The 72089-nt window shown below is 36.1% G+C and overlaps 2 protein-coding genes and 2 pseudogenes across 2 annotated transcripts; all 4 read left to right on the forward strand.

Annotated features, from left to right (window-relative positions):
* The first annotated feature begins 6903 nt into the window (after window positions 1-6903).
* Window positions 6904-8101, forward strand: LOC146893704 (olfactory receptor 4A5-like; annotated as a pseudogene).
* Window positions 8102-23660: 15559 nt separating this feature from the next.
* On the forward strand, window positions 23661-26246 carry LOC148121276 (olfactory receptor 4A5-like; annotated as a pseudogene).
* A 3848-nt stretch (window positions 26247-30094) lies between these two features.
* On the forward strand, window positions 30095-31027 carry LOC125393389 (olfactory receptor 4C15-like). The gene has a single exon (XM_048423845.3). It carries the CDS (start codon window positions 30095-30097, stop codon window positions 31025-31027), a length of 933 nt encoding a protein of 310 aa, XP_048279802.3.
* Window positions 31028-56826: 25799 nt separating this feature from the next.
* Window positions 56827-57759, forward strand: LOC125393560 (olfactory receptor 4C12-like). The gene has a single exon (XM_048424108.3). It carries the CDS (start codon window positions 56827-56829, stop codon window positions 57757-57759), a length of 933 nt encoding a protein of 310 aa, XP_048280065.3.
* The last annotated feature ends 14330 nt before the right edge of the window (window positions 57760-72089 follow it).

The raw sequence follows: 72089 nt of genomic DNA on the forward strand, positions 1-72089 counted from the left end.
GTTTTACTCAGCGGTAAAAAACAATGACATCTTGAATTTTGCATGCAAATGGATGGAAATAGAAAACGCTTTACTGAGTGAGGTAAGCCAAACCCAAAAAGAGGAACACGGTATGTATTCACTCATAAGTGGATTCTAACCATAATTAAAGGTCTTTTAGCCTATTATTCGTGATCCTAGAGAAGCTAAATAAGAAGATGAACCTGATGAAGATTATTTAGCTACCCGCCAGGAGGCAGGACACAGTCAAGAGTCCCAGGTAACCTCGGGTGCATGGGGGGGAGGGGGGGGAGGGTTGTTGGAAGGGGAGAGGGTTAGAGAGAAGGGAGTAGGGGAGGAATGGGGAAAGCTCGGTTGACCGGGATGGGGGTGATGGAGGAAAGATGAATATGGGATCAGGGAAGAATATATTTCAACTAAGGGAGTCATTTTAGGGTTTACAGGAGACTTGATTATATATGGGATCCCAGGTCCAAGGAGAGATCCCCAGATTGTTCTCTGGACAGAGGAGAGGGTGCCTGAACCGGCCTTGGCCCATAACCATATTGATGAATATTTCGCTTATCACCATAGATCCTTCATCTGGCGAAGGATGGCGATACAGACGGAGACCCACATTGGAGCACCGGACTGAGCCCCCCAAGGTCCAAATGACAAGCAGAAGGACGAAGAAAATTAAAAAGGAAATAAGAACTGCGAGGGATGCTATCACCCACTGATACAAGGGGATGGATCTAATGAGAGTTTACCAAGGCCAGTTGGACTGCGACTGAACGAGGAAGTGATCCAACCAGATTATCTGAATGTGGCCGGATTCTCTTTATGTTGCTGGCCCGGAGTCTTTCTGAAAAGCCATTGACAATGACACTGGAACTTGTTTCCTCTGCATATACTGGATTTTTGGGATCCAGTCTGTTTGGATACTCACCTTCCTGGACCTGGAGGGAGGGGGGAGGAACTTGAACTTCCCACAGGGCAGGAAACCCTGACTGCCCTTAGGGATGAAGAGGGAGAAGGAGAGGGAGTGGGGGGAGTGGGAGGGTGTTGGGAAGAGGGGTGTAAATGGAAACTTTTATAATTTAATATAATTACTTTCAAAAAAAGCTGCATAAGCGAATGATCAAGTCAATTAGAAAGGCAGTTTCATTCTAAGAACACCTAACTATTTGATAGAATCATTTAAAGGAACAAGAGTTTTTAAAGATGTATTCAAAGTCATGAAAGACCACAACTGTCTGCCTAGTGTTATATGCAGCAAAACAACCCATGATGCTACGGACTGGCTCAGGGGATCCACTCAGACTGTAAGGGAATCAGGGCGAAGGCACAGGAGAAATCAGGATACGGCGAGGAAAGTGACACACAGACACTCTCAATGTTGAGACATGCTTTTGCGATTTACTTACTTCAGTGCAGGATTATATATTTCTTTTTTACAATCAAAGAACTTGGCAAAGGCATACATCATCAAATCATAAAACAGAAAAGAACAGCATAAAACAGTTTACAATAAGAATCTTTGAAGATGCTTTGACTTGGGCGCAAGGACTTCTGCTCTCTCACACTTTACAAAACAAACTCTCGCCTCTTGCCTTCAAAGAGATCACTGCCCTTGATCTAGACCATCTTTATCAGCTTGCAGGTGGCTGGTTGGTTTGAGCTAAGTGACCTTGTGTGCCTGGGTGAGAAAGAAAAACGCTACTATCTCCCTGGGAATGCTTTCTGCTAGGAAAATTCTAATACATAGTCTTGAATCTCTCTGAAGTTTACTTTATATCACTAACTTCAACTCTCCTCCCTTCTCAATTCTCAGGTTCAGATATTGCCAGCTTAGGCTAGGTCTTTTTTCTTCCCATAAGAAAGGTTTCATAGGCCTTCTATTTACAACTGAACATATTTCTCAGGCAAATGCCTAAAGCTTCTAAGGTTTTTCCTAGTAAAATTAACTCATTTTGTTCCACATCATCAAGGAATTGTCCTAATGATGATTCTGGCAATTCCCAGAACTGGCTACTTTTTTAAGGCTTTAATTAATAGTGGAGCAGAATTCAAAAATGTCCTTAGCAGTTTTGTTTGTATCCGCAACTGCCTGGAATAATCTGATCTGTTAGCAATATGCAAGAATCACAAAGAACACACAGACAAGGGGAAAAGACAGACATATGGCTCCAAGGACAGCCAGGTCGAGTCAGTATGGCGACTCAGGTAGCATTACACCACAACTGATTGCCAAGGGACCGCCTGGAACATGCAGCTCCGAAAAGCACGAATCCCACTCCTTCCGGCAATATTTGCCCATCCAGTCAGCATTTCTGCTACACTGGCAAGACAGCCGTGGATGTAGCACCATGATAAAAATGATTAAGGATTTTTTGACCGTTTACAGAGATTATAAAGGGAATAGGTTAGTTTTAAAGAAGAATAAACTTACCTATGTCATCACAGGAAACAAATAAAAACTGCCAGGCTATAAAAAAAATGAAAGATAGCTGAGGAAATAGTTTACTGCATTTTTCTTGTAGGAGCAAATACAGGCTCAGAGTTTTTCATGACATCATCTGATGTATTGATTTCTTTAAGTTCATTCCTATAATCTGAGATCCAAAGTTTCCTGAATAAGTAAAAAAGATAGAGAATGTTTAAAATAATGAACAATTTTCCACTTTTAAACGATAATTAGACCCTCAGAAATATGATTACATCAGATGGTTATTCTACAATAAATATACATATCTGTGCATATTTTCACACTAATTAATAAGAAAGGAGCAATTAGACATATATATTGTACTGCAGGATGATGACTTTATCCATTTGCGAGTTAAATTGAAAATGGACAACTTTTAGACCATAAGGCTTTTGTGACCAAGAAAAGCAGATCTGTAAATAAGCACATGATGTTATTTGCTCACTGGCTCTGATAAGAAGTGGCTACAGGGATAATCCTGTAAACATAGAAATTGTTCCTTTTTGATGTCACATTTTTTTCATATAGAAAGAGTTATTCAGTTAATAATGGCTTGGGATTAAAGAATTTAATGAATGGAATAAAATCACTGTGGATTCATCTCACAGAGATTCAGGGTTCAATCAACTCCACTCCTTCCCAATTACAGAACGGTGATTTACTGGTTTTTCAAGAATTATAATTTCAACTATGAAAGTTACTGCAGTTCTAAGTTCTCTTTTTCAGAGCCTCTGTTATTCTTGAGTAGAATCTCACTATCAGAGCAATACTGTGCTCTGCAAGGTAAAGCTGAGTAAGGAACCTGGTTTAGTCTCATTCTTTGGGTTGATTTACACTTACTTGCCTTGTCTAAGTATATGGTAATGTGTAACAATTACTAATCATCTCATTTTGGAATATTTCTTTTACATTATGGGTTTTCATGTCCCTTGGCATTTAACTACTTTCTTTCTTTGCAATATCCAAACCTTTATACTCTGGGGATTATTCAGGGAAAGAAATCTATCCAGGAGAGATTTCTCCATTTGAATTTGCTCCAAGTATTTTACCAAATTAATTTTGTAGTGATCTTAAAGTCTTTTATGTTGGAAATAGAGATGATGCAATACATTGTCTGCCCATGAAAAAATGTCTACATGCATAAATAAATGTACCAGGAGATCTCTGAAAAGTCAATTATGCTCAAACTGGAGAAGGTGTACTGGTGTTTAGTTATGAGATGTCAGATTTTCTATAAATGTCTATCACTGCTTAAAGATGTTTGTAGAAAGTACCAAATTTATTGGGTGATAAGTTTAAGATACAGATTAAAGTCTTTAAGTAGAATAAAATTTGAAAGAATTATTACTGAATAAAAGACTGAAGAAGTCTCTCTTAATTTGTAAGAAAACTTCTGCTTTGCAGAAGAGGTTAATCTGGTTTTCCACTGTTAGATAAGATTTTTAATAGTTAAACTTATGTGAGTTTTTTTGTGTTCATGAAAGTAAAGTCAATTCACCAAAATAAACCAAAAGGAGAAAAATTGAAGTAACTATTATTACTTCATTTTTTTCTTTCTGGTTATTTTTTTCATTTGTAACATCAAAATAGGGTTGGACAATTAATTTTAACTTATTTGGTCAATTTTATACATAATTGTCCTAATACAATCACTTTGCTTTTTCTTTGATATTTTCTAGCAACTAAAATATTCACTTACCCTTATACAAGTATTGTTATTATATTTAGGTGTCTTTATATCTGTAATCACAAGATCACTCATGTACTTATATTCAACAGTCCATACTTACTTAAATAGGTCATGGATTTTTCCATCAGGCGCAAATGCAATATCTGCTTTTTTGAAATCATGAACTGGGGGTTAAAGATAGTTGTTATTTTTATGTTTTGAAGCATATGGATTTTTCTGAAGTTTGCATTGTCTTATGAGAGGCATACAGATAGGTAAATAAGATGACAAATACAGAAGTTAATTGGGACATACATAGGATATTTATTTTTAGTTTCATAACTTCATTAGTGTTTATTTTCTATACTGGCATATGAAAGGTCTTTTTTATTACCTCATTTACTAAAGATCTTTAGATGCAAATAGTAAGCATATCTACAAATATGTATTTATTTTTAAAATAAGTATGAGTCCAAATATTTAATATACATACAAATATTTTATAACAAATATACCTTAATAAAAGATGCAACCTTACCTTATGTAGGTTTTGAACAATGTTATAAACAGTTAAATGCAGACATATTCATGTAGAAAACAAGGTAATCCTGAACTTTGGTTATCTAATTTGTCAAACTTATTTACCATACATTCTTTTCTGACTATATGTGTATTTATTTTATTTTATTTATTTTTTTTTGAAAACAGCTTGGTACTGGCATAAGAACAGAGAAGTCGACCTATGAAATCGAATAGAAGACCCAGATATTAACCCACAAACCTATGAACACTTGATTTTTGATAAGGGAGCTAAAGGTATGCATTGGAAGAAGGAAAGCATCTTTAACAAATGGTGCTGGCATAACTGGATGTCAACCTGTAGAAGAATGAAAGTAGATCCATATCTATCACCATGCACAAAAATCAAGTCCAAATGGATTAAAGACCTCAACATTAATCTGACCACTTTGAACCAGATAGAAGAGAAAGTGGGAAGTAGTCTACAAGACATAGGCACAGGAGACCACTACCTAGTTAGAACCCCAGTAGCACAGACAATAAGAGAATCAACGAATAAATGGGACATCCTGAAACTGAGAAGCTTCTGTAAAGCAAAGGACACCGTCAGTAAGACAAAAAGGCTACCTTCGGACTGGGAGAAGATCTTCACCAATCCCTCATCAGACAAAGGCCTGATCTCTAAAATATATAAAGAACTCAAGAAACTAGACACTAAAACTCTAATTAATCCAATTAAAAAATGGGGTGCTGATCTGAACAGAGAATTCTCAACAGAAGAACTTCGAATGGCCAAAAGACACTTAAGGTCATGCTCAACATCCTTAGCGATCAGGGAAATGCAAATCAAGACAAATATGAGATACCATTTTACACCGGTCAGATTAGCTAAAGTCGAAAGGTTTTATATGTTATATAAAAAATAGTAACTAAATTTTTATAGGTATTATAGAATATATTTTATGAATATTTAACAGAAGTACAAAATTTTTGATATCTAAAATTACATATATTTCTATTGGAGGATAAGGGAAAATATAATTTTTCTTGAGGATTAACATTAATTATTGCATGTGAATCTTAAAATGATGGCACACAATGTGTTGGTTTATAAACTCATCAAAACTCATGGTCATATTGCCCCTTATAAACTATCATGTTGGTTCATATACTATCATGTTGAAGTTCTATCATGTTCTTAAACACAGTATTAAATTATTCTTAGAAAAGTTTTAATGTCCAATATTAAGAATGCAATTATATTATTCTATCAGTTTGTAATACTAACATCTTAAATTTTCATACTAAAGTTTAAGTATTCTGTTTTGATTGTATTTTTGATATTATTAAACAAGACTTTGGAGATTTGACCCATTGAAATTCAGTATTGGTAATCAATGAATGTGAAGGAGTAAAACCTGACAAGAAGTATACTATGCAAGGGTGAGTACTGGACACAGTACTTCTCTCTTATGTCACTTAGCAGCTGAGATGTCTTCTGTTTGTAGCTTCTACAACTCCAGATCATAATGAGAATTTTACACACAGAAGGAATATCAAATCCGGCTTCTCAAGTAAACTTCAAATGCCCCTTCACCATAAAAATCATTCAAACAGCATCATCTTGTTTTCTTGTTTCTAGACAAAATCCATCATCTCAAAGGTAAATAAATAATCTTTGTACCTATCAGTAGTAAAGTGCATATTTCCTAAGGCATACAAGTTAATATAAAAGTATAATGTTATTTATACTTTAGATGAAGACAAGAGTTCTGTTTAAATTAACTGTCATAATTCATTATTCTTTGTCACAGTGAAATACTCAAAAAAAATTCTAATAGCTATCACCTTCATGTTTACCAGGTTGCTTTTTACTGCTTATGTATAATGACAGCAATAACAAAGTAACCAGAGAAATGACTTGCTAAGCGTGCCCTCTAGAAGAAATGAGGAAGTAGGGCATTGACAAGGTTCTTATGTGGTAAAAGTTCATCTTCACAGCAAGGGAAAGAACCTCGGATCAATAAATAAATCCATATGACTTTACAAGCCACATTATATACCACTGTCCAAGGATTGACTTTTTCTTTTAAGACACTGCTTTCATGGATGTGAACACTGCATTTCTAACTGAGCACTTTCTACCCAGAAAAATAATACTTAAAACCAATAATGAGTGTTCTCTCCCCAAGCCCTCAGTTTATGTTTCCTCCTGTTTTACTACCTATGTCATTTAAGAGCAAGAAAAATGCGAATTTCAGATGAAGTATTTGATGATACCATGGGATAGAAGATTTCTGAGTTATTTGAATTTAATAAAATTGAGGATCTTTGTTGTTTCCTGGGGATTATAGGAATTAGTTGAAGTAATTGCTATAGACAGAAATGTTTTAAATACGTTTGTAATTACTTGATGCAGTTTCACATTAAATCTCTCAAAGTTATGTGAGATTTCCATGCAGACTGAAAGCCTTTGAGAAGTGCAGGTCATTTGCCTAATGTCACAGTATCATGGCATTGAGCTTTATGTTCCTAGAAACCTAGAACATAGTTTGAATATGTTATTTACAGCAATTTGTTCTCCTAAGCCTCACTCATGATCCTGTTGGGAGAAAAGCATTATTTGTCATGTTTTTATTCATCTACATTGTGACAATGGTGGGCAACCTGCTCATTGTGGTGACAGTCATTACCAGCCCCTCTTTGGGCTCCCCAATGTACTTCTTCCTTTTCTCTCTGTTATTCTTAGATGGTCTTTTCTCTACTGCCATTTCACCCAAGTTAATTATTGACTTATTTTGTGATCAAAAGACTATCTCATTCACAGCTTGCATGAGCCAGCTCTTTATAGAACATTTATTTGGTGGTGTCGATATTGTCATCCTGGTGGCAATGGCCTATGATCACTATGTGGCCATCTGTAAGCCACTGCATTATTTGACCATCATGAATCGAAGGGTTTGCATCACTTTGTTGATATTTGCCTGGACTGGAGGTTTTACACACTCTCTGATTCAAATTGTCTTTGTATACAACCTTCTTTTCTGTGGGCCCAATGTTATTGATCATTTTATTTGTGACATGTCCCCATTACTGGTACTTGCATGCACAGACACTTCATTGGCCTCACTGTCATTTCTAATGGTGGAGCCATGTGTATTGTAATCTTCCTCCTTCTCCTCAGTTCCTATGGAATCATCCTAAGATCTCTTAAGACTCACAGTCATGAGGCGAGGCGCAAAGCCCTATCCACTTGCAGTTCTCACATGTTGGTGGTTATTCTCTTTTTTGTTCCATGTATTTTTATGTATGCCAGACCAGTTTATAACTTTTCTACTGACAAATGCATTACTGTTTTTTATACAATTATCATTCCCATGTTGAACCCTTTAATATACACCTTGAGAAATTCAGAGATGAAAAGTTCTATGATAAAGCTCTGGTGAAAATTGCTACCTACAGATTAAACTGGAAAGTCTCCTTGGTGGAATTACTTTTGTTATTTGAAAAAAATCAGTTATAAATAATTATAACAAAGGATGATACCATCTACTGATTGTATTTATCTAGGATACTTTTCTTCATGTAAAACCTTTGAAAAAACAAAGTTTTCCTTTGTGATTGAAACCAGTATGACATCATTTTAGTATTATAAAAAAAGGTCCTGTGGATTTATCTCATGTAAAAGCAAAACTATATTACCTGAGAATATAATTGTTCTCTTTTGAAATTTAAATCAGAGTCATTACACAGCCTTTTATTTTTATATATTGAAATATTATATAACAATATTTTATATTTGTGATCACTCATTTTCTCCAGACCTTTCTATTGTTATGATTAATAGACAATTTTCTGAGACTAAAAGAAAGGACGGGGTTAGCAATCATTCATTAATCCGTCTGAATGACACATTTGTATAGCTATAACATGCACAGTGCTTTGCGATGACTCCCTTCCTCATCTCAGTGTCTCCACTCTTCTAGTTAGGTTTTTGGATTGAAGATTAGATTGGGCCTATTTATGATGCTTTTAATGAAGTTTATTATATGATATGCAGCTGGTTATGAAATTAGGTACTAGTTCTTGAAGGCTACGTTAAAAGTTAAGTTATAAGTAATTTTTACAATCGTCTTGACTATTTAACAAGTTCTATCCTATCCTTTTTTTCTTTTGATTTTTCAAAACAGGGTTTTTCTGCAGCTTTGGAGCCAATCTTGGAACTAGCTCTTATAGACCAGACTGACCTTGAACTCACAGAAATCCGCCTGCCTCTGCCTCCCCCCACCCTCAGTGCTGGGATTAAAGTGTAAGCTACCACTGCCTGACTATCCTAGTTTTTTTTAAAGAATTGTTTTTCAAATTGCTTTAATTGCTTTCTAATTTCTAATGAAGAAATGATTGACAAAATAATATAGAAGCAATGTGTTCTCAAATATATATTGAAGTTCAATATTTTACTTACTTTTTATCTATTTTATTTTTCAAAAACAATATTTTTTATTTTACACATCAACCCCAGTTACCCCACCCTCCCCTTCTATTGCTCACCCCACCTCCCCACACTCCATTCCCCATCCAGTCCTCAGAGAGGGTGAGGTCTTCAATGGGGAGTCAACAAAGTCTATCATATCACTTGAAGTAGTATCAAGTCCCTGCCCCCAGTATCTAGCCTAAACCAGGTTCCCCTCCCCCATAGGGAATGGGCTCAAGAGAGCCAGTTCATGTAATAGGGATTAATACTGGTTCCATAGCCAATGGTCCCACAAAGTGCCCAAACCACACAATAGTCACCCACATTCAGAGGGTTAGTTCAGTATTATACAGGTTCCCCAGGTGTCAGTACAGAGTCATTGAGCTCCAATTAGCTAGAGTCAGCTGTTTTAATATTTTACTTATAAACTTAAAAATAGTTTATTTTTATACATTCATTTTTCCATATAAGCAAACGTTCCTGAATTTTTCTCAATACACAATTATTATAAAACAATGGAGCAGTGGAGATTGCTTTCAACTTCCCACATTCCTACTCTTTGAACTTGATATTCTCTCTGTCTTTCTTACTCAAAAAGAAAGAAAAATGTAAACAAATGAAACAAGAAAATCTACTAAGACAAAAACATCAAGCCAAACAAAAATTAAAACATTAAAATATGGAGCCCTTTGTTATTGGTCAACTAATCTTGGGGGTGAGGTCTGATGTTTAATGTGGTTATATATTCAACAATACTCTTTTAGATATAACATTTTCCTTTTCAGGCAGGAAGTATCAGTTACAAATATCTCCATGTTTAGGGATGGAATTTTGTGTTCACTTCCTATTTATGTGTTGAAATTTTTCCTAATTTGAGTTTGTGAAGGCCTTGGATGTTCTGTCCCAGGCTCTTGTGTTCATATATGTCTCCTGCCTGCTGTGTCTAGAAGCTATACTTTTCTTGGAATATTTCATCACATCTGGCTCTTACAATCTTCATCACTCCTTTTCCAAGTAGATCTTTGAGCCTTGAGGACAAGGGTTTGATGAAGACATACCATTTAGAATTGAGTACTCCAAATGTCTTACTCTCTCACACAAGTCAGTTATAGGTATGAATGTTCTATTTCTCATCTACTACAAGAAGTTTCTCTGATGAGGGCTGAGCAATACATTGATCTATAATTATAGTAATATGTCATTCAAATCTTATTATTTCTATGTCCCTTTAACAGAAGTGGTATGTCCATCGCAATTCCTAGTCTTTTTGTACATTTACCATAAAAGGGTGTTGGATTTTGTCAAAGATATTTCTGGATCTAATGAAATGATCATGTGGGGTTTTTTTGGCAGTCTGTTTATTGGTACATTAAGTTTATTGATTTACCTGTGTTGAACCCATCATGCATCATTATCCATAATGATAAATTTGACTTAATCCCAAAGTTTTTGGGATTATAATATAATTAGAAAATATTTCACTTCACTTTGCTCCCTCAAACTGTCTCATACACACTTCTTTGCTCTCTTTAAAACTCATGGACTCTTTATGTGATTAATTGTTATTGCATACATATATGTATAAATATATATGAATATAAACATATACTGTATTTGTAAACTTTGTCTGTATTAGGTTACTTACATTTGTATGTTCAGGGATGACTACTGCCTTTGGCAACTAGTTGGTATGCTTCTCATAAAGGAGACTATTTCTCCCACTCTCAGCACTTCATATTTGACTGTAATTGTTAGTATAGGGTTGAAGTGTACTTGACTTTTATCTATCAAGTTTTATATGTCTATGGCCTAATTTTGTAGGTCATGTTTGAGCAGTCATGTTGGTGAGATTTTGACATTACTAGGAGACACAATCTCACAGTAAACTCTCTGATCTTCTGATTCTTAGAATCTTTCCACAATCTTTTTTTTATACTGTTCTTGAGCCTTAAGTTCAGGAATGTTTTGAAGATGTATCCTTTGAGACTTGTCTCTACAACTCTGTATTTCGAATGAGTGTGGTTTTCTGTAATTGTCTCTATCTACTGAGCAGTGAAAAGTATACTCATCTGTGGGTTTAAGAACAAATATTTATAAGGTTTTTTTAGGGATTATACTCATATGGTAAATTTTTGCTTACAGTTTCTCCAACAATAACAAATAGTTAGCTAGGTTTATAGTACCAATACAGCTTTTCCCTTGTTGATGAGGTCTTATGTCCAATTAGAGAGCTGTTGGATACTTCCAAGACAAATGTGCTGCTGCTGCACCTTTAGGGTTACCCTGCTATGCTGGTGGTTCATGTGGTTTATAGGCATGGTAGAACTGCAGTTTTCTCCTTACTTAGGAAGCTTGTATGACATCTTTAGATACTGTCAGTGTTAGACCCCAGTGAGGAGCCATTGAAGTCTCACTGAAGTCATTCAAGCTCAGGAGTCTCTCAGCTTTGTTTTTCTACAGCAATGGAGACCTACTTCTTCATATGGGAATAATTAAGAGTCATAAAACTATGTTATACATTTTGGAACTCTCTTAGACAGCCCTATCAATGGACTCAAAAGAAAGCTTCTAATGTCTGGTATTGGAGTCACTGTTAGACAGTCTTTGACTCTTGGAGGGGACCATCAGCCCAGATGAGAAAATATTAAAACTGTCTAATTATGTTTATATACTGGATTATATATATTATAGTTTTTAGATCAGTACTTAATAGTATGATCTCTTTTGTCTTTTTCAGTCATCCACATTGTTATTTTACCTACTTTTGTTCTCTACATTTACATTTCTAGGATTCCTCTCCTTTCCTCATCCCCTCATCAGATTATCTGCTATTTCCTTTAACCCCTTATAGCCTTCTTTTACATTTAACTCCCCCTCCTTTCTAATGAGCCACCCCATTTGCCTATCTTCCTGATCAAATTATTTTTATCTGCTATTCCTCTCTCTCTATTGCTTCCCAACATCCCTGTCCTGGTAATGATCTGTTTTTGTTTTCATGGTTTCTCTAGTTTTTATAGTATATGTACTCATTTCTGAAAAAAATGAGGTTAGAGCCTATATTGAGAAAGAACAGTTCGTGTGGTGGTGGCACACAGGAGGATTTCTGTGAGTTCAAGGCCAGCCTGGTTTACAAGAGCTAGTTCCAAGACAAGCTCCAAAGCTACAGAGAAACCCTGTCTTGAAAAACCGAAAAGAAAAAAAAGGGAGAAAGTACATGCAACTTTTGTCTTTCTGGATCTGGGTTACATCCTTCAATAAGATCTTTTCTATTCCTATTTCTATTTCTAACATGAAGAGGGGCCTGTTTGTTTGGGGTTTTTCTGTCCTCCCACCAGGTCCCCACAATGGTTTAGTCCCAGAGAAAATTACCCACACAGAGGACTCCGTAAGTTATAATGCTGTTTGGCCCGTTAGGTCAGGCTTCTTACTGGCTAACTCTCACATCTTGATTAACCCATTTTTTTGATCTATGTTAGCCATGTGGCTCAGTACCTTTTTCAGTGGGGCAGCTCACATCCTGCTGTTTCGGTGATCTGGGTAGAAATGGGAGGAATCAACTTCCTCCTCCCCAGAAGTCTCCTGCTCTCCTTGCATCATTTCCACTTCCTGTCTGGTTTTCCCACCTACACCTCCTGCCTGGCCAATCAGCATTTATTTAAAACATGATTGACAGAACACAGACAATTCTCCCACACCATCTATCTACCTGAAACATTCATGATTTCATTTTCCTTTACAGTTGAGTAGGATTCCATAGTGAGTGTGCATCACATTTTCTTTATCCACTCTATCTGTGTAAGTTGTTTCCATTTCTTAGCTAGTGTGAATAAAGAAGCAATGAACATGGCTGAGAAAATGCCTAACTTGATATTGTGACTATTTTGGAGGGTGTTGTTTCCCACATCACCTTCAAATAAACAAATTTTGACTTCTTTCTTTTCAATTTTATATCCATTTACCTCCTTCAGTTGTCTTATTGTTTCAGATAGAATATCAAATACTATATATAATAGGTATAGAGAGAATTGGCATCCTTGTTTTGCTCCCGATTTTAGAGGATCTGCTTTGTATTTCTTTTCATTTAATTTGATGATGGCTATTGACTTGTAGATTGCTTTTATTTTGCTTAGGAATGACTCTTGTACACCTGATATTTACAAGTCTTTTATCAAAAGAGTGTTAGATTTTGTCAAAGGCTTTTGTAATATCTAATGAGATGATCATGTAGTTTTTATTTTTTTCAATATGATTATATGGTAGATTACATTGAAAGGGTTTTATATGGCAAACCAGATCAGTTTCTCTGGAATGAATCTTACTTGATTATATTGGGTGGTCTTTTTGATGTGTTCTTGAATTTGGTTTGTGAGTATTTTATTGAGTACTTCTGAGTCCATGTTCATGAAAGATTGGTCTGTAATTCTCTTTCTTGGTTGAGTCTTTGTGAGGTTTTGGTATCAGGATAGCTGTAGCCTCATAAAAAGAATTTGGCAATGTCCCTTCTGTTTCTACTATGTGGAACACTTTGAGGAGTATAGATATTAGCTCTTCTTGGAAGTTCTGGTGGAATTCTGCACTGAAAGCATTCAGCACTGGGTTATTTTTTGTTTTGTTTTTGTTGGAGGATTTAATGACAGCTTCTATTTCCTTGCATCTATTTAAATTGCTTACCTGATCTTAATTTAATTTTGATATATAGTATCTATCTATAAAAATTTTCCATTTCTTTTACATTTTCCAATTTTGTGGAGCACAGGTTTTTGTAGTAAGACCTAATGGTTCTCTGAATTTCCTCAGTGTCTATTGTTATGTCCCCCCTTTCATTTCTGATTTTGTTAATTTGAATGTTCTCTCTCTGCCTTTTGACTAGTTTGGATAAAGGTTTGTCAATCTTGTTAATTTTCTCAAAGGACCAGCTTTTTTATTTCATTGATTCTTTATATTTTCTTTGTTTCTATTTTGTTGATTTCAGCCCTCAGTTTGACTATTACCTGTCTTCTACTCCTCCAGCATTAGTCAGCTTCCTTTTGTTCTAGAGCTTTCAGGTGTGCTGTTAAGTCACTAATGAGAGCTTTTTCTGTTTTCTTTATGTGGGAACTTAGTGCTATGAACATTCCTCCTAGCACTGCTTTCATAGTGTCTCTTAAGTTTGGATATGTGCCTTCATTTTCATTGAATTCAAGGAAGAATTTAAGTTCTTTGTTTATTTCTTCCTTGACCTAGGGGTGGTTCAGTAGTTGACTGTTCAAGTTCCATGAGTTTGTAGGCTTGTAGGCTTTCTGAAAGTAGTAGTTGTTAAATTCTAACTTTAATCCCTGGTGATTTGATAAGACACAGGTGGGTACTCCAATTTTTTGTATCTGTGGAGGTTTTTTTTTTTTTTACTGAGTATGTGATCAGTTTTAGAGAAGGTTCCATGAGGTGCTGAGAAGAAGGTATATTCTTTTGTGTTTGGGTGGAATGTTCTAGAGATGTCTGTTAATTCCATTGGATTCGTTACATCTGTTAATTCTCTTATTTCTTAAGTATCTGTCTGGTTGACCTGTCCATTGGCAAGAGAGGAGTGTTGAATTCTCCTACTATTAGTGTGTGGGGTTTGATGTGATTTAAGTTTTAGTAATGTTTCTTTTACATATGTGGGTGCTCTTGTTTTAGGGGCATAGATGTTCAAGATTGAGACTTCATCTTGACGAATTGTTCCTGTTATGAGTATAAAGTGTCCTTCTCCATCTCTTCTGATTGATTTTAGTTTGAAATCAATTTTTGAGATATTAGGATATCTACACCTGCTTGTTCCTTAGGTCTGTTTGATTGGAAAACCTTTTCCCAAATGTTTACTATGAGGTAGTGTCTGTCTTTGAGATTGAGGTGTGTTTCTTGGAAACAGCAGAAGGCTGGATCCTGTTTACATTTCCATTCTCTTAGCCTGTGTCTTTTTATAGGTGAATTGAGTCCATTGATATTGTGATATTAATGACCAGTTGTTATTTTTTGGTAGTAGTGTTTGTGTATTTCCCTTCTTAGGGTTATGCATGTGGGGGATTATCTGATGTCTATGTTTTTGTGGGTGTAGTTAGCTTCCTTGGGTTGGGGTTTTCCTTCTAGTACTTTCTGTAAGGCTGGGTTTGTGGATATTTATTGTTTAAATATGTTTTTGTCATGGAATATCTTGTTTTTTCCATCAATGGTGAATTAAAGCTTTGCTGAGTATAGTAGTCTGGGCTTGCATCCATGGTCTCTTAGTGTCTGCAGTACATCTATCCAGGACCTTTTGGCTTTCATGGTTTCATTGAGAAGTCGTGTATAATTCTGATACATCTGCCTTTATATGTTATATGAACTTTTTCCTTTGCAGCTCTTAATATTCTTTATTTATTCTGTAAGTTTTCTGTTTTGATTATTATATGGCAAGGGCATTTTTTTTGATCCAGTCTATTTGGTGTTCTGTAAGCTTCTTGTACTTTCATAGGTATGACTTTCTTTAGGTTGAGAATATTTTCTTCTATAGTTTTGTTAAATATATTTTCTGTGCCTTTGAGCTGGAGTTTTTCTACTTCTTCTACCCCTATTATTCATAGGTTTGGTCTTTTTATGGTGTCCCAGATTTCCTAAATGTTTTGTGTTAAGAATTTGTTGGATTTAATGTTTTCCTTGACCAATGAGTTTATGTCCTCTATAGTATCTTCAGCACCGGAGATTCTTTTTTCTATCTCTTGTACTCTGTTGGTTATACTTGTCTCTGTAGTTTCTGTTCATTTACCCAGATTTTCCATATCCAGAATCCCCTCAGTTTGTGTTTTCTTTATCACCTCTATTTCAGTCTTCAAGTCTTGAACTGTTTCTTTCATGTGTTTGATTATTTTTTTCTTGGTTTTCTTTGAGGGATTTATTAATTTCTTCCAATTTTTTTGTCTTCTCTTTCATTTCTTTTTTTGTTGTTTTCTTTTTTTTAAGTAATTTTATTAAATTATATAAGTTTACATTTTCACCTCTCTTCCCAACACCCTCCCACTCCCCCCACTCCCTCTCCTCCTCCCTCTTCGTCCCTTAGGGCAGTCAGGGTTTCCTGCCCTGTGGGAAGTTTAAGTTCCTCCCCCCTCCCTCCAGGTCCAGGAAGGTGAGTATCCAAACAGACTGGATCCCAAAAATCCAGTGTATGCAGAGGAAACAAGTCCCAGTGTCATAGTCAATGGCTTTTCAGAAAGACTTCGGGCCAGCCACATTCAGAGAATTCGGCCAAATTCCGAGAATCTGGTTAGATCACGTCCTCGTTCAGTCCCAGTCCAACTGGCTTTGGTAAACTCTCATTAGATCCGTCCCCTTGTATCAGTGGGTGATAGCATCCCTCGCAGTCCTTATTTCCTTTTTAATTTTCTTCGTCCTTCTGCTTGTCATTTGGACCTTGGGGGGCTCAGTCCGGTGCTCCAATGTGGGTCTCCGTCTGTATCGCCATCCTTCGCCAGATGAAGGATCTATGGTGATAAGCAAAATATTCATCAGTATGGTTATGGGCCAAGGCCGGTTCAGGCACCCTCTCCTCTGTCCAGAGAACAATCTGGGGATCTCTCCTTGGACCTGGGATCCCATATATAATCAAGTCTCCTGTAAACCCTAAAATGACTCCCTTAGTTGAAATATATTCTTCCCTGATCCCATATTCATCCTTCCTCCCTCCCCCCCATCCCGGTCAACCGAGCTTTCCCCATTCCTCCCCTACTCCCTTCTCTCTAACCCTCTCCCCTTCCAACAACCCTCCCACTCCCCCCTCCATGCACCCGAGGTTACCTGGGACTCTTGTCTATTTCCTACCTCCTGGCGTATAGGGAGTATTTTACTTCCTCTTTAAAGGTCTCCACTACTTTTACAAAGTTACATTTAAAGTCGTTTTCTTCTACTTCTTCTGTGTTAGGATGATGAAGAACTCCTGTTGTGTGACCACTGAGTTTTGGTGTTAACATGTTGCTTTTTAGGTTATTTGGGAATTCTTGCATTGGCACCTACCCATCTCTTTATTCAAACGAGGCAGTGTCTTTGCATCTTTGTCCAATTTTTGCTGTGGCTGTCTGAGTATTTGGGAGTTTTCTTGGTCTGCTCTGTACTGTCAGTGTCTGACTCAGAAAGCCTCTGAGGTCTCTATACACCTGTTCTCTTGGTTTGCTCTTTTGGTGGTCTCTCTTAATCCCCTCAGTGTTGCAGCACACTTTTGGTTCCCTCAGTATTATAAAGCTCTCAGCTCTTAGGTGGGGCATGATTAATAGCTTGGGGAGGTCCAGTAGATGGATTTGGATTTTCGGGGAGGCTAGCCCCAGAAAACTCCCTGCAGGCTGGCTAGAAAAGCCGAGGTAGTTGGGGAAGGGCCCCTGGGTTTTGTCCCACTGGGGAGGTACTAGAGAGTGGGGCATCTGGCTGTGTGGCTGTTCATTCACCTCTTAAGCTCCCTCAGCCCTGGAGCAAGCTGTATTTCAGAGTTTCACTGAGATTGTAGCCCTGGGCTTTGTTGTTGTTGTTCAGTAAATTTAATGACTGCTTCTATTTTCTTATTTAAAATGCTTATCTGATCATGTTTTAACTTTGATAACTGGTGCCCATCAAGAAAATTGTCTGTTTCGTGTAAGATTTTTCAATTTTGTAGAGTATAAGTTTTTGAAGTAAGATCTAATTATTCTTTGACAATGTTTTGACAGTGTTTGACACTTTGACAAACACTTTGACAATGTTTGCTTTTATATTCCCCTTCTCATTTTTTATTTTGTTAACTTAGAAATTCTCACTCTGCCTTTTAGTTAGTTAGGATAAGAGTTTGTCTATCTTGTTGGTATTTTGTATTGTTCTCTTTTTCAATTTTGTATTGTTCTCTTTCTTTTTTAAAATACTTTAGTGATTTCAGCCCTCAGTTTGATTATTTCCTGCCTTTTACAATTCTTGGGTATGTGTTCTTCATTTTGTTGTAGAGCTTTCATATGTGCTATTAATTTGGTAGTATGAGATTTCTCTAAATTCTTTCTGCAGGAACTTAGTGCTATGAATTTTCCTCTCAACACTGCTTATATTGTATTCCATAAGTTTGGATTTTGTGCACTCATTTTCATTGAATATGGGGAAGTCTTTAATTTCTTCCTTTACCAGTGGTAATTTAGTAGAGAGTTGTTCAATTTCCATGGGTTTGTAGGCTTTCTGTAGTTTTTGTTTTTGTTGAAATTCAGCTTTAATCTGTGGTGGTCTCATAAGACACAGGATGTTATTTAAATATTCTTGTTTCTGTTGAGATTTGCTTTGTGAACAATTATATGGTCAATATTGTAGAAGGTTCCATGTGCTGCTGAGAAGAAGGTATATTCTTTTGAATTTGGGTGAAATGTTCTGTAGATAAATGTTAAGTCCATCTGATTCATGATATCTGTTTGATCCATTATTTCTCAGGCTAGTTTTTGTCTATATGAGTTGTCCATTTGAGAGAATGGGGTATTGAAGTTTCCCACTATTAATGTGTGAGGTTCAATGTGTGATTTAAGCTTTAGTAAAATTTCTTTTACAACCTTGCCTTTGGGGTAATGGTATTCAGCATTAAGATTTCAGTTTGGTGGATTTTTCCTTTGATAAGTATGAAGTGTCCTTCTACATCTCTTTTGATTAATTTTCTTTGGAAGAATATTTGTCTATTAAGACAGCTACAACAGCTTGCTTCTTGGCTCGATTTGATTTCCCCAACACTTAACACTCAGGTGATGTCTATCTTTGATATTAAGGTGGGTTTCTTTTATGTAGTGGAAGGATGGATACTGTTTTTAAAACCATTATGCTATCCTGTTTTTTTTTAAATTGGGAGAATTGAGTCCATTGATATGGAAATATATCAATGGTTAATTATTATTATTTTCTGTTATTATGTTGTTGGTAGTAGTTGTGATTGTGTGTGGGGGGTGTTTCTCTTCTTAGGATTTTACTGGTAGGAGATTATTATTTTTCTTTGTTTCCATGAATGCAGTTAACTCCTCAGATTAGAGTTTTCCTCCTAGTACCTTCTTAAGGGACTGGTTTGTGACAGATATTGCTTAAATTTGGTTTTGACATGAAGTATCTTGTTTTTTGCTTCTATGGTGATTGAAAATATTGCTCCATACAGTAGTCTGGCTTGGATTATATAATTTTCTAGGGTCTACAGAACATCTTCCCAGTTTCTTCTGGCTTTTAGAGTCTCCATTGAGAAGATGGATGTAATTCTAGTAGGTCTGCCTTTATATGTTAGTTGCTCCTTTTCCCTTGCACCTGTTAGTATTTTTGGTTGCTGTTTTTGTTTTGAATATTTAGTGTCTTGATTATTATGTGGCAAGGGGTCTTCTTTTCTGGTTCCATCTATTTGGTACTCTTTAAATTTAATATGTTTTTATAGTCATCTCCTTCATTAGGTCAGGAAAACTTGTTTTCAATGACTATTGAAATATTTTTTGGGCCATAGTGCTGGGAATCTTCTTCTTCCATTCCTATTATTCTTAGATGTGGTGTTTTAATGTTGTCTGAGATTTTTCTGGGCATTTTTTCAGCAGTTTTTCTTTTAACATTTTATTTCATTAATGTATCTATTTCTTCCTTGGCAACTTCAGTGTCTAAGATTCTCTCCTCAGTCTTTTGTACTCTGTTGGTGGTGCATTGGTCTGTTGTTCCTGTTCGTATATATAGATTTTTTCATTCCAGAACCCCCTCAGTTTGTGTTTTTGTTATTGTTTCTGTTTCCATTTACAGAGCTATTTTCTTTACATGTTTTCTTTTTTCTTAGTTTTCTTTAAGGGATTTATTCCTTTTGTCCTATAGTCTGTGTGTATTTTCCTGGATTTCCTTAAGGAATTTTCTAATTTCCTTCTTAACGGACTCAACCATCTTCATAATGTTGCTTTTAAGGTCTTCTCCACATGTTTTTGTTACATTGGAATATCCATGACTTACTATAGTAGGATACCTTGGCTAGTATTTCTTCTGTTTTTATGCTTACCTCTAAGCATCTGGATTTGGGGTAATTAAAGGTTGTGGTAAATTAACTTTGTCTAGATACTGATTTCTGAGTTTATCTTTGTTGGAGGGATATTTTATTCCTTGGTTTCTATTTACTTTCTGGTCTTCTGGTCTCTGTGGCCTGGGTTTCTCCCAATATATGTGGTCTCTAGTAGAGTGGGAGTCTCTGCCCAGTTGGAGGCTGGGGACAGGCAATTAGAAGGTCCAAGGATTGGCGATAGGGCAGGAGAATGCCAAGATATTATGATAGTGGGAGAGTTTGACAAGCAGGCGGCATGACTCAACTTCTAGTTTGCTTGGTGTCTAGTAGAGTAGGGAGTCTCCACCCCAGTTGGAGGCTGGAGCAAGGCTACTAGGAAGGTATGGGACTGAGGGGATATTGTGGGGAGATGCTGAAATAGTGAGATAGTAAGGGAGTTTGGTGGGCAGGCCTGAACTTCTCCCAGTCTTTGTAGTCTCTAGTAGTGCAGAGAGTCTCAGCCCGAGTTAGTGCCTGGGGTATGACAACTAGGAGGATGAGAGACTGGGATTAGGATGGACAGAGGTTGAGAGAGTGGGGGAATTTGGTGGGAGAGCAGTCTATCCAGATTTACCCAGTCTGCTTCAACTTTGTTAGAACTCAAAGTTTCTGCCTTTGTTGGAAGCTGGTACATGGCAAGTAGGAAGGCAAGGGACTGTGGGTAGGGTGGGTGGATACAGAGACAGTAAGAGATTGGGAAAGTTTGGGAGGCAAGCAGCCTACCTAGTCCTCTTCCCATCTGCAAGGTTTCTATAGAGTCCACACTGAGTTTTCAATGTATATAATTTTCTAGTAAATACCTGTTGATTAGTCGTAAGATATACATCTTGGAGTTTGTTAAATTCATCTATATTCTGAAATAGTTAATTTTTAGTGGTGTCTATGAGGCTTTTGTGACAAAGAAGATCCATTTACAACTAATGTACCCAGTGGACTGAATGTCAACAATTACAGAGACAACATTGGAAGCTCTAGACACTGTAGTAATTGATTTCTTGTGGACAGGAAAAGTTATTCCACTAACAATGGATTAGAATAAGGAATCAAATGAATCACTATAGCTCTGCAGAGATAATGACATAAATTAAATGCCTTAACTCTGTTCAAATGTACAGAACTATGCTTAGTTGGTTTTTCAACAATTTTGATGTCAACTGCAACAGATTCTGAAGTTTTAAATCTCAAAGATTCTTGGATAGGTTCTTTCACTGTTAGAATAAGACAGTGTTCTACTGGGGTGTGGGTAGGCAATGGGATAGGGATGACTCCATCTTTACACTGGTTCACATGATCTGCCTTATCTAAGTATTTTGTAACAATAACTGTTAGTAGTAATAGTGTTATTTTGGGATTGTTCTTTTCATAGTAAAGTCCATGTCACTTGAAGATTAACTACATTTGTTGTGCTAATCAAGTATTTTCTCTCTAGAGATTATCAAGAAAAGAAACCTTTCCAAGAGAGATTTCTTTAAATTTGATACAATATTTTAACAAATAATTTATGATGACCTTAGAGTCCATTATATATTCTTATACATTCATGGATAATCTCAGTTGCTTGGATATGAATCTGTGGATATATATGGGGGTATAATTTAAGAAAGGTGAGGAACACATTGTAAAGATTCAATTGGACTTGGAAAAAGACTGAAGGCAGCTTCCTCTCCTTAGGAGAAAATGGCAACATTGTTGTATCTATGGGGTAAATCACAGACAGCCTACTGTAGCACAGAACCATAGTGCAGAGTCACATGGAAGTTATTGTAAATGCTTAATGTGAAATCCTTTTTGTTATTCCCATACTTTATTACAAAAAGAAAAATTCACAGAACTGATGTTAGCATTTTTTTAATCTTTTGCTTACTAGTATCTTTAAAATGGGGTTGGAAACTTTTATTTGCACAAATTAGGCCAATTTCATACATCATCATGTAAATCATAGCATCTTTATTTTTCTACAAAATTATTTCAGAGAAGGAAAGAATGTGAAATTAGCCTTGTACAACAAGTGTTGATATTATATTTAAAGTTACTTATATGTTTTTATAAGAATATTAACAACTTTATCTACTGCATTTATTCTCAGTAAAAGAGACAATTACTTTCTCCTCCAAAAAGAAATTCAGTATGTGAGTTCTTGAGCCATTGAAAAAGGCACAGTAGGTAAGTATTTGTAATACATGAAATACAACTAATACATTGATTATGAGACAGTCCCTGCAGAGATATCTGAAATGGAAAAACCAGAAATAAATCAGAGCAAATATAGTATGTCTGCTTTTATGTTATGACCTGATTGTTAACCACATTAGAAAATAGCACTTATTTGTTACATGGATAGCAAAATAAGTTATATCTACCTATCTATCTATTTTTTTATCTATTTATTTTTACATTGATTCAAGTGTATTACATTTTTTATAGAATGTTATCGAACAAAAATACATTATGTTTTTAGAGTACATTAGAGTATAACGAAACAAATTGTATTTATTTACATTCTAAAGCCTTCCTATGAGATTTTATGTTTGAATTTTAAAATGATAACTTAAAGCTGTTAGACATATACAGAGGAAAATCCATGATTAGAGAATGCTACTTTTACTGTCATCTAGACTCACAAAAATTTTAACATATTTGATGATCTTAAAATATAAATTATTATAAATCTAGAAATGTGTGATGCTTTTATTGATAGTATAGTATCACTCATATAGAATTTTCATAAATCCTCAAAAACTTACATTTTACCATATAGCATAAAGTTTAATAACATTTTTTGCAATATTATGGAAATGTTAAACTGAGTAATAGTAGATTTGTCCTAGTGAAATACAGCAGTGATTCTTAAAGAAGCACCAAGATTGTATAAGGTGAGATGTAAAAGCATAAATATTGGATACAGAATATTTTAACTCACATCATTCAATAGATGTGATGTTTTCAGCCTGTAGATTCTGCAAATGCAGATCTACTGAATCTTATGCTTGCAGTAGTGGGAATGATGCACACAGGAGTATCATAGTCAGCTTCTAAATAAAGCTCTGATTCTTGCTTAGCTTGTCCTGTCTCACTCTCACTTCTAGACAAGGTACATTTCTTGTATAGGAAAATATTGCTAGATTTTGTATATAATGCCATAGATAATTCCTGAGGCTTATAATTTAACTGATACCTCAACGCGTATTCATGAATTTTAATATATACTATAATATATATGTAATAATATATATGTTATGCACACATGTGTGTGTACACAGCACACACACACACATCCTGGTCCATGACAATCATCTTATTAGGATGATTTATTCTCCTTGGTCACAAGAGCTACTCAAAAGCATTGATAACTGTTACCTTCTATGTAGATTTTATCAGGATAAGTACTTTAGGATCACTATATATTATAAAATTATATAATATATATATATATTCCCACCACCACCAAAAACAACAATGGTAAAGTATTAGGGAATGTATATCTAAGCATATTCCAGTGGTAAAAATGAATTCAAGGTACAGAGAATTGTATCATATGGGCCAATATTAACTTCATAGCAAAGAAATGAACCTAAAATTATAACATAAGCCACATGGCACCAGAGTCCATATTATTCACCAGTAATGGCATAAATTTGTAGCAAGTGACCAAAGACCTCTCTGAATATGATTCATTTAATAAGCTTGCAAATATTTTCAGAATTCTGTATATCTGAAAAAGAAAAAACATAGCCTGAATAGATAGAGATAAGGCTTCACTACTGCTCTTTGGATAATGTCCTGGAAATGATTTTGACTATGTGCCTTTGAATCTTTTGGATTTTCAGTATGAAAATAGGCAAATTTGTAATTATATTTAGAAAATGATGAGAACCACTTTTACTTTCACTAAATGTAGAGTTTCCTCTTTAGTATGGTGGTTTGGGGAACCTGAACACTGAATTTCAGTTTGAAAAAAAAAACATATATATATGAATAATTCACTCTTCCCCTTTTCAGTTTTTACATTCTTTCCTTTCATTAAGTATTTCCAATATTTCTAATAGTAAAGTAGCTTTGACAGACAGTTTGTTACAGTAATGGGTTATAAAAGACCAGTTAAATGATACTGACTCAAGTAAACATAATGTGTTAGGAATGGGGTCTAAGGATAGGTAGAATGGATAGGTAAAATTGATATATCTAAAGTAGACAAGCTAATTCTGTAAAACACCAGTGTGCTAAATAGTTATGTAGCTACAAGACACAACATAAAGTCTCCCTTTAAATTTAGTGATAGGATTATAAAGGTTGCAAAACTTTGAGAAGTGCATGCAGGTGTCTATTAATACAACAGCAATGATGTGCTGGGTGCTCATAGATACCAAGATGATGCTTTAAATATATTCTCTACAGAACAACAGCTTCATCAATGACTCTATATTAATTGATATACTGACTGAAAATACTTAATTTATGTGTTTGTTTGCGTATATTTATGTGCAATATGCATGCCTGATCCACATATAGATCAGAAGAAAACACTGGACTCGCAGGGACTAGACTTCCAGATGGTTGTGAATCAGGAAGAATTTTTTGCAATTTACTTAACTTTATTATATGTGCAATAGTGTGAGGGTGTCAGATCACCCAGGAACTGGATTTACAATCACTTATGCCCTGCCATGTGGGTGCTGGGGAATTGAACTACGGTCATCATTAAGAAAATATAGTGCTCTTAATCATTGAGCCATCTCTTCATCCCCATATTGAAGACTGTTGACATCATAAAGAATACATTTCTGAAAAGTGGGTGCCCTTTTTTAACATTTCTTACACGTTTGCAAAAATTAACATTATTTTAAGTAAGAAGTCCAAGTACATGAGTGTAGTATAGAGATATATTGAGACTTAAACCCTTGTACTTGCAGGCATGATTAACATATCCAAGGAGGAATAGAATCATCAACAGGAGGTACATTGGGATTTTTGAAAGAGGAACCCATTACTGCTCATTCACTAAATTTCTACTTAATTTCACCGTTGTAAAATATAGAGACTGTGTTTTCATGTTGAAAGAAATTCATGGCCACACACATACTTCAGGACACATCTTGTTTTGACATCTCATCTCTGAAACCAACCTAAAAAGTTCAGTGAGAGAGAGCAACAATGTCACAGAATTTATTTTCATGGGCCTCACTCAAGATCCCGCTGGGCAAAAGCATTATTTGTCCTGTTTTCACTCATCTACATTATGACAACACTGGGAAACCTGCTCATTACAGTGACAGTAATTGTCAGCCCTTCTTTAGACTCACCAAATGTACTTCTTTCTTCGCTGTCTGTTACTCCTGGATGCTTTTTATTGCAATACAATCTATCCAAATTTGATTATAGATTTATTATATTATTATTAATTATTATTATTATTATTATTATTTATTATATAATATAAAATATCCTTCAAAGCTTGCATGGTCCAGCTCTTCATAGAGCACTTATTTGGTGGTGTTGAGGTCTTACTTCTGATATTCATGGCCTATGATCGGTATGTAGCCATCTGTAAGCCACTGCACTATTTGACTATTATGAACCGACAGGTTTGCATCCTCCTGTTGTTGGTAGCTGGAGTTGGGGGCATGGTGCACCCTCTGATTCAAGTTCTGACTGTGTATAAACTTCCTTTTTGTGGTCCCAATGTTATTGATCACTTTATGTGTGACATGAATCCCTTATTGGAACTTGCATGCACTGACATCTACTTCCTGGGCATTACTGTTATTGCTAATGGTGGAGTAATCATGTAGGAATTTTCTCCTTTCTCTTAGTCTCTTATGGAATCATTCTAAACTCTCTTAAGACTCACAGTCAGGAAGGGAGGCGCAAAGCCTTGTCCACCTGCAGTTCTCACATTATGGCGGTTGTCTGCTTTTCTGCTCATTGTATTTTCCTATATGCCAGGCCTGTTTCCAACTTTCCTGTTGATAAATATATTGCTGTGTTTTATACAGTTGTAAGTCCCATGCTGAATCCATTGATATATAACTTGAGAAATTCAGAAATGAAAAATTCTATAAAAAAGCTATGGTGTAAAACACTAACAATATAAAATGAGGCTGTTTCCTCATTGAATATGTTATTAGCTGTATATTGAAAACCAGGTATGAATTCTAAAAAGGGATACTGTCCCTTGCTCATGTAGGCATGGTTTAAAGTATACAAAATCATTGAAATGAAAAACAAATTTTTAGTTTGATATTGTGATCAAGGCAGGCCTTAGACTTTAATGGTTAAGACAAGAGAATGTTTAAAAGATGAAAATGGTTACGGAATTATTTCATATTATAAGCAGGAATAGAAGAATATCACCTTGAACTTTATTTTTTCAGGTAGTATTGAATTAACAATATAAAAAAGTCAGTGGGGGAATTTCAAATAACCCACATTCATGAGAAAAGAATTAGAGTGATATACAAATTTCTGGGACTAAAAGAAAAGATTTTGATATAGCAATTGTGCAGTAATCTATCAGTATAGTGAATTTTGTGGCTGTGTCATATGCATTGCTTTAAGAGGGTTCCCCCTACCTTATGTCAGTTCTTAGCTGTTTTATTTCTGAGTGCTTAGATAGCAGGTGCCTAGCTGTTGACACCAGCGGTCAACACTTTCAACTTATCCTATGCTGCTGCTGCAACAGGATTCTAGTTTTGAAGACCCAATGTGGACATATATTTTTATAAGATTCATTATCAAATAACATATTTAATATTTATATTTCAAAAAATAGTTATGTCTTCATGTTGGTAAAGAATTTATCAAAGTGCTTATGTATAAATAACATGAAAATGCTTCAACATTTCACTTAGATACTTAAAAGTAACTTATTTTGGCATAATCAAAATTTAATTTTGTAATATTTTTAAAAATAAACTACTGAATTTGTTCTCAGTTTTTATCGATTTTGGCACATCACAAGCCAAAAAAGATAACATTATTATAATTGCAACATGAAACATTGCACTGATGCTTTGATGTGGTTTTGCTCTGTATTCTTGCTTTTAAATAAATATTATATTCAAAGTCTACAAAGTGATGTTATGATAAACATATCCATCATAAAGAGACTTCTTCAGTGGAGAAGTTACTTTTTTCAGTATCTCACCTATAGCTTTTTCCGTATTGTTTGCTTCTTTGCAAGCCTAGCTAAAATCCACTATCAATAAAAGCTGAGAGATTGTTTCAAAATCTAAAGGGGACATAGTTCCCAGACTGTCATGTAAAGGAACATTCTGACCTAGGTAGGTGAGGAATTAATGCTTGATTCACACAAACATCCCTCTAGGCTTATTTTAGGCAGCTCTCCCTTTTGTTAGGATCAATAGTTGACTGTCTTCTGTTATATTGTTTCCCTAATTCATTTTACCTTTTTAGTAATATTTTAGGGCTGAGGTTATTAATATAAAAATTCCAAAATTGTTTACACTTTCAAAATTATTATTCATATGTTTTATAAAATAATTAAATGAATGAACCACTTTTGCTGTCATTTTAAGATTTATAATTAAAATTTGCATAATTTTTAAAGGACACATTTTATTACTATCCTTATAAATTTTTTTTACATGTATTTTGCTTAAAATCATGTTGAAATCAATATTTTCTATCACCGTTGATACATGTTTTGCAAAATGCAATTAAATTAACTGTCTGGTAGACTCTGACCTTGATATGTTTTGTTTTCTCCATTTCAGGTTAGAGAATATAGAAGTACCTTAATTTGCTTAAAGACCAGAGCTGCTACATGAACAATCTGGCATTGCAAGGTATTTCATAATAGAAATTAAGTTTTTTAATTAATTTTTATTTTGAATAACTTAATTGAGAAAGCTCTCTAAGGATATAGGCAGTAAGAATTAATCAATTAATGTAAGTTTTGTCTTCCTTCCAATGTCCCATGTCATTTTGATCTAGATCTGAGCACAGTGTCAAATTTTTATCTGCAGACGAAGGATACATGATACATTTTTGTTAGTGACTATGCAAATTTATTTAAGTATTCTTCACTCCTCATCAAGGAAACTTATTTTTCAAAAGACAAGGACCACAATAGAACACTATATATACACACCTAAAGCTTAGGGTACCTTTCTGAAAAGCAGAAGGAAAGGTTGTAAGATCAGAGGTTTGGAGATTTTGTGTGCGATTGATTGTGTCTTCTAGCACAGATTGATTGTGTCTACTTCCTTAAACAAATTCTCCCAACATTATTGCTTAAACTTGAGCTAAACAATGATGATGCCAATAAATGTGTGCCAAAATGGACAGAAAAACGTCCACAAGGCACCAATTCTACTCAAGAACGTTGAGAGTGGGAGAAATAGTCTTCCCAAGGGAAGAGCACACAAATTGGTTATCCAATACTAAATTCTCATCCCTGAAAACATATTTGAGCAATATTATCAAGACTGAAACATATATATTTTATCTGTGTGTATATATTTACAAAGGAATATGTGTCTATCCCTTTATGAATATGCATGTAATAACAATTAAGTAACAGAAAGGCTTGAATTTGAAAGAAAGGAAAGAGTGGTGTATGGGAGAGTTTGGAAGGAGGAAAGGTAAGGGAAACTGTAAATGTAACTATATTATAATCTCAAAAATTGTAATGCATTTCAAAATATATGTATTCATCACTGTGATTGGCTTAGTTCTTTTTTGTTTATTTTTAAACATATAAGAAGACTATAGTAAAATTTTAAACACTGTTGGTGACAGTATAGCTGGAACGAGCATTAAAATGTCATTCTTTTGACTGTGGAGTGTTTTCTGACACCTTTTTTCTCTTGATATTCTGCTTGTGTTCATGATCTCATGTTTACCTGTTCTCTTAAGAACCAGTTGAGAGACATTCTTATCAAGTTCAAACACAGAAATGTCATGTGAGGCTGTGAGCATTTTTAGAAGTTTAAGTAATCTGCTCCAAGTTACAGAACAAATAGTTAATCCTGTATTGGGCAGGTCCAAAAGAGCCAGGAAATTATTTTCTGACTCATTTCTCCCCATTCTCTTTCCTGCTTTAGCCCCATGCTGCACTAGCTGGACCATGAGTCATGCATTGGCATGCCTTCCTTGATGAGAAATAACTGTTGGTTTATGCCATGATCATTTGAAGTTTGTTTAATCCTTCTGTTACTTGGGGATAGTTTGTAAGTAGTTCTGGAATTCATAGTACAGACACCGAGGAGAAATGAACTTGAGAACTGAAGACAGAAAGTAATGCACATTTTGAATATTTATTAGTTTTATCTATCATGAAATAATTTTTAACTTCAAGTAGAATTTACTCACTAGGATTATTTTTAACTTCTACAATAAATACTATTCTTTTGTTTACCTGTTTTTAACAAAGAGGTATGAAGATGTAAATATATTCACAAACATGTGCTCCTTGACTGATACCTCAGTAATTTGTGTATAAAACAGTATCTTTTCATCTATGTGCACTGATGGAAATGAATGAAAAATCTTCGGTGAGTAAAGCATTTTACTGGATTACTTAATAACTCAGCTTGATAATAGACAATTACCATAGAAAACATTGTTGTGCTTTGAATTCTGACATATCATCATAATCGTAGGAACTAAGCACATATTTTATACCTGTACATTTTTTCTTCACAACATGTAGCTGTTTCCTTCCCTGTGTGTAGAGAGCTCTACATTTTAAGTATTGGATAATTAATCTCTGCTCAATCTTACTTATCTTCATCTATCACCCTGAAAATTATTCTGTTTTTTTTCTTTTATCATTCTCAGTGAAATCAAAGCACTGAAAGAAATTTTAGAACTGGCCTTAGTAAATTATTGGTTTCTGCAATACTGTAAACTGGAGCGAAGCAAATGTTTATCATCATTGCCAAATTATATGCTCTGTATTGAGAATTCATTTTTTACATGGAAACCATGGAAAACCAGAGTTTTGTACCTGAGTTTGTCTTTCTGGGTCTTTCACAAAATCCAAATATTCAAAAACTGATATTTATCATATGCTTGCTTGTTTACATTGCAACTATTGGGAGCAACATGATGATTGTGGTGACCATTGTCTGTAGCCCCACACTGCTGGGCTCCCCCATGTATTTCTTTCTGACTTTCCTTTCTTTACTGGATGCAAGCTTCTCCTCTACCATGACACCCAAAATGACTGTGGATTCTCTCTATGAGAGAAAATCCATCTCCTTTGAAGGATGCATGATACAGCTTTTTGCTGAACACTTCTTTGGTGGGACTGAGATGATTGTTCTGACAGCCATGGCCTATGACCGCTATGTGGCCATATGCAAACCTTTACACTACTCTTCCATTATGACCTGGAGGCTCTGTGGCATTCTGGTAGGGTTGGCCTGGGCGGGAGGTTTTTTACATTCTACTGTACAAATTCTCTTCACTTTGCAGCTCCCCTTCTGTGGACCCAATGTCATTGATCACTTCATGTGTGACTTATTCCCATTACTGGAGCTTGCCTGCACTGACACCCATGTCTTTGGCCTTTTGGTGGTTGCCAACAGTGGGTTTATCTGCATCATAGTCTTCTTCTTGTTGCTTGTCTCTTATGGCTTTATTTTGCTCTCTCTGAGATTCCACAGTTCTGAAGGACGATGGAAAGCTTTGTCTACTTGTGGGTCCCATATTGCTGTAGTGGTCTTGTTCTTTGTCCCATGTATATTTATATATGCAAGGCCTCACACATCCTCCTCCTTTGACAAAATGATAGCATTATTTTACACTATGTTATCCCCCTTGCTTAATCCTATTATTTATACTTTTAGGAATAAGGACATGAAAAATGCCATGTCGAAAGTATGGAAGAGATTGGTAGTGTTTTAAGATGAAAAGTTAGAAAAAGTTACACTTTATCAAAATTAATATAAACAGAAAAATAATAAAAAGTATTTCAAATAAAAACTAGAGTATGATTTTTACCTGTAATGAGTAAAGACACTTCTCCAGAATTGGCATTATTTTGTGGGTCCTAAAATGCTGTTATTCCTTGTTTATTGGCTATGTCCACAGAGTAGCAAATAACCACTAGTAAATTAAAGAAAATTGAATTCAGTAGTTAGGATCTATTAATAAAAAATAATGAATCAAAATTATAGCTACAGTGTTGACTATCAACTTCATGTTTTCAAAATTCTGAAATTCAAAATGTCATAGACGTTTGTATAAAAATTTGTTCAATCTATATAAATAGAACTGAGTTTATAATTTTGATCTCAGTAACAGTCATAATTTAGAAAGGACAGGAGAGTCACTATAGAACTACTGTTGGTCCCTGTCTCTTATGACTTCATCATTTGTTGTAGATAGCTTGGGCCCCTTGTTCTGTCTCGCCCAACTAGCTTACACCCAAAATAATCATATAGAAATTGTATTAATTGAATTACTGCCTGGCCCATTATCTTTGTACACCAATCATTTCCCTGGAGCTCTTTGCTGTTTGGCAGAAAATTTGAATCACGTCTTGATATCTTGAAAGATAATACTTGGTTTGTCCATTCCAATATGTACATATTTTCTTTTTTTGGATTGAGTGATATTTTATGGCAGTCAGCATGGGACAGGAAGTAGAAAGTGACTACAAGTGTTTGTCAATGAGCTTCCCTTATAAAAAAAATAGCTCAGAAAAATTCTAGAGATGCTATTGAATTAAAATACTTGTATTGTTGCTATATTTCAAATTCTTCTAGTTCCAATATTACTGAAACAGTAAGGAGAACAAGGTTGAGTGTTCTGACAATAAATAAATCATTCTGTTCTTTCCTTAGTCTTTCATATTTTCATAGTCATGTTCATTGACCATTATATGACCATTTTCAAGTCCTTAGTTGCTCTTCTGTCATGAACTAAGTATTCTGATGAGGCTATCCTGGTCTTGGGACTTTCTTTCCATCATCCATATTCTTATTACTTTGTAGTTGTTTTCCTGTAGACTCAATGTTAAAATCTTTTGGGTGTGACTTATCCTCACTATTGTATAATTTTCCTCCCTAAGAATAAAGTAAATGACAGAAATTATTTTATTTGTTGTCATCTTTTGGGGAATCTCATAAGTTATTAAGTTTTAAATTGTTATCTGGGTAAAACATTTCCATTTCAACAGAGTCAGATGTTTATAACCAACCATGGATATTCTGAAGGGCTTTTTCTTCATGCTTTTAGGGTTTTTTAGCTGTGTAATCAAGAGTTCATATATAACATTTCCACACACACACATATTGTGTTTGATCATATCCCTCTCTTTTATTACTCTGATCCCTCCTTACATTTTCTCCTTCTCATTCTTAGTGTTTTTTTTACTTGCTTGTATTTCTTATTTCTTCTCTCTTTCACTCACATTTCAGATAAAACTAAAGTAGGTTTTGAGTTGTGAAGTGGCTCATTTTCCTTGACACATTGTTCTCTTGTTCCATTCATTTTTAAAACAACATAATTGCTTACATTTTTCTACTTTATGTGTAAGTTCATCACTTATCAAGCTCTTCTAAATAATAGATTTTTAATTTCTGATATTATTTTTTGTAATTTGGTTATAAAATTTCTCCCTTGATTTTCTTTCTCCATACACTCCTATAAAACCCTTTATGTTCTTTGTCAAATTTAAACTTTTTTGTCTTGTTCTGTTTTTATCATTGCTGATGAATTAGAAGTCAGAGAAATTTAAAGAACATTCAAACTTGAATTTGTATAAATAAGTTAAGATAAATTTACTCAAAAACCAATAGATTTCACATGTATATATATATGCATATATATATATATTGATCTTCGTATATTTGTCATAAAATATTTTCATTTAAAGATAATTCTTGTTCTAGGTTTTCCAAAACCAGGCATATACTTATTTTGCAGAAATGCAGAAGAATTCATTGTGACAGAAATCTGCTCTTACATTTGATGGGAACACAGCAATTTGCTTAAATTCTACAGAGATGCTGTGTCCTGTCCATTACACAACAGTGTTCTGTCCCTAAACATGATGCTCTAGTAAAACATTCTCAAACAGCAATCCAAGAACATTTAAAAAAGAAAAGAGTTAATATTTGGGGAGGGTATAAACAAATTATGCTGTTTTAAAGAAAAAAGAATGTTGCACATGAAAGAAAATATAGAATGATAAAATATCTTTACCACCTCCTCACCTAACCAACAATGTACATGTGTGTGCATATGTGTGTCTGTGTGTGTGTGTGTGTGTGTATATAGATATATATATAACACATATATACATACATTGTTGGTATATATATGTATACACACACACACATATACACATATAAGTTAGATGCCCACCCTACATCAAATAACCCTTTATTTTCTGTGGGTTTTTTTGAGTTGAAAGAAAGTTTTTAATTTTCTCACTCACACAACTTGCCACATTGGTTAATTTCACACATTGATCATCCATTTCTAAAGTGCACTGGATGCTCTGAGAGCTTCTACCAGGCTCGAGCATGGCAAACATGGCTCTGATAGGCCTTGTCCTTCCTCCGTTCCCTCTCTCTTGCTAAACCTGTCAGATTGCATTCCTAAAGCTATCCAATGAGGTTTATTCCCTTTTTGGCCCACTTTTTTACACCTGACTCATTCCTGAGTCTGATCACAAAATCCAACTATTAAAATATCATGAGCCAGTAATCAAAAATTTCATTTGGCCCCAATTGACATACCCAGTTAGAAATTCTAAACCAATTCAGGCTCATTCTAACACAGACCTCCCCTCTTTCCTCTTAAAATTCACACCAGCAAAGTTATTTGGTGCTGGTTTTGACCAATAAAGTTTCAGCAACCTTGTCTTTTTGCTATGTTTTATAAAGAAGCATGTTGTGTTTGGAAATTAGTGTTTAAGTGTGGTCTGTGGCCAATCAGGTTCAAGAGGGAGCATCTCAAGGTTTTTGGGTACTTTTTTCCTTCTTGTCCTATGACTATGTTTTCATAATCAAATATTTTCTAATAAAAAGCACTCAAAAGTTCTTCTGTATTGACAAAATAAGAATAGACTGCCAATAAAAATATTATACTCACCATCCTAAAAATACTAGCCAAAAGTTGAACAAATCACAGAACAAAGAAGTAAGAAATATGAAAATCAGGGCAATACAACTTCTTTAAAGGACTGTGATTTTTTAAACTTCTAAACAAAGAAATACCTAAAAAGATAAAATGACAGAGGATAATTTTTAAAATCCTGTAAAATGATCAATAATCTGAAAACAGACATAAATAATCAATTGACTTTATCCAGCACATAGTGACAACTTAACAGTAAGGAAAATATCAGCAAAATCGGTTAACAAAATAAACATGGAAAAAGTTCAGCAAGAAAACAAAAACTGTGAAAAATGGTAAAAAAAAATATTTGAAATTATGCATTTGTCTGTGGTGTTCTTGGACTACCAGGTATCCCTGTTTCAGTGCTGAGGAGTTTGATCCAGAGGGGTGAGTGTGTGCTATCCCAGGGCAGACTGTCCTGGAAGAGAGCACAGCCCTGCCTCGCTCCTGCTGCAGGGTCTTCTGTGTTCTTCTGGACCCTGCACTGCCCCCACATTTGCCCTTTTGTCTGTGATGTCCTTGGACTACCAGGTATCCCTATTTCAGTGCTTAGGAGTTCCATCCAGAGGGGTGAGTGTGTAATATCCTGGGGTGGACTGTCCCAGAAGAGAGCACAGCCCCCCCCAGCTCCTACCACAGGGTTTTCTGTGTTCCACTCAACCCTGCCCTGCCCCCACGATCACCCTTTTGTCTGTGGTGTCCTTGGACTACCAGAAGAACCTGTGTCTGTGCTGAGGAGTTCCATCCAGAGAGGAACAGTTCATGCTCCTGGACTGAGGAGATCCACCCAGAAAATCAGTCACAGCAAAGACTGGACCAAGACACCAAGACTCTCCTGGCTCCATTTGAAGGAAGAGATGGGCAGGTGCCAATGCAAGAATTCCTCTAAAAACCTGAAAGGCAACATGACATCACCAGAATCCAGGGATCACAAAACAAGAATTCAACACCCTACTCCAGAAGAAATAGAAGAAATCAACTTTAAATGGAACATTATGAAAATAGAGAAACTTAAACAGGAGGTGAAAACTGCCATAAAGAAATAGAAATGACAAACAAAAAGGTAGATGAAATGAATAAATCTCTCAAAGAGTCCCAAGAAAAACAAGAAAAAGCAATCAAACAGGTAAGGGAAACAGTTTCAAGACTTGAAAAATGAAATGGAGGTAATGAAGAAAACACAAACCGATGGAAGGATGGATATGGAAAATCTGGGTAAATGAACAGGAACTACAGAGACAAGTATTACCAACAGAATATAAGAGATAGAAGAAAGAATCTCAAACACTGAACATACTATAGAGGAAATAAACTCACTTACTAAAGAACAAAACAAATCCAACAAATTCTTAACACAAAACATACAGGCAATCTGGGACACAGTGAAAAGACAAAACCTAAGAATAATAGGGGTAGAAGAAGGTGAGGATTTACAGCTCAAAAGCCCAGAAAATATATTCAACAAAATTATAGAAGAAAACTTTCCCAACCCAAAGAAGGATATTCATATGAAGGTACAAGAAGCATACAGAACAACAAATAGACTGGATCAAAAAAAGCCTCCGCTCATCATATAATAATCAAAGCACAAAACATATAGAATAAAGAACAAATATTAAGAGCTGCAAAGGAAAAAGATCAAGTAGCATATAAAGGGAAACTTTTCAGAATTACACCTAACTTCTCAATGGAAACCATGAAAACCAGAAGGTCTTGGATAGATGTGCTGCAGACACTAAGAGACCATGGATGCAAGCCAAGACTACTATGCCCAGCAAAGTTTGCATTCACCGTAAATGGAGAAAACAAGATATTCAGGGACAAAAACAAATTTAAACAATATGTTGCCACAAACCCAGCCTTACAGAAAATACTAGAAGGAAAATCACAAACCAAGGAAGCCAATAGTACCCATAATAACACAAGCATCTGACAAGCCTCCACCAGCACAGCTCAAAGAAGGGAAACACACAAACTCTACCACCAGAAAAATAACCAGAGTTAACAAGCAGTGCTCATTAATATCACTTAATATCAATGGACTCAATTCACCTATAAAAAGACACAGGTTAAGAGAATGGATACAAAATCAGGATCTAACATTCTGCTGTCTACAAAAAACACACCGCAAACTCAAAAACAGACACTACCTCAGAGTAAAGGGTTGGGAAAAGATTTTCCAATCAAATGGACCAAAGAAACAAGCAGGTGTCACTATACTAATATCTAACAAAATTGATTTCAAACTAAAATCAATCAGAAGAGATGGAAATGGACACTTTATACTCATAACAAGAACAATTCATCAGGAGAAAGTCTCTATCCTGAATATCTATGCCCCTAATATAAAAGCACCCGCTTATGTAAAAGAAACATTACTAGAACTCAAAGCATGAATCAAACCACACACTCTAATAGTAGGAGGTTTCAAAACTCCATTCTAACCAATGGATAGGTCAACCAGACAGAAACTTAACAGAGAAATAAGAGAACTATCAGATGTAATGAACCAAATGGACCTAACAGACATCTATAGAACATTCCACCCAAACAGGAAAGAATATACCTTCTTCTCAGCATCGCATGGAACCCTCTCAAAAATTGATCACATAATTGGTAACAGGGCAAACATTCATAGATACAAAGAAATTGTAGTAACCACCTGTGTACTATCGGATCACCATGGAATAAAGCTAGAATTCAACAACAATTCTAACCCCCAGAAAGCTTAAAAACTCATGGAAACTGAACAGTCAACTACTGAACCACCCCTGGGTAAAGGAAAAAATAAAGAAAGAAATTAAAGTCTTCCTTGAATTCAATGAAAACAAATACACATCATACCCAAACCTATGGGACATGATAAAAGTAGTGCTAAGAGGAAAGTTCATAACACTAAGTGCCCACATTAAAAAAAAATGGAGAAAGCACACATTAGAGACTTAACAGCACACCTGAAAGTTCTAGAAAAACAAGAAGCATACTCACCCAGGAGGAGTAGAAGACTGGAAATAATAAAACTGAGAGCTGAAATCAACAAAATTGAAACACAAAAAACAATCCAAAGAATCAATGAAACAAAAAACTGGTTCTTTGAAAAAGTCAACTAGACTGACAAACCCCTAGCCAAACTAATCAAACGGCAGGGAGAGAACACACAAATTAATATGATCAGAAAGGAAAAGGGGGACATAACCACAGACACAGAGGAAATTCAGAGAATCATTAGATCTTACTACAAAAGTCTGTATGCCACAAAAATTGGAAAATGAGGAAGAAATGTACACTTTTTTAGATAAATACAATATACCAAAATTAAATCAAGACCAGGTGAACAGTTGAAATAGAACTGTAAGTTATGGGGAAATAGAAGCTGTCATCAGAAACCTCCCTACCAAAAAAAGCCCTGGGCCAGATGGTTTCAATGCAGAATTCTACCAGAACTTCAAAGAGGAGCTAATACCTATACTCCTTAATGTGTTTCACGAAATAGAAACAGAAGAGTTATTGCCAAACTCCTTTTATGAAGCTACAGTCACCCTGATACCAAAACCACACAAAGACGTAACCAAGAAAGAGAATTACAGACCAGTCTCACTGATGAACATCAATGCGAAAATTCTCAATAAAATACTGGTAAACGGAATCCAAGAACACATCCAAGAAATTATACATTATGATCACGTAGGATTCATCCCAGAGAGGCAGGGCTGGCCCAACTTACGAAAACCTATTAATGTAATCCCTCATATAAATAAACTAAAAGGAAAAAACCATATGATCATTTCATTAGATGCTGAAAAATCATTTGACAAAATTCAGCACCTCTTTATGATAAAGGTCTTGGAGAGATTAGGGATACAGGTTCATTCCTAAATATAATAAAAGCAATATACAGCAAGCTGACAGCTAACATTAAATTAAATGGAGAGAAACTCAAATCCATCCCACTAAAATCAGGAACAAGACAAGGCTGTCAACTCTCTTCATACCTCTTCAATACAGTGCTTGAAGTTATAGCAATAAAAATAAGACAACATAAGGAGATCAAGGGGATTCGAATTGGAAAGAAAGAAGTCAAACTTTCGTTATTTACAGATGATATGATCGTGTACATAAGCAACCCCAAAAAATCTACCAAAGAACTCCTACAGCTCATAAACACCATTAGCAATGTGGCAGGATACAAGATCAACTCCAAAAAATCAGTTGCCTTCCTATACACAAAGAACAAAGATACAGAGAGGGAAATCAGAAAAACATCGCCTTTCACGATAGCCACAAATAGTATAAAGTATCTTGGGGTAACTCTAACCAAGGAAGTGAAAGATCTATTTGACAAGAACTTTAAGGTTTTGAAGAAAGAAATTGAAGAGGATACCAGAAAATGAAAGGATCTCCCATGATCTTGGATTGGGAGGATCAACATAGTAAAAATGGCAATTCTACAAAAAGCAATCTATAGATTCAATGCAATCCCCATCAATATCCCAACAAAATTCTTCATAGACCTTGAGAGAACAATAATCAACTTTATATGGAAAAACAAAAAACCCAGGATAGCCAAAACAATCCTATACAATAAAAGTACTTCCCGAGGCATTACCATCCCTGACTTCAAACTCTATTACAGAGTTACAGTAATGAAAACAGCTTGGTACTGGCACAAAAACAGAGATGTTGACCAATGGAATCAAATTGAAGACCCAGATATTAATCCACAAACCTATGAGCACCTGATTTTCGACAAAGGAGCTAAAATTATACAATGGAAGAAAGAAAGCATCTTTAACAAGCGGTGCTGGCATAACTGGATGTCAACCTGTAGAAGAATGAAATTAGATCCATATCTACCACCATGCACACAACTCAAGTCCAAATGGATTAAAGACCTCAATATTAATCTGACCACACTGAACCTGATAGAAGAGAAAGTGGGAAGTAGTCTACAACACATGGGCACAGGAGACCTCTTTCTATGTAGAACCCCAGTAGCACAGACAATAAGAGAAACAATTAATAAATTGGACCTCCTGAAACTGAGAAGCTTCTGTAAAGCAAAGGACACTGTCATTAAGACGAAATGTCAACCTACCAATTGGGAGAAGATCTTCACCAACCCCACATCAGACAAAGATCTGATCTCCAAAATATATAAAGAACTCCAGAAACTAAACTATAAAATGCTAATTAACCCAATTAAAAAATATGGCACTGAACTGAACAGAGAATTCTCAACAGAAGAAGTTTGAATGGCCAAAAGACACTTAAGGTCATGCTCAACGTCCTTAGTGATCAGGGAAATGCAAATCAAAACAACTCTGAGAGATCATCTTACACCTGTCAGAATGACTAAAATCAAAAACACCAATGATAGCCTGTGCTGGAGAGCATGTGGAGTAAGGGGGACACTCATCCCTTGCTAGTGGGAGTGCAAACTTGTGCAGCCACTTTGGAAATAAGTGTGGTAGCTTCTCAGGAAACTGGGAGTTGACCTACCTCAGGACCCAGCAATTCCACTCTTGGGAATACACCCAAGAGATGCCCAATCATACTGCAAAAGCATTTGTTCAACTATGTTCATAGCAGCACTATTTGTAATAGCCAGAACCTGGAAGCAACCTACGTGCCCCTCAATAGAAGAAGGATTAAAGAAGGTGTGGAACATATAAACTTTAGAGTTTTACTCAGTGGTAAAAAACAACGACATCTTGAATTTTGCATGCAAATGGATGGAAATAGAAAGCACTTTACTGAGTAAGGTAACCCAGACCCAAAAAGATGAATATGGTGTGTACTCACTCATAAGTGAATTCTAGTCATAATTAAAGGACATTGGCCTATAATTCATGATCCTAGAGAAGCTAAATAAGAAGGTGAACCTAAAGAAAAACATATAGTTATCCTCCTGGATATTGGAAGTTGACAAAATTGCCAGGCAGGGGTAGGGTGCACGGGGTGGGGGTGAGAAGGGGATAAGGGGAGATGGGGGAAGAAGGGAGAAGGGGAGAATGGGGAGAGCTTGAGGGAGTAGGGTGGTTGGGATGAAGGAGGGGTGGATGTTGGAGCAGGGAAGTATATATCTTAATTAAGGGAGCCATTTTAGGGTTGGCAAGAGACTTGACTCTAGAGGGGTTCCCAGGTGTCCAAGGAGATGTCCCCAGCTTGTTCCTTGAACAGCAGCTGAAAGGGTGCCTTAACTGGCCTTCTCCTATAGACACACTGATGAATATCTTGCATATTACCGTAGAACCTTCATCTGGTGATGGATGGAGATAGAGACAGAGACCCACATTGGAGCACTGGAGTGAGCTCCCAAGGTCCTAATGAGGAGCAGAAGGAAGGAGAATATGAGCAAGGAATCAGGACCTCTAAGGGTGCGTTCACCAACTGAGACGGTGGGACAGATCTAATGGGAGATCACCAAGGCCATTTGGAATGGGACTGATGGAGCATGTGATCAAACTGACTTCCTGAATGTGACTGATGGTGGAGGCTAACTGAGAAGCCAAGGACAACGGCACTGGGCTTTGATTCTACTGCATGGACGGGCTTTGTGGGAGCCTTCTCTGTTTGGATGCTCACCTTCCTGGACCTGTGAGGGAGTGGGGAAGACCTTGGACTCCCCATAGGATAGGGAACCCTGACTGTTCTTTGGCCTAGAGAAGGAGGGGGAGGAGGGGTGGGGGGAGGGGAGAGGAGAGAGGTGGGAGGAGGGGAGGATGTGGAAATTTTTAATAAATAAATAAATAAATAAAAGAATGCTTCTAGATAAACTAAAAAAGAAAAAACCCTCTTAAAACCATTTGCTGATGATTCTGCCCAATTCAGACTCTGTCATTTTGTCATTTTGCCTTATTTAATAAACACTATCATTGCATTAAAAAAATTGAAATTACAAACTAATTAAATCACATGAAAACCATGAAGAATGCATGGCCAATAGTCCCCTCCCAGCAGGAGAATATCATGCATGGAGGATGAGATTGAGAGAAAACCTCATTCAAACTTTATGAAGAAATAAACAGGACAGAGGCACCATAGTCAAGAGTTATGTGGTATAGTCAAGATTCATAACCACACAATTGAAGAAGCTGAGATAAAGGCATAGAAATCCAACAATGGCATAGCAGATGATTTCTGAAATGTATTCATTTATATATTCTTTTCAGATAAAAATTCTTGGCCAACTTTATACATGAGTGCTATATTTCTAACATCCCAACCAAACTTCTCCCATTTGCCTTACCCCCACACAAACATATTACTGTTAGTTCTTGTTGAGACAACAGGCAGTTACAGCTTCAGTTGTAGTCAGGTGCTTTTCCACCTTCAGCTATGTGATACCTGCACCTGTTGACTGAGGTTTTCTCTCTTGCCCAGTTCCTGTAGTCCTTAAGTCCCAAAGAAATCACACAAATGTAGCACACCTTAAAAGATTATTCTACAGTATACTTTATCTTCCACCTTTTTGGGGGATTGCTTGAATGTCATATCTGGCATATAAAAATTGTACAAACAATTCAAGCCTATTTACACAATCCACTTCTTTGCAAAAATAAATTTATTTTGTTGGTTTTTTTAGTACAAAAACAGCCTCACAGTTCTTTGGCTCTGCATTTCATTAGCACTGCATGTTGTTCTTTTTTTGATTTGGGTACTGTGAAATGTTTCTTTTGCTTCAAAGGTGACAAACACATAGTCTCTTCCTATTATTTTAGAGTGGTACCAGGTCTGGGTTATAGAGAATAATCATGAATCTGGCATATTTGTAGGCAATATATTATGCTAATATTCTCCACATATTTCTCTTTATGAAGCAAGCACACTCTAATTTTGACTTGTTTTAAGCACCATATGATTTAGAAACACCTCACTTAGATTAAAACAAGCATTAGTAATTCCTTGAATTCAGCTTGAAGAGACTTAGGCAATTGCATCCATTAAACAAATTCAAGTCATCAATTCTTTCAAAACTTGTCAGGTTTCAATTTGGCCGAAAAATGAGATAAATCTAGTAACTCGAAATGTTTTTTTTTTTATTTCTTCCAACTACATTTCTTCTGGCCTATGTATTAGCTCACAATTCTGTAAAAATGTAATGATCATGATGACTTTCTACCTTGATAATTTTACAAAATTGAATATGTTTCATGTATAATGTAGGAGGTCCTTATGTATTTCTGCTGCTTTCATTGGTTAATAAAGAAACTGCCTTGGTTTTTTGATAGGGCAGAATTTAGATAGGTGGAGTAGACAGAACAGAATGCTGGGAGGAAGGCAATGAGGCAGATGCCATGGCTCTCCTCTCCGAGATGGATGTGGGTTAGAATCTTCCCAGTAAGCCACGACCTCATAATGGCTTCCCCAATTAAAACATCTCTTTTCTGTCTCTCATCTTTGTCCTCCCTCAATCTCATCTATCCTTTTCCCTCAAGTTTTCCCCCATCTTCCCTTCTCTTTCTCTTCCATCCTTCCTTCTTTTCTAACCCCCTTGCTTTTAATTTTGTCAGGCGATCTTGTCTATTTCCTATTTCCAGGCCAACCTATGCTTGTTTTTCTTAGGGTTCACCTAGCTTATCTTGGATCATGAACTGTAGGCTCAATATCCTTTACTTTATAGTTAGTATATACTTATGAGTGAGTACATACCATTTCCCTTTTTCTGAGTCTGGGTTACCTCACTCGGGATGTTTTTTTTTCTAGTTCCATCATTAGCATTCAAATTTCAATATGTCATCATTTTTTACCACTGAGTATTACTCCAATTTGTAAATGTGCCACATCTTCTTTATCCATTCTTCTGTTTAGGGGCATCTAGGTTGTTTCTAATTTCTGACTGTTACAAATAATGCTGCTATGAACATAGTTGAACAGATGTTCTTTTAGTAAAATTGAGCAACTTTTGGGTATATGTCCAAGAGTGATGTTGTTGGGTCCTGAGGTAGGTTAATTCCCAGTATTGTCATAAAATCAGACAGATTGACAAATGAAATAGAATTGAAGACCCTGATATTAATCCACACACCTATGAACAACTGATTTTTGATTAATTATACAATGGAAAAAATGAAAGCTTCTTCAACAAATGGTACTGGCATAACTGGATATCAACATGTAGAAGAAAGAAAATAGGTCCATATCTATTCTCAAGCACAACACTCAAGTCCAAATGAATTAAAGACCTTACTATAAATCCAACCACACTGAACCTGATAAAAAAAGAAAGTGGGAAGTCGCCTTCAATGCATGGGCACAAGAGAACACTTCCTACATATAACACCAGTAGTACTGACACTGAAAGCCACTATAAATAAATGGGGTCTCATGAAACTGAGAAGCCTCTGTAAAGCAAATAACACAGTCAATAAGACAAAAAGGCAGCCTACTGAATGGGAAGAGATCTTCATCAACCCCACATCAGCAGAGGACTGATCTCCAAAATATACAAAAATCTCAAGAAATTAGATAATCGCCTATAATAGTCAAGCTTGTAGTCATGTTATCTAGATTTTATAGATGTAAAGAGATGTATATGAGACGGATAGGCATTCTTTAAACCTTTCAAAGCTTTGAAATTTAAAATGTTTAAGCATTTAGAACTTTCCATGAAGCTGAAACATATCTGTTCCTGGCAGCACCAATTACTTCAAGAGAAAGATGGGTATTGAAGAGGCTCCTTATGGAGTTGGTGAGCCATTTGGACAAGAAACTGCTCTTGCCTGGACTGCTTGATGAACTGGACATGCAGGACCCACAGAGATATGGCCATTGAACTTGCCTAAAGGTGAGACAATCCTTTGGGGTTCTTGCTTCATTAAAGAGTCTGCCAGACATTCTGCAGTACACAGAAAATAAGTGACTGACAAATTGCCAATATAGGCAGAACTGTCTTTGAAATTTCCTGCTTTGTGGAAAAGTCTAATGGATGCTATAGGCCTGTTAGATGAATATTGGATGCCACAATGACATAGAACTTTGGGTGACTGTTCAGGCAGCAAGATGTCTCTGTCAATTCTCGAGTTTTTGAAGTTGCTTACAATATACGTCCTAAGTGATTACCAATGATTGATAAAGGAACTACTTTGGGTCTATAGTAGAGCTATAGGGGAACAAATCTAGGCAGAAAAAACTAAACTGAATGCTGGGAGAGAGAAGGCAGGGTCAAAGAGAAGCTATGTAGACCCATTGGAGAGAGACACCAGAAATTTAGCCAGTAAGGCACAGCCACATGACAATACATAAATTAGTAGAGGTAAGTTAAATTAATATATAAGAGCTAGCCAATAATAAGCTAGAGCTAAACGGGCAAGCAGTGATTTAATTAATACAGTTTCTATGTGATTATTTTGGTTCTGGGCAGGTGGGACAAACAAGCAGCCTCCTCCAACACCTTTTGTTTTCTTATTGCTCTAGCTAGAATTCCAAACACTATACTGAATATATATTGAGAGTGAACAGGTTTGCCTTGTTCCTGGTTTTAGTGGAATCATTATAAGTTTCTTTTTATTTAATTTGATATTGGCTGTATGCTTGCTGTATATTGCTTTTATTGTGATTAGATAAATTCCATGTATCTCTGATCTCTCCAAGATCTTTTTTATGAAGCAATGTGCATTTTTCAAAAGCATTTTTACCATCTCATGAGATTATCATATGGTTTTCTGTTTCAATTTATTTATGTGGTGAATTACTTTGACAGATTTTCGTATGTTGAATCATCCATGCATCTCTGGGATGAAACCAACTTGATCATGGTGGATGAATTTTTGTTATGGTCTTGAATTCAAGTTGCCAGTATTTTATTGAGTATTTTTACATCAATGTTCATGAGGGAGATTGGTCTGTAATTCTCTTTCTTAGATGAGTCTTTGTGTGGTTTGGGTAATAGGGTAAATGTAGCCTCATAAAGAGCTTGGCAACATTCTGTCTGTTTCTATTGTGTAGAACAATATGATGAGTATAGGTATTAGCTCTTCTTGGAAGATCTTGTAGAATTCTGCTTTGAAATCATTGGATCCTGGAATTTTGTTTTCATTGAGAGACCCTTGATGAATTCTATTTCCTTAGAGGTTAAAGATCTCTTTAAATTGTTTATCTGGTCTTGATTTAGTTATAATATGTGGTACCTATCCAGAACTTGGTCCATTTCTTTTATATTTTTCAATTTAGTGGAGTATAGGTTTTCAAAGTATGACCTACTGATTCTTTGGATTCCTCAGTATATGTTGTTATGTCCCCTTTTCATTTTTGATTTTGTTAATTTAGATATTCTTTCTCTACCTTTGGTTAGTTTTCATAAGGCTTCATCTATCTTGTTGATTTTCTGAAAAGAAAACAGCTCTTTCTTTCATTGATTTTTATACTGTTTTGTTGGGTTTTTATTTATTTCATACCTTAATTGATTATTTCCTGTCATCTGTTCCTCCTGGATGACTCTGTTTCTTTTTATTCTAGAGCTTTCAATACTGTTTACTTTCTAGTGTGAGATTTCTCCATTTTCTTTATGTAGGCATTTTGTGCTATGAACTTTTCTTTTAGCACTGTTTTCATAGTGGCTTATTTGTTTAGGTATGTTGTGCATTCATTTTCGTTGAATTCTAGGAAATATTTAATTTATTTATTTGTTCCTTGATCCAGGAGTGATTCAGTTGAGCATTGTTAAATTTTGATAAGTTTGGAGGATTTCTGTAATTAGTATTGTTGTTGAATTCTACCTTTAAGTCATGGTTATCTGAGAAGATACAGTGGATTGCTCCAAATTTTTTTTTATCTGTTGAAGTTTCCTTTGTTACTGAGTATATAGTCAATTTTAGAGAGGGTTCAATGAGGTGCTACTGAGAAGTAGATATATTTATGTCTGTTTCCATGGAATGTTCTATAGATATCTGTTACATACATTTGAGTTATATCATCTGATGTGAGATTTCCCTCTGTATGCTGTGAATATCATTAGTTAATAAAGGACTGCTTTGGGTCTGTTCAGGGCAGAATATAGGTAGGTGGGGGAAAAACTAAACAGAATGTTGGGAGAAGGAAGGCAGAGTTTACATAAGTCATATAGTCTTGCCAGAGCCAGACAATACTTTACCCAGTAAGCCACAGCCACGTGGCAATACACGGATTACTATAAATGGGTTAAATTAAGATAGAAGTGTTAGCATACAAGCAGTTAGAGCTAATGGACCAAGCAGAGATAAATAGTATAGTTTGTGTATGATTATCTTGGTTCTGGGTGGCCAGGAAGAACAAGCAACCCTATAAAAACAAATTGGCACAACATTGTGGACTAAATTGATGCGAAACCTGAAAAACCTTAAAGAGGAATCCTAGACACAAAAGAACAGAGTTAAGCATGGTTTGGTCGCAGCATTTTCTTGGGTAGGCTCTGTTTGCTAGAAGCAAGCAGAGCTGCGGTTCCCTTAAGAGAGGATTTCCTGAGTCAGCAGTAGTAGAAAAAAAGTCACTCTACTTTGAAATGGTGGCTTTCAGACTTCCACCACGTTGGACTGTGTGAAGCAAGCAGAGAGTACTATATATACTCTAGTAATGACACAGCTTAAGTTTTTAAGAAGTGTTTAGCATTTCAAAAAAAACTCCTGGACAATAAAGAATTACAAATATACAATAAGACAAATTCAGATGAAAAAGACCTCTAAATGAGACATAGTGTGTTTTTTAAAAAATGTACATAGGCTTGAGAGAGGAAAAAAATTAGATAGGTATAAAAATAATTAAATGGTATTAAAATTAAAAAATGGTAAAGTCTTTAAAGAGATAATACAGATAGTCATAGATTAAAGGAATAAAATGAAAATAAGCCATGTAGAGATGGACTATACACAGAGTCTGGATTATGTATATTATTGTGTTTTCTTTGAATTTTATGACTGTGAATGAGCTAAGTAAAGAGAGACATTTCATTTTATGGACTGCTAAGCTAAATTAGTATAGATATTTTAAAGGTTCCTTGACTTCAGAATTTGGGCCTAAGGGTATGTTGCTTTGAGAAAGAGGTTCTTCTTTTGTTTCCACCAAAGATGAGAATCTGAGGAATTCTCCCAGACTAATGTGGTTTGATGAACCAAGAGCCCCTCAAAGGTTGCCTTGAATACCTCTCAAAAATTACTTTGCTCAATAAACAGCAGGAAGAGGTTCAGACAGTACTATGCCCATATTCCCAAATATTTTCGAAAAATGTTTGTTTACATTTAAAGGGGGATATGCTATAGAGATTTGCAATGGTATGGATATTGGTTTATTGATACAAATTTAAGGTCAATTTTGTTATACTATATAATATATATGTATATATATTTCTGCTCTAGATTAAATATAGGTTAATAGATAACCATGTATAATAGTCAATCTTGTAGTTATGTTAATTAGATTTTCTAGATGTACAGATATGTATTTCAGGTAGATAGGTATTTTTTTCAAACCTTTCAAAAACTATAGAATATGGTGTTTAAGTTATTTAAGAATTTAGGACTTCATGAAAATAAAACACAGCTGCTCCTGACAGCACCGATTACTTAAAGAGGAAGATGGGCATTGAAGAAGCTCCTTATGGAGTTTGCTAGCCATTTGGGCAAGAAACTGTTCTTGCCTGGACAGCTTGATGAACTGGACATTCAGGACCCACAGAGAAATGACTGCTGAACTTTCCTAAAGGTAAGATGATCCTTTGGGGACCCTGATTTATGAAAGAGTCTGCTAGACATTATGCAGAACACAGAAGAAAGTGACTGACAAACTGTCAATATAGGCCAAGATGTCTTTGAAATTTCCTGATTTATGGAAAAGTCTACTGGATACCATGGGCCTGTAGGCTGAAGATGGATGTCCCAATGGTAAAGAAGAACTTTGGGTAGCTGTTCAGACAGCAAGATGTCTCTGTCAATTCTAAAGTTTTGGAAGTTGCTTACAATGAACTTCCTGTTTACTTAGGTAATATTATATCCTTCTGGATTCTGATGGAGTTGAAGAATTTATAGTTATAACTTTCCTTAATTATGATACAAGATAAAGTAGATATAAATGTTGTAACTATAATTCTTGCTTGATATACGTTTGTTATATTTTGTTATGTTATAGTTAAACTCTTCCTTGGTATTTAAACAGACAAGGGGCAATGATGTCAGATTACCCTCTGTATGCTGTGAATATCATTAGTTACGAAAGGACTGCTTTGGGCCTGTGAAAGGTAGAATATAGGTAGGTGGGAAAAAACTAAACTGAATGTTGGGAGAAGGAAGGCAGAGTTTAGAAAAGCCATGTAGCCCTACCAGAGCCAGACAATACTTTACCCAGTAAGCCACAGCCATATGGCAATACACAGATTACTAGAAATGGATTAAATTAAGATAGAAGAGTTAGCCAATAAGAAGTTAGAGCTAATGGGCCAAGCAGTGATTTAAATAATATAGTTTCTGTGTGATTATTTTGGTTCTGGTCAGCCAGGATGAACTAGCAGCCTCCTAACAACAACAACAACAACAACAGCAACAAAAAACATCTGTTAGTTCTTTGTTATTTCTGTTAACTTTCTGTCTGACAGGCATGTCCATTTGTGAGAGTGAGTTGATCATTTCTCGTACAATTAGCATGTGAGGTTGGAAATTTGATTTAAACTTGAGTAATGTTTCTTTTATATATCTTGGTGCTCTTTTATTTGGGGCACAGATGTTCAGAATTGAGACTTTACCCTGAGAATTTTTCCTGTGATGAGTATTAAATATCCTTCTCTGTCTCTTTTGAGTGATTTTAGTTTGAAATATATTTTGATAGATATTAGAATAGCCACTTCTACTTTTTTTCTTAGGTCCATTTAATTGGAAAACCTTTACTCAATCCTTTACTCTGAATTAATGCCTTTCTTTGATTTTGAGGTGTGTTTCTTATTTCTTATATGTAGCAGAAAATGGATCTGTTTTACTATCTATTCTGTTAACCTTAAAAAAGAATAGGTGAATTGAGACCACTGATATTATGAGATATTAATGACCAATGGTTGTTACTTCCTATCATTTTTTGGTGGTAGTGTTTATATATTTCTCTTCTTTTGGGTTTGCTGATGTAAGATGTAAGTTATCTGTTGTCTGTGTTTTTTTTAACTTTTTATTTATTATTATTTTTTTCAAAGTTTATTAAATTATGAAAGTTTCCATTTCTGCCCCTCCTCCCAATAACCTCCCACTCCCCCCTCCTCCTCCTCCTCCCTCTCCATCCCTAAGAGCAGTCAGGGCTTCCAGCCCTGTGGGAAGTTCAAGTTCCTCCCTCCTCCCTCCAGGTCCAGGAAGGTGAGTATCCAAACAGACTGGATCCCAAAAATCCAGTATATGCAGAGGAAACAAGTCCCAGTGTCATTGTCAATGGCTTTTCAGAAAGGCTCCGGGCCAGCCACATTCAGAGAATCTGGTTGGATCGCGTCCTCGTTCAGTCCCAGTCCAACTGGCCTTGGTGGTGAACTCTCATTAGATCAGTCCCCTTGTATCAGTGGGTGATCGCACCCCTCGCGGTTCTGAGTTTTTTTTTCATGTTCTTCCTCCTTCTGTTCCTCATTTGGACCATGGGGGGCTCAGTTCGGTGCTCCAATGTGGGTCTCTGTCTGTATCGCCATCCATCGTCGGATGAAGGATCTATGGTGATAAGCAAAATCTTCCTCAGTATGGTTATAGGCCAAGGCCGGTTCAGGCACCCTCTCCTCTGTCCAGAGAACAATCTGGGGATCTCTCCTTGGACCTGGGATCCCATTTATAATCAAGTCTCTTGTAAACCCTAAAATGACTCCCTTAGTTGAGATATATTCTTCCCTGATCCCATATTCATCCTTCCTCCCTCCCCCCATCTCAGTCCCCCGAGTTTTCCCCATTCCTCCCCTACTCCCTTCTCTCTAACCCTCTCCCCTTCCAACAACCTTCCCACCCACCCCCCCATGCACTCGAGGTTACCTGGGACTCTTGTCTATTTCCAATCTCCAGGAGGATAAGTACATGATTTTCTTCAGGTTCACCTTCTTATTTAGCTTTTCTAGGATCTTGAATAATAGGCTCAAAGACCTTTCCACTCTTGGGAATATACCCAAGAGATGCCCTATCATACCACAAAAGCATTTGTTTAACTATGTTCATAGCAGCACTATTTGTAATAGCCAGAACCTGGAAACAACCTAGGTGCCCCTCAATAGAAGAATGGTTAAAGAAGGTGTGGAACATATATACACTAGAGTTTTACTCAGCGGTAAAAAACAATGACATCTTGAATTTTGCATGCAAATGGATGGAAATAGAAAACGCTTTACTGAGTGAGGTAAGCCAGACCCAAAAAGAGGAATATGTTGTCTGTGTTTTTAATGGTGCTACTTTATAGGGTATAGCCCCTTGTGGCTGATTATAAGCCCCACCCACACTCAGTGAAGGCTCAGAGATCTGGGAGCAGTATCCCCACACTGGCAACCATCCTCCACTGGATCTGAGACCATAGCAGTTGTATCCTTGACTACCCCTGGAGAAAAGAGTGTTTGGGTTCCCAGATTGAGGGCACAGCTCTCTAGATCATTTCTCCCTGAGCCACATCCAATGCCCCCCCAGTGAAACTCCAGAAACTTCACTGGAGCAGTGGAAGAGTCTCACTATAGCTATCACCATCCCCCACAACATCTCTGACCACTGCAGCCTTGGTCCTGACTGCCCTTGGAGAGGTGAGTGTGTTGGTTTCTAGCTTGAGGGCATTGCTTTCCAGGACGTAACCCATGGAGGAACATCCTGTGCTCCACCACCAACCACCACACCCCAGAGACCCCTCAGATTAGCCTCTCCATACCTGCAACCATCCCCAATTACATTTATGACCATGGGAGTTTTGACCCTGACTGCCCCTGGAGAGGAGTTTCCAGAATTGCATCATCAACTACCCAAAGCATGGTCTCACCTACATAAGGAGGAAGAGAGACTACCTAAGCCATAAACTCCACTTGCACTAATTCCAGGAAGAAAGATCCCCTGAAGCAGAGACTTAATCTGCATTCCTTGGAGGAAGAGATGAATAGGTTCCAATGCAAGAATACATTAAACAACCTAAAAAATAATATGACAACATTTGTACCTAGTGGTCCAACAAAGGAAGACCTGAACATCCAAAGGCAGAAGAGGCAGAAGAAAACATCCTTAAATATAACTTTATGAAGAAGACAGAGACCCTTAAAGAGATGAAAAATTCCCTTAAAGAAATTGAAGAAAAAAACAAACAAAAAATGAAAAAAATCAACAAATCTTGTAAAGAGATCTAAGAAAAGCAAGAAAGTACACCCAAACAGGTGAAACAGTTTAAACAGTTCAAGACTTGAAAATTGAAGTAGAGACAAGAAAGAAAACACAAACTGAAAGATATTTTGGAAATGGGAAATCAGGGTAAATGAACAGGAACTACTGATGAAAGAATAAGAAACATATTACATGAGGTGGAAGAGAGAATCTCAGGAGTTGAAGATACAGTAGAGAAATAGATTCATAGTTCAAAGAAAATGTTAAACCCAACAAATCCTTAACACAAAACAACAAGAAAATCTGGAACACCATGAAAAGACTACACCTAAGAATAATAGGTATATAAAAAGGTACAAGACCTCCAGACCAAAGGCACAGAAAATATATTCAATAAAATCATAGAAGAAAACTTTTCTATCCTAAAAAAAAAGGTATGACTTTGAAGGTTCAAAAAACTTAGAAAACAGAAAATGGACTGGAACAAAAAAATCCCCTTACCATATAATAATTAAAACACTAACCATACAGAATAAAGAAAGAATATTAAGCAATGCAAAAGAAAAGGGTCAAGTAGCATATAAAGGCTTATATATCAGAATTACACCCAACTTCTCAATGGAAATTCTGAAAGCCAGAAGGTCCTGTACAGCTGCTGACACTAAAAGACCATAGATGGAGGGCCAGATTATTATACTCAGCAAAGCTTTCAATCATGATAGATGGAGAAAACAAGATATTCCATGAAAAAAAATTTAAACAAAACCTATTCAGAAATCCAGCCTTACTGAAAGTACTAGAAAGAAAATTCCAGCTCTAGAAAGTTAGCTGTACCCACAGAAACATAGGCAACAGATAATCTCACACCTCACAGTAGCAAACACCAAAGAAGGGAAACACACACACATTGTATTCCTTTAATATATGATGAGAAATGGGTGTGGTTTTGCTTATATATGTGGATATCTTGTTAGTTTAGTTTCTATTTGCATATGACTGGTTGTGACAAAAAGCAAACTGAGGAAGACAGCGCTTATTTCATCTCAGAATTATCAATTCCATCATGAAGGGACATCAGGGCAGGAATTGAAGAAAGAACTTGAAGAAGAAATGAGAGCAGACATTATGCAAGAATGGAACTCTGTTTGCTGGCTTGTTCTTCATTGCTTTCTCAACACACTATTTTTTACAACCCAGGACCATAAGCCTAGGGGTGGCTCTGTTCATAGTGGGTTGTACACTTCATCACTATCAACCAAGAAAATGGCCAACAAACATTCCAGGAAGTTTAATTTTTGGATCATAAACTTTGTTCCATTTAAGGTCTTTGATTCTCTTAATACAATATAAAGACAATGAATTAGATTTTTTTCAAAATATTTACTCAGTTGACAATCAGTAATATTTTATGTGTCAGTATTTATTTTTAATTCAGAGATCAAACTCTGGCATCCTTGTGCTTAAATTTTTAAAAAGCTTTAAATGTGATGTGAAATCTGTATGATAGGTTAAGTGTTTATGATCAAGACATATTTAGGTTTCAATTCTACTATTATATTAATGTTTCATTTTAGGAATATTCTTTCCCTTGGTCTTGAATTCTTTTTATATTATAAAGAACACATTAGATAATATGTCAAACTTCACTTAATTACCAATAGTCACAACTTTATATTTTATTATTTCTTTTTTGTTTACAGATAAAATTGACTGCCATGTAACTCATAGTAAAAGAGTATGAAATTTCAGACATGAGCTGAGTGTGGTGGCCTGACTCTGTAGTCCGGTTACTTGAATAGATCCAGGAGAGCATAATCAAATAGGAAAACAAAACAAACAAACAAACAAGACAAAAGAGGCCCAACAACTTCCAGAGATTATGTATTTTGGAGAGGACTTAATTTAGAAAGATCTCAAAGAAAGTGAATAAAGTGGATTGCTATTCTATAGGTCATTTTAGACCTTCCTGAGCAAGTGAAATAAACCTTACTAAGGTTGTAAATAAGGAATTTTATCTATGAGTTAATTATGTAGTTAATATGAAAGTGGCTTAAAAATAAATCATGATGAATCAGTTTTCATTTAATAGTGTGTCTAGAGCATATGAGAAATGGAAGACTAATAGTATGTTATTAACTTATTTAAAAAAATAATTAAATTGGTGATTATAATTCTCCTGATAGTAGAAGTAAGATATTCTCAGAGGAATCTGAGAAGGTGATATATTTCAAATTCCCAAGTGTTTCTAAAATCCTTTTTCCCCTTCTAACTCCATGAATCAGATTCAGAAACATTGTTCATATTTGGAAGGTGGTATGAGAAAGGCTAATGCTGACCATTGATGTAGGTAAGTTGATAATCACAGGTTTTGTGGAACAAAGTAAAGAACAAGACATAGGCCATAGAGGAATGAATTTATTTTCTTTAGATCTGTTCTTCAGTAAATGTTTGTGCTGGAAAACAAAATTGTAACCCTCCATTCCTGATTTCTTTTCCCATTGGTTAAACAGAAAAAGTAACTTATACTAATAGCTATTTTCTAAACTAGAGTTTACAACTTAACAAATTATTGATATTGTTTAAAAAGGCAAGTGGGCTAAATTTTCATAGCACTTAAATGGTCCATAATGTGTTTCTGTAACTGCAAAAATAAAGCAAATGATAAGAAAGGAATAATGGAAAGTCATTGAAAATTTCTTTAAATTGTGCTTCTTTACTGGGAATAACATATTGTTAAGAAAAATATTAAACAGAGATGATAACATAAATTGGCAGCCTTGTTTTCATTTCCCACAATTTGTCTATGCAAAATTACACAATTACAATTTATGTCACAAATAGATGACTTCAATAATAAAGCAGTGAGCTTATGTCTACCAACAAAAAGATTTTGTCTTTTTAATTCCTCAAGGCAGAAACGAATGACTTTTTACAAAGTGAGTTTGATGACATGACCTTTGAACTATTGGTTGCTTAGTAATGCTTAGTAATGTTTTCAATTCCTTTCTAACATATATGGAATTTGTTTCTACTGAGCGAGTTCTCTTTGGAAAAGTAGTCAGGTAGTTCTACATGTACTGCTGTGTGAGAGAGGAGCAAACACATGATGATTGATCAAAGCTGCATCTTTCAGAATTGTATCAGAAAGGAGCCAAATCCAAGAATGTTATTCTTGACAAAAGCCACAATAATCTGAGTTGATAACATTCAGGAACTGATTAGAGCCTCATACTCCCAAATTCTAACTCTCTTGTCACAGGAAGTAAGTCATTTGTGTTTCAACAAAATGAGAATTTTAAATAACTTCTTCAGGACTTGTCGGTTGAATTACAATTTCCTAGTCTTACATTCCAATGTATCTCTTGTATAAAAAACATTTGGAGGAATTAAACAGGTAACTAACAAGTAGAGATTTCCTTTTTGTGTTTGGAGAAGAGAGCCTGGTGAGTAATAAAGTAGGAAAATATGGTTTTAAAGAGAAGAGTAGCAGAGTAACTATTCCTATAATAAACATTACTTGTGCCAGAAAATTTTATTTGTCATTTGTGTTTGAAAGATAATTATGTGCGACAATGTTACTACTTTCATAAGTGTTGACATATTATCTATAAAATGTTTATAAATGTATATCATCTGATGCTGATAATTTTTTCACATACATTTGGGCAAAATTTGCTCTCTTTCAAATTTACCTTTGCTAAAGTAAGGTACCTTCAATATACAGAATATATTTAAAGTATAAAAGTCAAATACAATTTATATACTTTTCAGGGTAAAGCTAGGGATATAGTCTCTCAAGTGAAATTGAACAACTTCCTTAAATTCTCCAAGACTCAGTTATTTTATTTACTAAATATGGATAATACTATACAAATTACTATTGATAAAAATATAACTGAGTCTGTCTCTTGACAAGCACTCAAACAAATGCTGAGTCTTCTAGCTGAGGTCTGTACACATGACAATGTACCAATATTCTTTTTTGGGTGGTAGTATAAATAAATCTTTGGGTATTTTAGCATATTTCATTTTTTATATCCCATGCAAATAATTATTTCTACTTATACCACCATTTCGATGGAATCCTGACCCTAACATCTCAACGAGTCTCTTGCTTCTCCTCTTGTTCTTCTATATCTTATTCTTCAAAGAGTGGTTAGAGCCATCTGAACAAAAGGTAAGTCAGAATATGCCAGTTCTTCTGCATGCTTGACTTGTCATTTAGAATAAAATCACATTCTTGAATATGGCCTATAAAACCATGAAAGATCTAGCACTAACTCACTTTTCTCACTGAACATGACCTCTGCTCCTGCCACTGGGATTCCCCCTTCTGATATTTCTGTCTGGAGCTTTATAGTAAGTGTATTCTTAGCTCCTTCCTTACTCACTTCCAATCTAGATATACATTCCCACTCAATGAAGACTTTTTTTTGTTTGAAGTAATGGTTTTTCCTAAGACTCCACAATTTTTTTCTCTAATTCTTGCATTAGGTGCTGTACTCTAACATCTATGTAATTCTATTTTTGACTTATCATATTCAATTCAAATAGACTTTATTTTTAACTGGTATATATATATATATATATACATATATGTGTGTGTGTATGTGTGTGTGTGTATGTGTGTAAGCTTCACATCATAGATGGACAGATACAATGGATAATAATATGTAGTATGTAATATAATAGACAATAAATATTGAATATTACTGTAAAAATTTCTAAACAAATCTGGTTAGTAAACACATATTAAATTTATACTCCATCTAAACAAGTTTTCTCTTACACACACAAACATACAATAGTATATATACTCCATGACTATTCTGATTCTTTTAAATTAATTTTAAATTGATAAATAGGCTTATACTATTTAACTGTGTGGGATTGAAATTGAGAGTTTTATCTGAAATTCTCTAATAGCATTTTTTTGTTTCTGCTTGAGCTCATATTAAAATAAACACCTAATTTGTTTATTAGTGACAATAGTTAATAGTGACAGAAAAACCCATGGTGAAGACAGAGAAAAAGCATGTGACTTGTGTGATTCTTTTTTGAAAAAATTGTCTATTGACCACATGTAAGAAGATTTCAGCATCCTTCAAAGTTGTTGAATTTTTTTCTAATGTTTTATAAAATAGATGAAATAGCATGTTTCTTCTCTTCTATATACATGAAACATAATTGCCATTTTTATTAAAATGATTTTCTCACATAAGAAAGTAAGGCAAGTTTCTCTTCAAGTTTTCTATGGGGACTTTTTATTTCTAGGTTAACCCATCATTTGAACTCTCTAGCAGCATTCAAATGAGAGAAAACAGAATGAATGTGACTGAATTCATCCTCATGGGACTGACACAGAACCCCCAGCTGCAGAGAATTTTACTTTTGATGTTACTTATCACCTACATTGTCACTGTCACAGGAAACCTGCTCATTGTTGGGACCATAGTCTGTAGCCAGACTTTGAACTCCCCAATGTACTTCTTTCTGGCAATTTTATCTCTGATAGATGCATGCTATTCCTCTTCTATCATTCCTAAAATGCTGGCAGATTTGCTATCAGAGACAAAATCCATCTCATTCAATGGTTGCATGATGCAACTTTTTGTTGAACATTTCTTAGGAGCTTCAGAGATTGTCCTACTTGTGGTCATGGCCTATGACCGCTATGTGGCTATCTGTAGACCTCTGCACTATGTGACCAAGATGAACCACCGCACTTGCTGTTTCCTAGCAGGGGTGTGCTGGATAACGGGTTTTCTCCACTCTTTTGGGCAGATACTTGTAACTCTATGGATTCCTTTCTGTGGCCCTAATGTCATGGACCATTTTTGTTGTGACATCTTCCCCCTACTACAACTGGCCTGTGCTGACACATTCATCCTTGGTCTCCTGGTTGCTGCCAATGGTGGTGTAATCCCTGTGATCACCTTCACTATACTGCTGATGTCCTATGTGGTCATTTTGTGCTCCTTGAGGACACAGAGCTCTACTGGGAGGAAAAAGGCTCTTTCTACCTGTGGCTCCCATATCACAGTTGTGGTCTTGTTCTTTGTGCCATGTATTTATACATATTTGCGACCAGTGACAACTTTTCATCTGGATAAAGCCATAGCAGTGTTTTATACACTTGTCACTCCCATGTTAAATCCAATTATCTACACTGTACGAAATACAGAGGTTAAAAATGCAATTCGAATGTTACTAAGAAAGAATTCAATCTTGGATAATAAATGATTTAATATGAATATTTCATTTTTGTATTCTTCCACAATACTGCCTCTGATATATGAGAAATAAATTTCTAGACCTTCATTGTAGCCTAAAAGCATTAATACTATTAAACTCTACATGCATGTATCTCTGTATAGATATATCTGTTATTAATTAATTTTTTCAATTGAACACAATACAATAAAAAGTCAAATACAACTAGTTATAAAATAAATTATTATGCAGGTATATTAAATAATACTTGTATTTTGTGACCATTGTTTGTTGAAATCAGGGTTATTCAAATACAAGCACTGCGATACCATTACAGTCCATGCTGACACCTCAGTAACTACTTAAGTACTGGAAGCAATTAGAATGCACAATGTGAATATGATGGACCAGTATAAAATTATGTCTTATGTTAGACCTAGTGGGATGATATGAAGTTTTTTTCACATGGAAAGAAGGTAATGCAGTTTCAATTTATAAATTATTTCTAGACCTTTCCATTTAATGCTTTACTAGAAAATGTTTAAAAACAGTAGTGATTCTTATAATAACTCTCCATCGATCTCCGCAGCTTTCTAAATACCTATTTGAATGTAACTGAATGCATGTCATTGTTTGTAGGAACATTCCTGAATTGTACTCACTTATAAGTAGATATTAGCTGTAAAGTAGAAGATAATCATGTTATGGTTCACAATCCTAAAAAAGCTAAATAACAAGCACGATTTAAGTGGGGATGCAATTGGTCTCCCTTTGAAGGGGACATAGAATAGATTTAGTGGATAGACTCTGGTCAAGAAGGGTTGGAAACTGAATGGATCAAGTGGGTTGGGGAATAAATACTGAGAGAAAGCCTGGACTTGTGGGGGCTTTTAGGGGCAATGTAAAAATCTATTTCAAGGAAACTCCATGGAATCTACTAGAGTAACACTAGCAAAGACTCCTAGTTATAGAGGACAAGGAGCTGAGCCAGCCAAATTCTGTAATCAAGCAAGGCCTTAGTTGGAGGAATTGGGATTCCACCCCAGACTCAAAACCTTCGACCTACAGCTTACCCTGCCGGCACAGTGTCTGGGACCAATGGAGCCTAGACTTCAACTAATGGGAGCAGATGAAGAGTCCCATAGTCAAGAAAAGCAAAAGTTTTGTTTTTAGGCAAAGCTTGAGGAGTTCTTTAGAGGAGTGGGAGGAAGGATCAGAAGAAGCACAGGGCTGAGGAGCACTACTAGAACATGGCTCACAGAACCAATCGACCAGAACTCATGGGGGTGCACAGAAATCGGGAAGTCTGTAAAGGTCATGCCTAGGTCCTCTGCATATATATATATATATATATATATATATATATATATATATATATATATATATATATATTATGATATGGTAGCTTGGTGTTATTGTGGCATTCATAACAGTGGAGGCAGAGGTTTCTGCTGATATTTTTTGGAGCCTTTACTTCTCTACTGAGTGGCCTTATCCAGCCTTTATGTGATAGTACATGCCTGATCTTATAATAGCATATTTTACCATGTTTGATTGAAATTCCCAGGAGGCCTGCTTTTTTCTGAGTGAAGATGTGTGATGGGTATCTGGTGGCAAAAGGAGAGGTGGGAAAGAGACTGGGGGAACAGGAAGGAGAGGAAACTGCAAGTGGGATATAATATATGAGAGAATAATAAAATAATAATAATTTCAAATATTGGCATATGTTTCTTTTAGAAGATAATGCCAGTATACCTACCTACCAATGTATGGCAGTATAAATGTACCTTCACATAGTAACTACAAATGAAAACCATTTGACAACACAGGCATTGTTGAAGGATTCAGGAGGTTTGGTCTTTATTTTGTCTTGGCATATAATGTACTGATAACCTGATTCAGATTTCCATATTATTATATGGTAATACCATCTCCTTCTTTTGTTCTGCAGATTTAACATAAATGACTGAATAAATTTTACAACTCTGAATAAAAGTCAAGAATCTGACAAATTTCATCATCATCATGATAATATAATTCAATAATTGGTATGAATAATGACAGCTTTGAAGTACTGTAAATTATATCTGGTATTATCTATGCTGTTATAATAACAGGTCATAACTGAAACTCATTATGTCTGAAAATGTTTCAAAATAAATGTTTTTATAAAGTGAATTATGGATTGATAAATAAAATATTATAATATAAAATTCTAAATCATAGAATTACCACCTAAGTGATTAAATATTTAATTTCCAGACTCCTCATAAATACCCTTAGTTCACTTGTCATCAAATACTGAAGTCTATTAGTATTTTACTGTTCTGATTTCTCTTGGCATAGTGAATTGTCTTCAGCTTACTCAAGGAAAAGTTAATTAAAAGCAAATGCTGAAGAAGTTCTCTATATTCACTGAAATAATTGCTTTTTAGCAAAGTTTACTAAAGGCAGTGGAATGCCCTTGAGGTCTAATTAGTCAGGAATAAGAAAATTCAGAGTTTGACTGCTAAGAGGGCACATTGGCAATACTTGATAAGCTCCAGAAAAAGGCATTATTCAAAGAAGTCAGTTTTAATCAATGATTTAGCATGACTGAACTAGTTGAAATCTTTAAGCTTATAGGTTTAGGTCTTGAGGAGCCAACAGCTACCTGGGACTCAGGAATTTGAGCTTGTCAGAAGAATTGTTAGGTGAGAGTTTCATATTTTGAAAAGGAAACATAATTATAGACCCCCAAGGGAGTACATGGAACTTAAAAATCATATATTCACCCATTATCCCAGCCATTCTAGGCTGTTCTTGGCATGACAAACACTATGGATAACTCTGCTAAATTCACCCTCATGGAAGAAAAAGTGTTCTGAAGTCTTTCCCTATATTTTAATTTATTTAAATTAGTAAAATTCATACTACATATTAACTTTTCTTTCTAAATTACCCTAATTAATATGATAGTACAAGATTTTTCCTATAATATATTAAAGATTTTTTAAAAAACTTATTTTTTTAAACAATCTCATGAAACAAAGGCTAGTATAGAATTTGTTATATGGTAGAGATTGGTTTGAGCTTCTGATATTTCTGCTTCCATTTCCCAAGTGCTGAGATAGCAGGTGTGAAAAACCCTGCCAGGATTAAACACCCCACTGAGAGTTACATAGCCTTCCAGGTGATCTGGAATATTTTACATACACCTTTTTCTGACCTCTTGGGTCATGTCCGGCTGCCCAGAGGAGGCCACTGCAGTGTGGGAGTCACTGCAGTGATAAGCTTGCTGTGACCCCAACCCAGATAACTTGCACATCCTCTGTGGCACTCCTGTGAGTATTCGGGAGATGGTTGCTGGCCCAGAGACCAACCAGGAGACACTTCAGGCCACAGCTCCTGCACTCCCACAGCCCCAGCCCCTGCATTGCTTGCTGCTGCTCTGGTACTTGCCTGCCTCCTGGGACCTCTGGCCTAAACAGTCTGGTTGGCTAGCCAACAATACCCTTGCCTTCCATCACTGCATGCAGTGGCTGCTGTGTGGGCTCTGCAGAGTGTGCATAATTTTCATTAAAGGTATTTATATTTGCACCAAGCTGTTTTCTTTCTTGTGACCTTCTTGATAAAGGCAGGGGCCCCCAGAAGCTGATCCCAGCATGGAATTGGTAGGCTCAGGACCTCCACAAGGGAGTCATCCACCCTTACAAACATTCGTTTCATGATGGCAATGTTGAGGTTTCTTTCCATTACACCTTAGATCCCAGGAGTACCTTGGATCCCAAGAGCTGATAGTTCATATGATTTCTAATTAATTTCAGTCCTTGATGATTGCACATAAAATATTTCTATATTTATATTTTTGGTTTTTGTTTATTTGTTTTTTTGAGACAGGGTTTCACAGTGTAACCCTAACTGTCCTCTGAAATTCAGATTAGCTTGAACTCAAAGACACACACATGTCTCTGCCTCCCAAGTGCTGGGATTAAAGTCACAGACATCTACTTCTTGACTGCATATTTGTCTTTTAAAAATATTTATTTTAGGATTCATTTCTAGGGTTAGTAGTGGAAAGTTGTAGAATAGAGTTGAAACAGTTTCTTTTCTCCAAACCAGGGCTCTCAATTTTCCTAATGCTGTGAACTTTTACTACAATTCTTCATGTTGTGGTAAACACCAATCATAAACTTATTTCATTTTTGTATTATGTAATTTTATTATTGTTATAAATTACACTGTAAATATCTGATATGTAGGATTTCTGATACATGACCCCCAAATGTGTTTTGTGCCATATTTTGAGAACCACTTCTCTGTCCAGACATGTTAACTCAGAGTAAGAGATGCAGTGATACTCCAGAATGTCTTTCTCAAAAAAGGTATGAATATTTCATCTTGAATAATAAAAGTTAAAGTAGATTATTCACTTAACATAAAAAATATGAAGTGTTTTTTTAGAGATATATTTTCTTTTCATTTAACTTCTTGAGTATGACAGGATCTGTCCTGACACAGTTCCATTGATTCTGGTCGCAACTTGGAAACAACGCCATCTGCTAGCTAATAGGTAAAATGGCAGGTTTCATTTTTAATGGGACTCTAGCTGTGGCTTTTACTGCCACTTTGGAAGAAATCACAAGAGACCTAGGTTTTAGTTTCCTTCTTAATATTATATCATTATGGGATTATATGGCACTAATTGATAGGATTAATACCATGATAGACAAAATTGACTCCTTATCTAAGGGTACTAGGAACTTACCTGAAAGGGTCTAGGTTGTTGAATTTGACTTTCAGAAGTTATCACAGAGTTTTGATAAGGTAACAAACAGAATATACCTCAAGGATGGCAACTTACACAAAATGTGGGGGCAGTTCAAGGAGGATATGTTATCTTTGAAAGGAAAGATTAAGATCTTGGAATCACAGGTGCAGAATGGGGACCAGAAAATTAACACTATAGGGAAATCACTAGAAACCTTTGCAGGTCAGGAGATCCAGGCCTTACGTGAAACAATGATTAAGAGATTTGAAATGATTGAAGAAATTGTTGGAGCTGATGAACTGGGTGAGAAGATACAAGGACAGGATACAATGCCACCACCAGCTGTTAGAACTGGCTTACCCAGGGTTTTAGCGACACACCCTGTAATTTATTCTGACAAAGCGTTAACTTCTAAAGGCTCAAAGGGAACCAAAGAAGCTAGATGGATATCAGTAGGAATAGTAACCTAAAGGAAATTAAGCAAGCCATCGTTAATTATGGCTTGCACTCTACATTTGTTAAGGAAATGATAAGGACTTGGGCTTCTAATGTCAGGTCTATTCCCCATGATTTCTCACAGTTAGCTTCAGTAGTGCTCGAATATGGACCTTCCTTGATGTTTGGAGTTTATTTCAGAGAAGAATCCAAACATATGGAACAGAAAAGAAAAACAAAAGGTTTAGAAGTTTTGCAGGATCAAATTCTTGGCATAGGAGCTTATGCTGATTCACAGGTCCAAGATCTTTATGATGATGAAGTATTGTCCCTATGCCACAAAGCAGCCTTGAATGCCTGGGATAGGTTACCAGAACTAGGAATAAAGATAAAGTCATATACTGGGGTTAGTCAGGGACAGGGAGAACCCTATACTGATTTTTTGCAAAGATTAATTAAGGCTCTGAACACAGGAGTAACAGACCCGGAAGCTAGATGACTAATTCTTGAATCTCTGGCTTTTGAAAATGCAAACTTAGACTGCAAAAAGATAACTGGGCCTTTAAGGTCTAGATCAGCACCTATGGATGAATGGATCCAGCATACCATGAATTTTCAGACTTTTAATTACGATAACGATTCTTGAGTAGGAGAAGTGATTTCCAAAGTGATGAGGGGACATCAACCTGCCAAATGTTTTAATTTTGGTAAATTAGGACGCCTAAGAAGGGATTGCAGGCATGGTGTTTCTAGGAATAACACTTCATCTGGGAATGGCAGGAATAGGAAACCTCAGCCTTCGGGTGTATGTAGGAGGTGTGGTAAAGGACTACATTGGATGAGTAAATGGAATGAATGCAGATCAACAACAGACAGACAAGGCAACCCAATAACATCAGGAAACTTCCTGAGGGGTCTCTCGCAGGACCCCAAGACAAAAGTGGCCCAGTCATTCCCAGTAACCATGGAGAACATGTCACACCAGGAAAATTAAAAACTCTAGAAGCTTCTGTGCAAGACCATAATGATCTAAATGATACAAATTTGGAAGATAAGTCAGAAATTCAATTAGGAAATAAGAAGCATATATTTTGGCAAACTTCTATAAATGATCAGCGACGAAAGCTGAGAGAATGTACAAATGGAATTGTGATTGTTGGCTTGATGAACACAGGAGCGGAAGTGAGTATCATCACTCCAGAATCTTGGCATCAAAATTGGCCTCTTCAAGAGGCAGATGTGATGTTCAATTACTAGGAATTGGAACAATTTCTCAAGTTAAACAAAGCATGAGATGGGTTGACTGTATTGGGCCAGAAGGTAAAAGAGGAAAGCTAAGGCTGTATGTAGCTGATAATGCAATAAATTTATGGGGCTGTGACCTGCTACAACAATGGAATACCCAGATTAACATTTCTGCAGTCCCAGGAACTCATAATTCTGGAAAGGATGTAATAAGGTACTATGCACAAAGGTCACCAACCATTCAGGCTGTACAAGAACATAAAGCAACTAACAAACCTTTAGAGGTAACAACAGCCCTACCTTTAAAATGGCTAACTGAGAAGCCAATATGGGTTGAACAATGGCCTCTAGCTGAAGATAAATTGCAGGCTTTAAAACAATTAGTACAGGAGCAATTAGATGCTTGATATTGAGGAGTCAACTAGCCCTTGGAATCCTCCTGTGTTTGTTGTAAAAAATAAATCTAGCAAATGGAGAATGGTGACAGATCTAAGGGCTATCAACAAGGTAATTCAACCTATGGGCCCTCTACAGTCTGGAATTCCTCTGCCTTCTCTGTTACCCAAAGGATGGCCTCTTATAGTTATTGACTTGAAGGATTGTTTCTTCACTACACCTTTACAAGAAAAGGATAGAGAAAAATTTGCCTTCACAGTGCCTACTTATAATAACTCTCAGCCTAATAGGAGATATCAGTGGACTGTCCTCCCACATGAATGCTCAATAGCCCCAGCCTGTGTCAATACTTTGTAAGTGAGTCATAGGAAATAATATGTAAACAATTCCCTAAATCTATAAAACACCATTACATGGATGACATTTTGCTATCCGATTCAAACATAGATACTTTAGAATGAATGTTTGAGGAAGTAAAGATAATTTTGCCTAAATGGGGGTTACAAAATGTTCCTGAAAATATTAAAAGAGGAGATTCTGTTAATTACCTAGGTTACAGAATAGGCTTACAGAAAATTAGGACACAAAAGGCACAAATTAGGAGAGACCAGTTACAGACTCTTAATGACTTTCAAAGATTGTTAGGAGACATTTCCAGTCTACGACTGGCTGTCGGGATAACACCTGATCTAATAACTCATTTAAACAAAACGTTGGATGGTGACAAAGATTTGAATAGTCCCAGAGAGTTAACAGTTGAAGCAAAAAAGGAACTGATGATGGTTGAGAAAAAATTACAGGAGGTACATGTAGATAGGGTGGATCCAAATGTTAGTTGTATTCTAGTCATATTGCCTTCCAGAATTTCTCCTACAGGAATTTTAATGCAGAGGGAAGATACTATTTTAGAATGGATCTTTTTTTAACCACACAAACCAAGTAAAAAATGAAAAACTTATCTAGAAAAAGTCTCTGAATTAATTATAAAAGGTAAACTGAGACTTTGTCAAGTACCAGATATAGACCCAGCAGAAATTATAGTGCCTTTCACTACTTGATGGAGGAGGGCTAACTGTCTATGTGTTGCTTTCATTGGTTAATAAAGAAACTGTCTTGGCTTTTGATAGGACAGCAGCTTAGATAGGTGGAGTAGACAGAACAGAATGCTGGGAGGAAGAAGGCAAGGAGTCAGTCACCATGACTCTCCTCTCCAAGACAGCTGCAGGTTAGAATCCTCCTGGTAAGCCACCAGGAGGCTTGTGGTGCTACACAGATTATTATTAATGGGTTAGATCAATATGTAAGAGTTAGCTAATAAGAGGCTACAGATAATGGGCCAAGCAGTGTTTAAAAGAATACAGTTTCCGTGTAATTATTTCAGGGGTAAAGCTAGCTGGGAGGTGGGCAGTGGGAAGCAGCCCACCGCTCCTTTTACAACTACTGATGAAATAAAAAAGTTATGGGAAGACAATGAACCATGGCAAAGAGCTTATGCTAATTTTTAGGAGAAATTAATAGCAACTCTCCCAAAAGTAGTAGACTTAACCTTATAAATAGAACTTCTTGGATTCTTCCTCGATTGTATGTGATGCTCCAATAACTGTAGCTCATAATTTTATATTGATGCAAATAAATCAGGGAAGGCTGGTTACAAATCAGATGAATTGAGTAAGCTGGAACAAAGGCAGAATTCTATGCCATTCTTATGGTGCTAAGGGATTTTAAAGAACCTCTTAATATAGTTACAGATTCACAATATGCAGAAAGAGTTATCTTGCATATTGAAACTGCTAAATTTATACCAGATGATACAGCGCTGACTTCATTGTTTATCCAGGTACAAGACATAATCAGGAATAGGCTTTGTCTGATGTACATAACACACATCCAGTCCCAGATGAGTCTGCCAGGTCCTCTAGCACAAGGTAATGCATAAATTGATCAATTATTGATTGGAAGCATGTTGCAAGTCTCAGAATTTCATAAAAAGCATCATGTCAATAGCAAAGGTTTGAAGAAAGAGTTTTCCATTACATGGCAACAAGCTAAGGAGATTGTAAAGAAATGCCCTACTTGTTCTTTATATAGCTAAACACCATTACCTGCAGAGACTAATCCAAAGGGTACTCAAAGGAATGAAATATGGCAGATGGATATGTTCCACTTTGCAGAATTTGGAAAATTAAAATATGTTCATCACACCATTAACACTTATTCAGGCTTTCAGTGGGCAACTGCTTTAAGGTTAGAAAAAAGCTGATTCAGTAATCACACATTTATTAGAAGTTATGGCCATCATGGGTATACCTGTACAAATGAAAATAGATAATGGTCTAGCTTGCGTCTCTAGGGAAATGAAACAGTATTTTGCTTATTATAATATTAAGCATGTTACAGGTATATCACAAAATCCTACAGGTGAAGCAGTCATAGAAAGATCAAATCGAACTATAAAGGATATGTTAAATAAACAGAAAGGGGTGGAAAATGCCCCCAGAAATAGATTACATAATGACTTATTAACCTTGAATTTTCTTAATGCTAATGGGAAAGGAACAACAGCGGCAGAAAGACATTGGATAATGGAAAAGTTTGCTAAACTAAATCAACTGGTTTATTTCAAGGATGTGCTGACCTTGCAATGGAAGCCAGGAGATGTGCTACATTGGGGAAGGGGTTTTGCTCTTGTTTCCACAGAAGAAGAAAAATTGTGGATACCATCAAAATTAATAAAGGTTCGATTTGAAGAGGAGAAACCTCTTGGAAAGGAGAAATGACAGCTCATCCACAACGATCATAATCATACAGGTGGTAAGAAAAAACATATAGAATGGGGGCAGGGTTCTGTTCTTATCTCCACAGGAAAACACTCATCTTTGAAAATTTCAAGGGACCCTGTGTTGTCTGCACTTTTCTGTGAATTCCCAAACCCAAAACAGGCGCACGCTTTCCCGAATCGAGCCCACGAGAATGGATGAATGTCCTAAGGGTTGAAACAGACAGACACAAAGAGACCATGCTCATTCACCAAAGGAGTAAATGGCAACTTTATTAAACACAAGTCGGGTATATATACTAGGGGGCAAAGGGGCAAAGCCCCCTCCACCTGGAGCAGTGGAAGAGGTTGTCAGGTGCTTGCAGGTGGAATTACCATAACAAAAGAGGGCCAAGTTCTTTCTAAGCTAAACCCTCAGGCTGGTGCAATAACAGAGAAGCCAGGAAGCCAGAGGTAAAACGGCCCTGCATAGCTCCACAAACAAAGGGGAAGAAACCTGGGTACCTACAACCCTGGATGCTTGAATACTGACAGATGGAAAAATAACTACCCAATAGGCATTATCAAGAAAACTGAATAGGTTCATATTTTTAAATTTATAGAACTGGTTTTGGAGTTGGTCTCTGGCTCAACCCCTCTCTAATTCCAAGCCTTTTGTTAAGAGAAAAACCCAGAGTTTCTGGTGTTTCTGTCTTATGTCAAAGAGCCATGATATGGGACAGAAAGAAATATGAGTTTAGAAAGCATTTTTGCTTTTTTTATAAATATCATACCTTTCATTGAATATATCTATCATACCTTTCATTGAATATATGTACGTCTGTATATGTCTATATAATTAATGTTTAAGTTTTTCGCAACAATCAATGAGCTTTTCCTTCAGTGACATTTGAAATTTCCAGGAAGAATATGGGGCCCCATAACAACAACTTCACCTGGTTGATATAACATCATGATACTGATAGCGCTACTACAAGTCCTGTTTTGGGTATCAGCTGCACAGATGGTTCCATCTTAGTTAGCTGAAATGATGCACATCTTGTACAACATTCTGGCCAGACTACCACAAAATACTCAGAGACTATTTGCAATTTTAAAGGACATTGATCTTCAAATTTAACCATCATTTTACTTTCACAGGATCCCCCAGAAAAAAACGTTGCCCCCATGACAGCTGGAAGTAATTCTAGAAGATGATGTCCCCTCTCCCAGCAAAGTTTGTCCTTGGGGTTAGGGATATTATTTAGGAGTTGATTATAATTAGTATACGGTTGAGAGTTGGGGGAGGAATTTTATAAGCTCAGGGATTTTTTTTTAAAAAAAGAGGAAGTAAAAGGGAAAATTGGATGATGGGATAATAGATAATAATGGTATTCGTGAGTTACTGTTTATAGATAATTACATTGACATAGATTTTTGTAATAATCTGTAGTAATTCTAAAACACGACGTTCCCTCTCCCAGCAAAGTTTGTCCTCAGGTTTAGGGACATTATTTAGGGTTGATTATAATTAGTATACAGTTGAGGGTTGGGGGAGGAATTTTATAAGCTCAGGGATCTTTTTGAAAAAAAAAGAAAAAAAGAGGTAAAATTGGATGGGATAATAGATAATAATGGTATTTGTGAGTTACTGTTTATAGATAAGATTTTTGTATATGGATACAATGTTAAATTATATTGAATATTTTATGCATGTATACTTCTACCTCTGTTTAAAACTCTTTTATGTATTGATATATATTGTATGATATATATACAATGTATATATATATTGTATTGATATATATATATATATCTACCATATTGCAGTGTACATTTCTACCTCTGATTAAGATACTTATATATCGTTTATGTATTAATATTCATTGTTTACATTTGGAGGTCATTGTCCTCATTTATTGCACAGTTGTTTATTCTCTTAGTTTTTAAGTTAGATAGGTATTAAGAATTGTAGATCAATAGTCATCTATGTCTGTCATATTTATAGTTAGACAAATCAGGTTATTTAGATACATAGAGATTATATTCTATATAAATAACCTTCAACCTCTTCAAGGAGCTGTAGAAAATGGCATTTAATTTAATCTTAGAGTTCTGTGGTAGTGAGACATAATCACTCCTGGCAACACTGATCTATTACCGAGAGATTGTTGAACACCAAAGACACTCCATTTAGAGCTTGTCTTCTTCTTGGCAAAACCAGCCTCTGGGCAAGGAACTGCCCATACCTCAATTACTGACAAAATACATAGTATCCGGAAATGGATAAACACAACTGTCAAATCTTGCCAAGACAGAGTAAGACAGTTTTGAAAAATTTCTTGCCTGTTAAAAATAATCTGTCAGTTATTCTAGGCCTTAGCCAAAGTCAATTGCTTCAATGTTCCAAATATGACTTTGGGTGATTGCCCAGGTAGCCAGTTGTCTCTGTGATTTATTGCATGTTTTGGAAGTCGTTTGATTGCACTTCTAAATTACTCATTATTAGGTAACATTATTTCCCTTCTCAGATCTTCAATGGGGTTGAAGACTAGATAATTGTAGCTACTTTCCTCTCATGACTTGGCCAAGGTATTTATTATGCAAGACTTAAGCTAGTTAGGATAGAATATTTGTTCTTATTGTATATTATTTTGTAGTAGGTTTAGAATTCTCTTACTTAAACAAAAGAGGGAGGTGCTGCGGGAGCGCCTTCCACTCCTTCAGCCAATAGCCGCTGAGATACCAACCCACTGGGCGTGATCTATTTCTCTTTTTTAAAAGAACAACAGTCCTCTGCTCACTCTCTTGGTTCCAGCTCTTGCTTCCGGCTCTTGCTCCAATGACTAGACTCCTTTCCTGTCTGTTGGTGTTCTGTAAGTTTTTCCCCTAAAATAAATACCCCTTTGAATCCAAATTGGTGTGAGATTGTTTCATGTGTTAATTTATGAATGCAAATCAGATTGTATTTTACATGTTCTACAATAAATTTTATATTGTTATCAAAAAGTGATTTATTTTGCATGATATGAGTAACTGATAAATAACTGAGGCACAAAAAATAAAAATGAAGAAATAAGGGTGATACAAGCCCAGCTGGACTGGGACTGAAAGAGCATGTGATCAAACCGGACTCTCTGAATGTGGCTAACAATGAGGGCAGACTGAGAAGCCAATGATAATGACACCGGGTTTTGATTCTACTACATATACTGGCTTTTTGGGAGCCTAGTCTGTCTGGATGCACACCTTCCCAGACCTGGATGGAGGGGGGAGGACCTTGGACTTCCCACAGGGCAGGGCACCCTGACTTCTCTTAGGACTGGAAAGGGAGGGGGAAGAGGAGTGGGGGAAGTGGTAAAGAAATGGGGGGATGGGAGGAGGTGGAAATTTTTTAAATGTATTTATTAAAAATTTCTACTTCCTCCCCACATCCCTTTTCCCTCCCCCTCCCCTCCTACCCCTTCCTCTCCAGTCCTAAGAGCAGTCAGGGTTTCCTGCCCTGTGGGAAGTCCAAGGTCCTTCCCCCCCTCCATCCAGGTCTGTGAAGGTAAGCATCCAAACAAACCAGACTCCTACAAAACCAACCCATGCAGTAGAATCAAAAACCCAGTGCCATTGTCCTTGGCTTCTCAGTCAGCCTTCATTGACAGCTATATTCGGAGAGTCCAGTTTGATCACATGCTTCATCATTCCCAGTCCAGCTGGCCTTGGTGAGCTCCAATTAGATCAGTCAAACCATCTCAGTGGGTGAATGCACCCTTCACGGTCCTGACTTCCTTGCTCATGCTTTCCCTCCTTCTGCTCCTCATTTGGACTTTGGGCGCTTAGTCCAGTGCTCCAATGTGGATCTCTGTCTCGATCTCCATCCATCGCCAGATGAAGGTTCTATGGTGATATGCAAGATTTTCATCACTGTGGCTATGGGACAAGGCCAGTTCAGGTACACTTTCGGCTGCTGTTCAAGGAACAATCTGGGGACCTCTCCTTGGACCTGGGAACCCCTCTAGAGACAAGTCTCTTGCAAAACCAAAAATGGCTCCCTTAATTAAGATATTTACTTCCCTGCTCCCAAATCCACCCTTCCTCCATCCCACCCATTCCATTCCCCCAAACTTTCCCCAATCCTCCCCTTCTCCCTTCTCTCTACCCATCTCCCCTTACACACACCTCACCCTCTACTCCCATAAACCCAAGTTTTGCCTGGCAATCTTGTCTACTTCCAATATCCAGGAGGATAACTATATGATTTTCTTTGGGTTCACCTTCTTATTTAGCTTCCTAGGATCATGAATTATAGGTTCAATGTCTTTTAATTATGGCTAGAATCCACTTATGTGTAAGTACACACCATGTTCATCTTTTTGGGTCTGGGTAACCTCACTCAGTAAAGTGTTTTCTATTTCCATGCATTTACATGCAAAATTCAAGATGTCATTATTTTTTACTGCTGAGTAAAACTCTAAAGTTTATATGTTCCACACCTTCTTTAATTATTCTTCTATTGAGGGACACCTAGGTTGTTTCTAGGCTCTGGCTATTACAAACAGTGCTGCTATGAACATAGTTGAACAAATGCTTTTGCAGTATGATAGGGCATCTCTTGGGTATATTCCCAAGAGTGGACTTTCTCGTTCCTGAGGTTGGTCAACTCCCAGTTCCCTGAGAAGGCACCACACTGATTTCCAAAGTGGCTGCACAAGTTTGCATTCCCACCAACAATGGATGAGTGCCCCCCCTTACTCCACATGCTCTCCAGCATAGGCTATCATTGGTGTT

The sequence above is a fragment of the Myodes glareolus genome, chromosome 7 (assembly GCF_982192425.1).
Source record: "Myodes glareolus chromosome 7, mMyoGla1.1, whole genome shotgun sequence".
NCBI classification, from domain to species: Eukaryota; Metazoa; Chordata; class Mammalia; order Rodentia; family Cricetidae; genus Myodes; species Myodes glareolus.

Excerpts from the sequence above, each read along its gene's own strand:
- LOC125393560 (XM_048424108.3), top strand. The coding sequence starts at position 56,827 with ATGAGAGAAAACAGAATGAATGTGACTGAATTCATCCTCATGGGACTG.
- LOC125393389 (XM_048423845.3), top strand. The coding sequence starts at position 30,095 with ATGGAAACCATGGAAAACCAGAGTTTTGTACCTGAGTTTGTCTTTCTG.